Source organism: Apium graveolens, chromosome 11, assembly GCF_009905375.1.
Source record: "Apium graveolens cultivar Ventura chromosome 11, ASM990537v1, whole genome shotgun sequence".
In the NCBI taxonomy this organism is placed as follows: domain Eukaryota; kingdom Viridiplantae; phylum Streptophyta; class Magnoliopsida; order Apiales; family Apiaceae; genus Apium; species Apium graveolens.
The window spans coordinates 130,578,315-130,650,403 of NC_133657.1; the positions used below are offsets into that span (position 1 = coordinate 130,578,315).

The 72,089-nt window shown below is 35.5% G+C and overlaps 2 protein-coding genes across 3 annotated transcripts; one reads left to right on the top strand and one right to left on the bottom strand.

The window, feature by feature from the left end:
- Positions 1–12,039: 12,039 nt before the first annotated feature.
- Positions 12,040–13,820, top strand: LOC141695182 (uncharacterized). The gene is made up of 4 exons (XM_074499446.1): positions 12,040–12,211; positions 12,291–12,536; positions 12,671–12,741; positions 13,249–13,820. Exons 1-4 carry the CDS (start codon positions 12,124–12,126, stop codon positions 13,726–13,728), a joined length of 885 nt encoding a protein of 294 aa, XP_074355547.1. The 5' UTR covers positions 12,040–12,123; the 3' UTR covers positions 13,729–13,820.
- A 794-nt stretch (positions 13,821–14,614) lies between these two features.
- Positions 14,615–31,200, bottom strand: LOC141696905 (cysteine-tryptophan domain-containing zinc finger protein 3-like). Of its 2 annotated transcripts, XM_074501048.1 has the most exons (16): positions 30,945–31,200; positions 30,617–30,763; positions 29,788–29,860; positions 29,514–29,644; positions 29,341–29,407; positions 29,069–29,259; positions 27,686–28,962; positions 26,764–27,197; positions 24,822–26,683; positions 24,568–24,728; positions 23,279–23,439; positions 22,014–22,174; positions 20,504–21,334; positions 20,239–20,381; positions 15,231–17,410; positions 14,615–14,979 (listed from the first exon to the last, which is right to left on the bottom strand). In XM_074501048.1, the coding sequence occupies exons 2-13, from the start codon at positions 30,707–30,709 to the stop codon at positions 21,143–21,145; spliced, it is 4,803 nt and encodes a 1,600-aa protein (XP_074357149.1). In that variant the 5' UTR covers positions 30,710–30,763; positions 30,945–31,200; the 3' UTR covers positions 14,615–14,979; positions 15,231–17,410; positions 20,239–20,381; positions 20,504–21,142. The 2 variants fall into 2 exon arrangements, with proteins under 2 accessions (XP_074357149.1, XP_074357148.1); XM_074501047.1 differs by having other exon boundaries at positions 29,069–29,407.
- Between the last annotated feature and the right edge of the window lie 40,889 nt (positions 31,201–72,089).

Consider the following 72,089-nt stretch of genomic DNA (forward strand, 5'->3'; position numbering starts at 1 on the left):
TATTTGTGTTCTTTAATTCGATTTGATTGTGCTAAACACTGTATTCAATCCCCTTCTACAGTGTGTGTGACCTAACACAAGTAATATATTTTTATTTTAGAACAGTCAAGTGTTGCCATTGTTAGTACAAACTGTTGGAAAAATTGAACAAATTTGCATATTATGTTGCTATTGTCATAAAAATTATGTTGCTATAGCTCTGGGTGTTGGGTGCCATAAATGAGCCCCACAGGTGTTGATATGGAAAAGATGGGCCCTACATGTACTAATGTGGCAGTGGTGGATCCACATATGTTGAGGTGGAAATAGTGGGCCCCACTTGTGCTGACGTGTCAAAGCATCCCCACATATGCTGACGTGGCAAAGGTGAGCCCCACATGTGCTGATGTGGCATATGTGATATGGCATAGTTGAAAGCTTACGTGTCATGTGGGACCTGCTAATTTTTTCAGGATGTTTCAATTTAAAGGCAACATATAACTATGTTGTTATAGGATAACAATATTGTTGTTGTTGCACTCTGTTTCAACACAAAAATAAATGTTGACATAGAGAATTATGGTGTTGCTATTGACCCCAAAGGCAACATCGAAAAACCAACACCAGAAAAGTGTTGCCTTTGAATATTTTGGGCCTACAGCAACATATTTTAGACCTATACCAACTTTTTTTTTAGTTGCAATAGGCTGTTTATGGTGTAGTGAAATAAATTGAAAGTAAGTTCATTTGAAAGATATAATGTCATCAGATTAAAATAAAATTATACATATTATCAATTCGGTGTAAAACATAATAATATTCATTTCGGAATAAAATGAAACCAAGATTTAAACCAAGATTTGCTACCTCAGGGTAAAATAATGTAATAAATACTACCGATCTAGCTAAAATATACTTTATCAAACCGGGCTATAACATAATGTATTGGTCGATATAATGTCATCAAAATAAAATAAAATATGTTATCTATTCAGCTTAAAGCAAAATAATATTTAACTAGAGCTAAAATAAAATAAAAAACAAACTAAATATAATTAGATGGTTGATATAACGGGCTTAAGGCTAAAACAAAATAATATATATTATTGATCTACACTAAAACTAAAATTATATTCAAATTAAAGGAAATTCTTATATTATTGATCTGTGTTAAAATAAAATTACAGTCTACCTAATTCGTTGCTAGGTATAATGTAGGCTTAGGATTGTGGGATAACTGTGACTCTTATAGTCAAAGTATTAAGTTCGATTGCAGATTTGTGTGTATAATATTTGGGTTTATATAACTACGGGGTTTTTTCAATTTCTATAATATCCAAAACTATTTTAATAAAATAAAAATAGAGATGATTCCTTAGTCAGTATAATCGCATCAGACTAAAATAAACCAATACATGTTATTTATCCGGGCTAAAAAAAATATACAACGGATTCATGATAAATCAAAATTAAAATAAGAAAATAATTATACCAGCTAACATAAAATAATATGTACTTTTATTGAGGTTTACCATTGATATATAAACTATTTATCATTGATGCGGGTTTAAAAAATTAACCCAAAATAAATTTAAATTTAATTAATTAGATTTGTTCGGTATACCAAAATAAAGATAATTCGTTTACTATTGATGCGAGCTAAAATTTATCTTTTAAATTAAACATAATTATCTTTTGTAAATATCCCTATGAATTTTAACAAAATTAAATCTTTCAATAAGTGATGTTTCTTAAAAACTAAAATTTCACTAAATTATACACATGCATATTTAAAATAATTATCAAAAATTTCTAATAAATAAATTTTAGAGCTTAAAATTTACACTTCAAATTAAATTCAAAAATTATATAATATTAAAAATAATCTGTGCATCGCACGGGTTTTAGGCTAGTACTATATTATAATAGACGAAACATTAAAAGTTTGGTAGTCGGTCAGTCGGTACTTGCTGAAATTACTAAGTTACCCTTACTTAATTATTCTCATTTTAACTGGTCGGTTGGTTGGTCAATTAATTCTAATTATAATTGATATCGAAGTAAATTACTCTAACAATTTAAATTTTATTTCATATACAACTCTATATCATTATAATTGATATTAAAGTTATCTTTTTTTTACCAATTTAACTTCTAATTCATATGAAGTTATATATTATTCTAATTGATATTTCGGGCTAAAATCGAATTATCTTATTGATCCGTAGTTAAAAAGTCAGAATAATGGGCCTCGGGCTATAAACAATACATTTAAAAGTTTTGTAATCGATCGATACTTTCTAAAATTACTTAATTATTCTTATTTAATTATTCTAATTTTAATTAGTCGGCTGGTTCATGAAATTATATCATTTAAAATTTCAAATGACAAATGCTGACACGTGAGTGAACTCCATCAGTTGTTCAGCTGTGTGAGTCATGTTCAGTGAACTTATTCTATAATAAGCACCTACATACTAGCTATAGTGTCACCACACAAATGTCTATGAGAACAGACATCCTTCATAATGAAGCAAGCATAGTATGTACCGATCTTTGCGGATTATTAATTACGAGTTAGTAATCTTACGACCAGGAACTATTTAAGTTTAGAGTTATCATCTTTTAGGTCTCATTATTATGATCTCATCACAATCCATAAAAAGCTTTACTCTAAACTGTGGTATATCTTATTTAAATATTTAAATAGATAGAGCCCGCAATAAAAACAAAACAAGTCTTTTATTAATATCAATGAAATCAAAACAGATTACATAAAAGTTATTCCTAAATCCTCATACATGATTGGACTTAGGACATATCTCTTTCAATCTCCCACTTGTACTAAAGCCAATCACTCTGGTATCTAATACCCATCTTGTCTTTATGACGATCAAAGTGACTCTGAGAAAGTGGCTTTGTGAGTGGGTCTGCTACGTTGTTGACTGTTTGGAACTCTTCCAACTAATTGTACCACCATTCAAAGTAAACATGTACCCTGACATGGATTTGCTATCACTTTCTGATTGAAAACTAGAGTCAGTATAACCCTCTATTTTCAACTCATATTCACCACCAAAAATAAGAAAAATGTCATGAGTCCTTCGCAAGTACTTAAGGATGTTTTTCACTGCTTTCCAGTGGTCTTCACCTGGATTGGACTGATATCTGCTCGTCATACTAACTGAATAAGCAACATCAGGCCTTGTACACAACATCGCGTACATGATAGATCCTATTGCTGAAGTATAAGGAATCTTACTCATACGCTCTCTTTCCTCAGGTGTCTTAGGAGACATTTTTTCGGAAAGGGACACTCCATAGCTCATCGGTATGAGACCTCTTTTGGAGTTTTCCATGCTAAACCTTTTAAGCACTTTCTGGATGTATGTACCCTGGGTAAGACCTATCATTCTTCTAGATCTATCTCTATAGATCTTCATACCGAGAATGTAGGATGCTTCTCCCAAGTCCTTCATGGTAAAGTTCTTTGATAGCCATACTTTGACTGATTGTAGCATCGGTATATCATTTCCTATAAGAAGTATGTCATCCACATACAATACAAGAAATGTTACCGCGCTCCCACTAACTTTCTTGTAGACACATGGTTCATCTATGTTTTTGATAAAACCAAACTCTTTGATTGTCTCATCAAAACGGATGTTCCATCTACGAGAAGCTTGCCTTAAACCATATATGGTTCGCAGCAGCTTACACACTAGGTGTTCATTTCCCTTGGAAAGAAAACCCTCTGGCTGTGTCATATACACTTCCTCCTCAAGTTCCCCATTGAGGAAGGCCGTTTTCACGTCCATTTGCCAGATCTCATAGCCGTAGTAAGCAGCGATCGCAAGCAAAATCCGAATTGATTTTAACAGGGCTACAGGCGAAAAAGTTTCATCAAAGTCAATCCCTTGCCTTTGTTTGAATCCTTTTGCCATGAGCCTGGCCTTATAGGTCTCCACCTGGCCATCTGCTCCAATCTTTCTTTTGTATACCCACTTGTACCCAATAGGCTTAACACCTTTAGGCGCCTCAACCAGAGTCCATACTTGGTTGGTATACATAGATTCCATTTCGGATTTCATGGCACTATGCCATTTCTCTGAGTCAACACTACTCATAGCCTCATTATAGGTCACAGGGTCGTCATCATCAATGATTGACAACTCATTGTCTTTCTCAATGACAAGGCCATAATACCTCTCAGGTTGGCGAGACACTCTCCCTGTCCTACGAATGGGCTGTTCCACAGAAGGTTGTTCAGTCTGAACAGGTGTTTCCACTTGATACGTAGTAGTTTGTGCTTCTTGAACTTCATCAAGTTCAATTTTGCTCCCACTGTTTCCTTCAAGGATAAACTCCTTTTCCAAGAAGGTAGCATGTCTGGAGACAAACACCCGATGATCGGTGTAAAAGTAATACCCCAAAGTCTCTTTAGGATATCCCACAAAATTACATTTTACGGATCGAGATTCCAGCTTATCTGGGTCAACTTTCTTGACATAAGCTGGACATCCCCAAAACTTAACGTGTTTAAGACTCGGTTTCCTTTCTTTCCATATCTCATATGGATCTTGAGGAACAGATTTGGAAGATACCTTATTCAGTAAATATGTTGAGGTTTCCAATGCATAACCCCATAGGAATACTGGAAGATTCGCATAGCTCATCATGGACCGAACCATGTCTAACAAAGTTCGATTTCTCCTTTCAGATACCCCATTTAACTGTGGAGTATATGGAGGAGTCCACTGGGAGACTATACCATTTTCTTTGAGATAATCTAGAAACTCTGCATTCAAGTATTCACCACCTCGATCTGATCGAAGAGTTATAATACTGTGTTTGGTTTGTTTCTCCACTTCATGTTTATATTCTTTGAACTTTTCAAAGGCATCAGACTTGTGTTTCATCAAATACATATATCCGAATCTAGATCTATCATCTATGAAAGTAATGAAGTATGAAAATCCACCCATGGCTTGCGTAGACATTGGTCCACATACATTTGTGTGTACCAATCCTAGCAAATCTGCAGCCCTCTCTCCATGTCCACTAAATGGAGATTTGGTCATTTTACCCAATAGACAAGACTCGCATGTAGGATATGATTCAAAATCAAAGGGGTCAAGTAACCCTTCCTTATGCAATGTCCGCGGTCTATTTTCAATAATATGACCTAGCCTACAGTGCCATAAATAGGTCAGATTTTCATCATCTCGTTTTCTTTTATTAGTTTGTTCAATCTGAAGTAAATCATGCTCTACGTCACATACATACAGACCATTATTTAAAATACCACGTCCATAAAGAACATTATCTCTAAGGATAGAACATTCATTATTCTTAATAATAAATGAAAAACCATCCAAATCCAATATAGGAATAGAAACAATATTCCTCACAATAGAGGGAACGTAATAACAATTATTCAAAATAATAGTCTTGCCCTTAGGCATATGTAGACTAAATGATCCTACAGATATGGCCGCAACCCTTGCTCCATTGCCCATACGTAGAATCACCTCATCTTTTTCAAGAGTCCTACTTCCCTTTAGTCCTTGCAACGAATTGCAAATATGAGAACCATAGGAAGTATTTAATACCCAAGTAGAAATTTGACCTAGTGACATATTAACTTCGATCATGAACATGCCTGAATCAGAAGCGGTAGTCTCACTACCCTTCTTCTTCAATTCTGCAAGGTAAACCTTGCAGTTCCTCTTCCAGTGCCCCAGCTTGTTGCAGTGAAAACAAACAGCTAAATTAGGACCAGTCAACTTGTGAGCATCTAGTATGCTCCGAAGTGATAGTGCAGAAGACATGACGAATATAGTAAATCTGTAAATGATAAACACATAACAGCACTTAGCAAATATTCAATTTCATTTCAAAATACTATATGAATCGGGTCTTTATTCATAAGTGTCTCCCACTAGTTTATCTAATTTTTTCAACCCCCTAAGTGAAAATTAAGCATTTATAATGCTAGTGGGAATAGGGATCCTACATTCCATCACACAACCTCGGCTGTGGCACGAAACGTCATGTGATGATCAATAGGCAGACAACTCTTGTCAATTACATCTTATGTTATTCCCTAATATAAGTTTAGCCTCTTGAATAATTGAGTCACGGCTGTGGCACGACAAACTCAATATTCTAAGTCAAGTCTAACCCAACATTTCGTACAATTGAATCAGTCTCCAACGGCCCATGGCTGTAGCACGTACCGACCTTTAGATTCTAATTCAATGTACACATCTCTATGTAATAGACAAGTATTTCTTATTTCGAAATCAAAGCCCTCGGCTGTAGCACGAAACGACAATGATTTAAAAATAAGAACCACTTTCTACCATGTTGGAAGGCTATGACCGACACAAGCCCGTTGTGTCATTGACCAATTACTACTTGATATTATTTAATTTTAGAGGGATTATATTATGTTCCGATCATAATCATATTATAAAGAGATTCTTCCTTTTAAATTAAATATTTCAAATCAATAATCGATAATCAGATGATTCCCAGATCGGGTGGAGCATTGTCAAGAGGCGTCACTTAATAACCCTTTCTTACAGATAGAAATCTGTTGTTGACAGAATCATCATTTCTCTCAATATTGAAAATTCATATTCAATTATGTGTTTCATAAACACAAGAATCTCATGATCGTATTCATAATATTTATTGTTAAGGCAAGAAACAATTCCTATTCTAGATTTTCTAGAGCACGCCTTATATTGATTTAAGTTCACCTAAATGGTAAACATAGGCATATATCTCATATATAAAATTAAATAAACAAGTAAATGTAAAGTGCAATAAAGTAAATATGTTTGGTTATGGCCCCATCCTATGTGATCTTTATCAAGCTCATGATAAAGATCAAGGTCAATCTAATATGGTGATGGAAATAAATACAACTACTTATTACATAAGTCTTCTTCTTTGTTTAGACTTCTTGTATGCCTCGTCTTCTTCTTTGTATCACCTCCATTGGATAGCCTTCTTGAGACTTAAATTATATTACATGATTGAAAGTAAAACTAATCTAATGAACTTACAAGAATAACTCGAGTTACATTCGATATTTATGATTACAAAGATTGACGACATGCAAGTCGTATTTAAAACTAAAACCAAAACCAAAACCATTACACTAAGGTCGAAAGGCCATAACCATCCACAATGATCATACAACACATAAAAGCATGTTAAAACTCATAATCTGATCTTAACATATCATATTATCCATGATCTAATTATAAAAAGAAAATATGACAAAAATCAGAAAAATCAGAATCAAATCAGAAAAATCAGAATCACTGTTTACGAGCAGTAAACGACGTCAAACGCCTTACAGACGAGTCGTTGATAGCTATAGCTATCAGTTTTGTTCATACGCTCGTTTACCTATGGAATATGGTATTCGTTTGCGTAAATCGGCACCAGACCCAGATTTCAGCAAATCTGCAGCAGCCAATTCAGAATCCGTATCTAATATGATTCTCATAATTAGAACAAACATAAATCATGTATATATCAGTATATATACAGATTATATAATCATCTTATGATTATACAACTCACATGAATATCATATATTGTCAAAACCATACATATATAAGCATATTATATCAACATCAAATCATGGCGAATCACGTACATGCTCATATATCGAAAACAGTTAAACACATAAACGAATTAAAAACTTTTCGCAAGTAGCTCTGATGCCATTGAAGGGTTTTAGCACATAAACGCAGCGAAAACGTAAATTTAAATCTTAAAAAAAACCGAAACCCTCCGCAGGATCCATGCGAAAAATAATATTTAATTCATAGTTCAGTATGTTTACCTTAAGAAGCTTTACGTTAATGGAAAGATGGAGGTCTTTAATGGCGATCCAAAAATGATGAACGGAGATCCTTAGCAGCTGCTCCTCAAGCGTGAAGCACTCCACCAGTATCCACCAAGAAAACGATGTAATGAAGGAGGAGGAGATAGAGAAAATTAGGGTTTTGTAAATCTTTTTGGTTGAGGCAAAAATAGGGTTTATAATAGTATATTTATAGGCAAAATTTTCAGCTGAAAATTTTCCCATAAAATATTATTATTATTAACCCTTTATTATTCTCACTAATAATTAAAACACCTTTTAATTATTAATCCTTTTTCTAAACTCTTAAAAAATAATTCTCTCACTTGATTTAAATTCTTAATTACTAATATTAAGAACCTTTTCTTAATTAATTTATAATCAATTAAATCTCATTTAATCAATTATTAAATTTGTCAATTAATTATTTATTTCATAAATAAATAATTATCAGCCATTATTAATTAATTCCTCCACCATTAAATCATTCTCTTTTATGGTGTGACCCTGTAGGTTCAATATTAAGCCGGTAGTAGAAATAAATAATAATAAAACTATTTTATCATTATTTATATAAATTCTCTAATTCATTTCGTGAGGGATACTTCTCAGCATATCGCGACTATCTGGATAATACGAATTCACTGCTTAGAATACCAAGAACCTATTCAGTGAGTAGTTACCGTACAATCAATTCTTTCTACCCTGCAATGTCACGATTAAATACAAGGCATGGAACTTGTGCCAAGCCTATCTTATTTAATCACTTGCTTTCCCATTCACTATGCTTAGTTCTATTTAATGTAAATAAGAAACTCCTTTCTAATTTCATTCGCTCTGGCCAGAGATTCCTGAACTAGCATAAGTGGATCAGCATTGAACATTCTCTTCCTTCACTGGAAGGGGTAGATCCTTTATTGATCATACACTATCTTCGTGTACAAATTCCTATACCCTTATAATTGTCCCTTGAGACTAAGAACTAAACCAAAGCATAGTTCAGTGTACACAAGATGACTATGATAACCTCAAGTCTAAGGATACTTGTACAACTATCACTATGTGAACAACTGCTGACACGTGAGTGAACTCCATCAATTGTTCAGCTGTGTGAGTCATGTCCAGTGAACTTATTCTATAATAAGCACCTACATACTAGCTATAGTGTCACCACACAAATGTCTATGATAACAGACATCCTTCATAATGAAGCAAGCATATTATGTACCGATCTTTGCGGATTATTAATTACTAGTTAGTAATCCTACGACCAGGAACTATTTAAATTTAGAGTTATCATCTTTTAGGTCTCATTATTATGATCTCATCACAATCCATAAAAAGTTTTACTCTAAACTGTGGTATATCTTATTTAAACAATTAAATAGATAGAGCCCGCAATAAAAACAAAACAAGTCTTTTATTAATATCAATGAAATCAAAACATATTACATAAAAGTTATTCCTAAATACTCATACATGATTGGACTTAGGACATATCTCTTTCAATATTAGCCTGGTAATATCTACTTAGCTTTTTATGAACCGAAAGACTTGCTGGGTTTTAGAATTCTGCTCCTATTTTGTAAAGCTATGTATAGCTCTTTTGTTAAATTATATGGGGCGTGTAACCAATGATCATCAAACTTTCTAGTACTAAACATCGATGACCAAACTAACTGGGCATAACTATAGCTAACCAGTTTAATGATTTTGAAGCAAGTGTTGGTTTTATATGTTTTCGTTTGTTATTTCATGTTGTCTGGTGCATCAAGGAAAATAAATGGCTTTTTCTTTAGGGGCAGTTCAAAACAGGATTTTTTTTTGGGATTTTGTTATGTAAATTCGACCGAAATTAGTTGAAAATAATAATCAACCAAAAACGGTTGAAATTTAAAATCTACTGAAAACAGTATAATTTAATTTTTCACTAAAAGTGGTCGAATTTGATAAACAAGCATATATAGTTGAATTTAGCATTTTTGGCGGGTTTTTTCAAATTTGAACGAAAATTTGAAAATTTGAGTTCAAAATTATTGGCGGGATTTTTAAACTTAAATTCGACTGAATGCAGTTGAATTTAAGCGGTTGTATTTACGCGGTTGTATTTAGCCAGACACAGTGAACCGGCTAAATACAACCGTTTTATTAAATATGACTCGAGCAATTTCAACCGGCTCAAAAATCGGTTGTATTTAGTTAAATACAACTGAAAACGGTTGTAATTAACTAAATACAACCGTTTTTTGGACGGTTGTATTTAAACATTTTTTTGTAGTGAGGGTAATTCTGTAAATTTAGCGTGTACCAAAAAATAGGTACCATATCAAATTTTTCAATAGTTCGTATTTTATATAATAATAAAAGATAGATTAAATTGTATGTTTGAATGTATAAATAATTATAGTATATTAATCAAAACATGCCAAATTTAGTAGGTAGGTAGATGAATAGGCGCTATGCACTCTATCTCCACATTTAAGTCGTTATTAAGTTTTCAATCTCTAATTTATCTTTTTGTAGAAGGGGGCACTAAAGTCAATTTTTAAAATTTTAATAATTTGGTTAACTGTTTTTGACATTTGATATATGACAAAAATTGTTGCGAAAAAAACGGTTGCATATAATTTTATAGCAATAAATTTATGCTTATATTTTATGTATGTTTTTAGTTTCTTAGAATTTTTTTTAAAAATAGACGAATATAACATCATTTTAAATATTAATCTATCAATCTCATTCATTTTTTTACATTTTCTTATTTGAATTTGAAGTATCTATCAATTCTTTACATTTCAAAATTTATGATGAAATCTAATAATATAAAGTTCAACTACCTAACTTTTTTCGTACTCATTTTATATGTTAACTTTTGTTTGGTCCATCACTTCATTTCATTTACTTTTTACCGCTAATTTACACATTTTTTCAAACCAAACTTAAAGATTTCGGGGTGGGAAAAAAATTATATAATAATAATATACATTTACTCCTTTGCCCGAGTTTTAAAAAGGGTGGAAAACTCTGGGGAGCAAGTCCTTAATTTATTTGGGTCCCATAATAAAAATGTCATCACTTGCATGACCAAGTTCAAGCATTTCGATACCTTCTTCATCTTTCAAAACAATTAACTAGTATAACAAACATACATATATATTGCATTTTAGGGTATATTAAACTTTAAGTTCTTTAGTTGAAGATGGACATGCACGGGGCAAATGGAGTAAGAAGTGATGATAGCTGCCCCGATTTAACAAGATCTGCTCATCTGTTGTTGGTTGATAAGAATCCTGCCTCACTCGAATATACATCATCTCTGCTTCAACAACAACTCTACAATGGTAATAGATTTGATAATTAGATGCATATGCAGGGTCCTTTCATATTTTTTGGAATATTTTGACTATTTACCAAACATTTCTCATTTTTATATATCCTGGTAATACTTTTACTTTACAGATTTTGAATTTACTTCAATTTCATCTATTTCAAGATATCATAAAGTTCACTTCTCCCTCTAATCATCAAATCCTTTTTTTTTTGAAATCCCATTTGTTTGGATTTTGTTTTTATAAAATATTGGTTTTATAACATTTGGTTACTCCTCAAAAATATATTAATTTTAGTTGCACTTTGTTTAGAAATGATGTTTCTGAAAAAAAATATATGATGAAATTAATATTTAACAAATTTTAATCAATTAAAATTTTGATACAGCTTTAACTTATCATTTTATCTAGAATTATCTGGATGTCTTTTCCAAAACTCATCAATAGTAGTATGTACTATTTGTTTGTAAAAAAAAATATTATGTGGAGGTGTATGATATAATTAAAGTTAAAACTAACTTTACATAATTCTTATCCTAAAATATGTGTATATATATACTTGGCTTTTGCTTCAAATTAATGTGTATGATATAATTTAGTTAAATTCTTAAAATAGTTTCCTTACAAAAAAAATTCTTAAAAACGTTTGGATGACATAAAATCAAAAGAAAGTTCAGTAATAAATAAAACATTAATAATAAATGACCAAAGAATGTTGATACTACAAAACAAACAAAAACTAAAAGCAATGTCCCTTGAAATGCAGTATATACTGTATAATATAACGCCCTAATGAAAAGCCATAAAAAATATGTAAATAGTTACTAACATTTTTATGGTGATTTGGTACTATCAGTGACAACCGCTACCTCAGCAGCCATAGCACTGGAGTTTCTTGAGTCCCGTAAAGGCTTTTACGATATTGTGATGGCTGATTTTCACATGCAAGATATGGACATATTTGAGTTTATGCAGCGTGTTCGAGATCATTGCTTGACCAGAACGCCGATTATTTGTAAGTTGAACTATATTACTACAGGCACACAACACCCTTATATACTACAAATTTGATTGGGAATGACTAAATCGTGCAGTGATGGCCGAGGATAACCGAACGGACTTGGTAAAGGAGGCTCTTAAAAATGGAGCATCCTTGGTCTTCCAAAAACCACTTGCACCTCCTGACATTAAATACCTATGGCAGCGCCTATGGCCGCGAATTTTAAGTTTTCCCGGGAGACAGCGTGCTGCAACTACTTTCACAACTCCCAAAAAAAGGTTATGGACTAACTCTGATGACACAAATGGAAAAAGAAGAAAGTCCCCAAATGCACAACAAGGTATGATATGGGGTAATTCTGAAGAGCATGATGATAATGCATGAATTTTACTTCTATAGTACTATATATTTTGTTTATATATATCTTATCTTGCAAATATAGTATATCTGAATTGTTTGGCATTTAATTAGCAGAAGCTGGTTCAAGCAATTCTTCGAACTCGTGGAATAAGCATTGGTATTACCAATCCCCAAGCCATCAGGAGGTACTATAACTAAAACATTACCTACTTATTCATAGCCACATTAAATGTTTTGCAGTACTGATTAACGCTATCTTTTAAGCATGTGTTACATGTCACTTATCTTTTACCAGGTTTCAAATTACTCATTTTCATGTCTCCGCTTGATTAAATTTAGATTTTAAAAGTCTTTCGGTTTGGATATGTGCATATACTTCTCGGTTATCATTTCTGATATCCTGGTGGATGTATATAAAATCTGTTTCTTGGGTTTATAGTAAGTGATAATGAAGTAAATTTAATTAGAAGCTAGCTAGGGCAATTGTTTTTTGGAGAAACAATTTCAAGGTAATTTTATGGAAATTGTATTCACATATCTCTAATGTTCACTGGTATATATGTTCCCATATACATGCTCCCTGGATAGGAAGTTTGCACTACATGAAACCCTATGTATACTGTTATTACAAAGTGATCATGTGATCTAATCTTCTGTTTATCCTGCTACACTGCATTTCATCTTCACTCTAGAAACTTAATGATGGGACGAGGCACAACCCCAACTCTGTTTGCTATACCCTTACCGGTGTTGAACAAATCATAAATGGATTAAACGCAAACAATGCACTGGATGAAACATCTGAAAATGTTATCATGAGCACCGAAAGCGATCAAGTAGTTTGGGAAAATGGAGTTGAGAATGAGGGTCATCAAGTGAGTACCCTGCAGAAAGATGGTTATCGGACAGATGCTTTTCAGATTCCAAATCAAGAAGCATCAAATGATTTGAATAATGCGTTAAATGGGACACCTGAAAATGTTATTATGAACACAGGAGGCAATCAAGTAGCTGGGGAAAATGGAGTTCAAATATTCATGGAAGAGGGTCAAGTGAATACTGTCCAAGGACCTGCTAGTGCTACTAGTCCCAGTGATTCAATACTTGAAGGAGAACTAACTCTCGATGACATTTCTGAAATCTGGAGCTTCATCAATGGAGAAGATGTATAGGAATGGATGGGTCAGCTATGTCATACTACATTTTTACTTTGAGTAATAATAGGTTTGGATAATTTACTATTCCCAGTTTTAAACGATTTAGTCACAAAGGTATTTTGTTTTTTGGATTATTTTTCAATTAAATTTTAGACTTTCAGTAATTTCAGATCTGATTAAATTGGTTTATGAATTATTATCGATTATCTGACATAAAATTTGTGATTATTACTTTGAATTTCACATTATTATATGTCAAATACTAAAGTGAGCAATTTCGGATATGATTAAATTGGTTTATAAATTGGCGTGCATGATACAATATGGGAGCTGCCTGCTTATTTTTGATTGTCATCTAATAAGAAAGAGTTAACTTAAAAACTCATTCTTATATTGATGAGGCCTTGCCCACCAATTCATATCAATTCATTAATGCTATCTGTGTATTCTCATGGCAACTATTATCAATGCCAGACTGAGCTTCAAAACTTTACAGTAATAAAATATAATACAGATACACCATTACTGCCATGGTTGTCTTATGTATGTTGAAGTTGTCAAAGGCAACACTTCCAAATTGTCACACATTTACTCTTAATTTAACTCTCTCAGATGAATAAAAAAAATGGATGCTGCAAGTTCTTGTACAAGTAAAAATACAAACGAAACAGAAGATAATAAGAAGGAAACTTGGTAATAAAGTTAACAACATTACACGAGGACTTGCGAAACATATAATCCACATACGGCTGGGGTGTTAGAATTTCAGGCAAGATTTTAAATTTTGAAATTTTGAAGATTTTGTTTTCTGGATTTCAATGAGTGTTTAGCCCCGGGCCCGGCCAACATGTTGAACCGAAAATCAGCATTAGTAGTCTACTTAGACTTGTAACCTGCAATCTGCATAATGAAATTATTCTTAAATTGACTTATAATATAAGTTGTCAGTTACAAGTTTGTCTCTCGTAATAGCTGAAAATCAATTTGTACATCTATAAACCTTGCCCTTTTGCGGCTCCAAGTGATTCTTTCATCCCATTCCGCATGCTAAAGGACATTGTTCAATTCAAAAAGAGAAAGGTACCCACAAATACATGTACAGATATCTGTTTACAAACAATACCTGTACACAATTCCATATGAAATGAAAATTTTACATAAGAAAAATGAGTAGAAATAATAGCACAAGATGGATGTACAACGAGATCTGAATAAACAGAACTCCACCATAAGGTCCATTGTCTAAACCATCTGTTCATTAAACACCTGTAAAATCCACAGGAAAAAAGAAAATAGCAGGACAATTGAAGTTAGCACACAATTTAATGGAATGAGAGTATTGCATTTAACATTAACGATCAACTAAAAATTGCAAACAAACTACAAAATGGTGTGTGTGTGTGTGGCTAAAATCAGAAAATCTGGTCAACTTGTGGACCAGTCAGGTTTCAAATGCAAATTTAGAACTATGATGCTCAAGAAACTATTAAATGTAATTTCACAAATATCATCCCTACCCCAAGAAACTGAGACCACCCTTGCTTTTAGGCCATTGATGGGGCTTAACAAATTGTTAATCTATTTCAGAGGCAAGTATAAGGGTCAAGAGTTCGGCTGAGAATTAGTACGAAAATTGTAAAATATCCTTGTCACTAATATTTAATCGAAAAAAAGCGAGAAGAAGATTTATTTACTTCTACTTTGTCAAGTTGCCTATTCTCTACTGGAACCAATTAATTTGTGAGACATAAACCCAGTTCTTTCTGATTTCTTAAATATTTTTGTTAGGACCTGTCCAGTCCTTATATTTGTATATATATATATAAAGAAATGAATTCTTTTATTGATAAACACACACACAACTAGGTGGTATTCGAGAGACCACCCACTCTCCACAAACACACATAAGTCATCTTATTTCTTCCTCTCTCAAACATATAAATGGCTTCCCTATTTATAACCCCAATCTCAACTCACAATCCCTAAATTAAAGCTAAAATATTATTATTCCCACCAAATCCTCCCTTTGAAATCCATAACTGATGCACACACTAATTATTCAGATTCGTAACTGACTTAATATTTATTCTATTTATTATATTTCCTAACATTACCCACCGCCCAAACTTGAACCTTGTCCTCAAGGTTCAAATGAGAAAATTGTCTCATTCTTTCTTTTTCCTTTTCTTTCTAATCCAGAACCCCTGCCTCTCCGCCAATAATTTTCTAAATTCCTCCCAGTTACAAGAAGGCCGCTGATATTCCCCGCAATAGTCCAAGAACAAATGATCATTTCTCAAGTATACTACAGCCGACCATACCTTCTTAGTTGGTGTTGAGAGGTTTACTAATTCAAAATAGCTGTCAAAATAACTTTCAGCCTTCAACGACCCACCTTCAAGTTTTAAGCCTTCGAATATTTCAAGTCTTTGTGATAAAGAGTACATGGATGAGCTTGGAGGCGATGAGACATCAAACAAACAAGTCTCTTGTTCTTTGTTGTTGCCACTATTAGAATTTAATGGAGTCTGCCCTAAAACCTCCAATACTGGTAGTTGCTGATGAGACCTTTCATCTTCTTGAACTTTTCCAAAATCAATTTTTTGAAAATCTGATTTAAGCTCTCTATCATTCGCTTTTACTCCCTTCAGCTTCTCCTCAGTTTTGTGGACCGACTTCTTGGCCTGTTCCAAGCCTTGCGAATCCTCACGAGCAGACGGAAATGGTCCAGTAGTCTTGTGACTATAGTTGTCCATTTTTGCAAGTATGGCAACCATACCTTCTTTGAGGAAAGAAATGTCATTTTGAAACTTTTCAATATCCAACTTCAAAAATTTTGCTTGCATCTTTACAAAAAAAATAATTCCCTGGAAGTCGTCGATTCGATTTTCAACTTATTTTGCACTTGTCATTGCCCCAAGAACAGAGGTGCTCTGATACCACTGTTAGGACCTGTCCAGTCCTTATATTTGTATATATATATATATAAAGAAATGAATTCTTTTATTGATAAACACACACACAACTAGGTGGTATTCGAGAGACCACCCACTCTCCACAAACACACATAAGTCATCTTATTTCTTCCTCTCTCAAACATATAAATGGCTTCCCTATTTATAACCCCAATCTCAACTCACAATCCCTAAATTAAAGCTAAAATATTATTATTCCCACCAAATCCTCCCTTTGAAATCCATAACTGATGCACACACTAATTATTCAGATTCGTAACTGACTTAATATTTATTCTATTTATTATATTTCCTAACAATTTTCCTTCCAGAATACCCAGTGAAAATTCAGTATTTGTGACTTTTGGCAGTTTGCACCTTACAGTGGTCTCTTCAATGTGATTCCTCAGCTCTGGAAATACGGAAAACATGATGTTAATCTCTGGCTTGGAAATATGAAAAAATCTGGCGTCAACAATGTACAGTAATTTCTCCCATTCTCTACAACTTTCAGCAGTCCAGAAAACTTGTATGCTAATCTTGCCTTGGCCTCGTGGCTGCTGTTCCTTGCCTGTTAGGCTGCGGCTTAAGAAAACCTGGAGTCATCTTATCTAGGAGCGTATGCAATATCTTTATAGGACATTCAAAGTTTTGCTGCTTTTTTGGAAGCAAATTCTTTCGGTCTTCATGAAATACTTTACTTCTGAAAGTTAACACTCTAGTTGGCAGATGAAGCTTGAAACCTAAGCCATTACTGAATTGGTTAGTTAGGCACATTACTGGCAATCTACTCATGAATACTACTCACTACCAGGAGATTTCGGGAGTATGTGAAGGATGTGAGGAAGAAAATATAGTTGTGCAAAAGGAATGTGTGTTAAGAAGTAAGCATGACAATATTATGATAACAGTGCGATCAATGGAGTTGCAGAGTATCCAAACATATAAATCTTTACTACTAATAAATAACGATTCTATTAAAGCCGAAGCATCAAATGTCAGTTAGTTTCATAATATATAATTATTTGCTCTCTTAGGCCGAATAAAAATATTGGCATACAAAGGTTTTCAATTAAGATATTAAATAGTAATTGTATGGATGGACATTTTTTCTGAAAAAAAAAGGGATAACCCTTAAAAAGCATGATCATAAATGGTAATGTAGTATACAGAAATATTAATGTTTGAATATATAGCATTATAGCATAACATATAATATATGTAAATCTCAATGTCAGATTCATTTCAAATCCTATTACAACATCAATTCTATACATGCTAACTTCTACTTCAAAATTACCATATCACAATATTCAATGTATGAAAATTCCTATTCAAGATTTACTGACATTCCTATTACCATTTTAATTCTATATATCACAACTCCTATTAAGATCTACTTTTATCTCTCTTACAATTTTAATCAATATATGTTAGTATTACTAATTAAGATTACCTGAAATCTTATGTAGTTATATGTGTACATTCCTGTTAAATATTTACTCATAAAAAACTACATAAATATCTTCAATCCTATATAACCTTTACTTTTAAACCTATGTATATTCAACTTATATAAATCCTAGTTATGTGATATAAATATGCATGCTTTGCAGTCTCTAATGACATCAATAGATAATTTAATAAAAAAATGGATTGTGACAAGCATTAACATTTGTATGACTTGATCTTATATCAGGTTCGATTCAAACAAAAGAAAGATATAATGAGAACATGCTAACCCTTCCTGCAACTCTAAAACAGTAAGCCCGAATGATTTGTCATCACTATATTGATCATATTAAAGTAACTTGATTTTTTCAACCAAAAGTGATTGTGTGCAGGCGAGTGTGTGTGCGCATGTGTGCATGCATAGTGAGAGCATGTGCGCTAAGTGGGCGTGCATGTTCGTGTGTCATGCGTGTGCGTCATGTGTGCAACTTAATTGATTATAAATGTTTAATTCTGGAACAGCAAGCCCACGTGAATTGCCATCACTTAACTGATTATATTTAACTAGATAATTCTTTACCTAAAGCGCACACGCGTGCAAGCGAGCACGTGCATCCATTCGCATGTGTGACTGCATAGTGTGAGAATTAGCGCTGGCCGGGCGTGCATGTGTGTGTGCCATGTGTGTATCATGTGTGTGTGCCATGTGTGTATCATGTGTGTGTAAGTGGGCGTGGTGTTTGCAACTAAATTGATAATATTTAAGTAACTTGATGTCTCTATACCCAAAAACATATGTGATGTGTGTGCAAGTGGACTGTGTGTGTGTGTAGTGTGGGCATGTGCGCCACATGGGCGTGCACGGACGTGTGTCATGCATGTGTCATGTTTGTGCGTTGTGTGTGTATCTAAATAGTGTGTGTATTTAGTTCATAACAAGGACTACCCAACAATTAATTCCAGGATACATAGGAGTACATCACTGAATACACAAGTACATTAACCATCATGCTGAATAAGACAACACTTCAGATAAGATATCATGAATTTATGTTGGTAGTATATATTACTCCATATCTAACTGCCAATGATTTGAAAGATCATTAATGAATATTTACATAGTAATTAGTAATCTCTTATCTCTCCATCCCAAAAATACCAAGCAATTGACATTTTCACGCATTTCAATGACTTCGGAAGAGGTACTTGTTTCAATTTACAAATATCTTTTTCACACATGATAATGCAAAAAAGGAGTGGCTCAAACAAAATGAGATGCAGGAGTACATGTTTAATAGGATATTGTCACCATCTCTTTCTTTAAATTAACTATATATTTCAACATGTACATTATCATGTTTGTGACCCAAAAACTGAGTGAATTGTAGGATCTTAGTTTAAAGAAACTGTCTCCTTTTTCTTTGGGTCAATTATATATATTTTTTGAGTTATTAATTTTATAAGTTAAATATTCCATATTTTATATATCAAAGTCCATGTTTTAACTATTATAACTCGATTCAAAAGACCAAATGATCTGTATATTATTATTTTTGCCCGCGAAAAGACTGACAGATACCAAAGTTATCTTGTTCAGCTTTTACAGTATAGTAGAGATATGACATGTGGATGGGTGGTGTTTTTGATAGTTTCTTGCTTTATAAATAAGATTCCTCTTGGACCTAAAGCAGAACTACCTAAACAACAAGGTATATTTCGAAGATGGAAATCAAGCCCAAGATAAGTAAGGCATTCGAGCACAGCTCATTAACATATCTATATATATACAAATGCCAACACATGCATACATGCACAACTGATACACACAGACACTCATAACTTGGCATAACTAAACTGTATAAGATATTGCAGAAACATATTCGTAAATATCACACAATCACCCTTTTTCTTTCTGCTAATTCATAATCACCTTTAAATTCATACTTCCACATGAAATATATGATACTGAAGGCTTGTTTTACTGGATAAACTCTAATTAAAAAAAAATGACTATCTACAGCTATAAAAACTGCATGGAAAACCTATAAACAGTTAGGAATGAGTTGTACAATTGTCAAAGTAAATCAACCTAATAATAAAAATTACCAAAAATATTTACCTCTAAAAGGAGATATTCAGGGAACATATGCACAGGAAGCAATAGGTACCCTATTATATAGTTGCAGTGCCGTATCTTTTACACACTCTACCAATAATGATGATCGTTTCCGAGGTAGAGGCGGATTTTTTGCTTAGAATATTCTGCAGATAATTGGAGATGACCATTAGAAACTAAAATCCAAATTCTTTTTAACAATTACTATAGGACAAGTATTTACATGTAAACAAGAAAATAATAGTAACTGGTGACAAAATTACTCTACCTTCGATCTGCCAGCTGTCTATTCTTCTTGTAGGGATGCTGTATCAGGCGTTCAATGAGGCCATATTGAATAATTGGCTGGCAAGTCCAATCTTATTTTATTTCTCCATATCAGAACAAAGGGTACCATTTAAACAAGTCAGTCTTATTTTTCAATTCCCCTAATAAAGGATGCCAGAATGATGGAAACCCAAACTTTATGAGCTTCATCTATATGAAATGATATAGATTCCTTAACAACCATTCTGTTTATATACTCGAATTATAAGCTTGAACCACCAATAACACACTAAATTTATACCAAATGTTAATCCTTTATGGGAAAGATTCAATTCATTCTTATCATCGTAATTGGCGAAATTTCAGCCCCTAATAGGAATCAGATATCATAAACTTTCACATGTAACCTAAAACTGTACAAAGCATGAACGAGAGGGGGGTAATAAGTTCATCACTCAACAGATGCATAACATGACTACACCTCTTCCACAGTGCTCGGGAATCAGAGAAAAATCATAGAAACACCAGTTCAGGGACATGGATCCATTTCCTCACTTCTCCCTGACAATGGTCAAGATTCGGGAGGTGAGTGAAAGAAAAACCCTCAAATTACAGCATTTTTATGGCTGTACGTGTCAGTCTAACGGCTTATAGCCTCCATTGCAAGCCGTACCAGACGCAAGAATCCATCCATATCTTGAAAACTAAAATCAAGGGCCTTTTTAACCGATGGCAAACCCTCCCCGTACTTGGTCTCCTCCCTTGAATTGGCAGTCACAAAAGAAATTTGTGATTTTTTGGAGGCTTCCATTGCAAAATGGATGTCTTGCACCTGCACGTATTCACATTTTAACTACAAGTAATAAAATGAAAGAAATGCCAGGACAAACTGGAAGATACAAAATTCAAAAATGCAGACATAAAACTGAAAGTTTCATCACGCCAAACATTATAGTCCCTGGTATTTCTGAACAAATTCCTAAATAATGTTAGTGATGATATTGATGCTATTTCATAATTCTCACAGTTGAGTTTTTTAATGATTTCAAGACGTAAAAATAACATACTAGTACATTGTGTTTATGAAATTTTCCTTTTTTAAGATTCAAATTTTTATATAAAAGGAGAACTTGCAAGTTTGTCTCATCAATCTATAAATTCAACACTACCTTCTTAAGTTTTACTCCAGAGTTGCAGAGTTAGGTGTAAGATATATGATCTGAGGAGCAGAGATAAATCTTTTTCATTTGAACAATATGAATTGTTACTGTGACCTCATATGCCCTACCATAAAACCTTATCTGCCAAACAATCACATGCATTTTTTTTTTTTGAATAAATCACATGCATTTAATACTAGACAAACTCACACACAGTGTTCAGAATGTAGAGATTGAATATATATTTAATTAAATATTGCATCACGTTTGAGATAGTCTAGAAAATATATCCTGAATTCCACTTAATTTTATAAATTAACCTATAAGAAAAAAAATGCTACATGCACTTACGAAGTTAAGAAGCCGCAAAAAATGTTTTCGCGGTCGAACAGGTATTACATGATTTCCAGCAAGTTGAGGAGAATCAACACCCTTTGTTACGGTAACTTTGTCCGCAGTCGCTATGTTGTTCAAGTTATCCACATCTGAAGCAGACGAAGAAGGAGATTCTCCTAAAATTGGTAATATAATGGAATCATGTAAGATCAGTTCTAAAAGCCACTGATATCTTTTTATCACACTAGCACCAACTGAAACTGATTTTACAATGTAACAGGATACAAACTATTAGATCAGCTTAGACATGCACCAAAAGTTTGATCTTAGCAACAGCAGACGGGGAATTTTTTATTTAACTAAACATAAGGATAAGGTAAGACACCAAACTCCCTGCTAAATTAAAGAGATTGTACAAGTTAAGATAATTAATTTAAACGTACAGCTTTATATTCCAAAACTATTAGTTTTCAAATTAAAATTAACATTTTCAGGTAATGACCAAACCAAACATTACCTTCAAGGAGTAAAGAGGCATACACGGACCTTACTCCTACGCCTAAAAGTAAAGAGGCTATTCCCATTAAGGAGACCAGCGTTAAAAAAAATATCGTTGAGTTTTAAAATATTATTGAAATTTGAAGAATTAAAATAAAATGAGATGCAAAGACAATGTAGATGGTTTCCTATAAATGTGCTTATACAATAAATGAATGGAGTAAAATCGTAAAACGGCACCAAAAAAACATACAACATCTAAAGAAAAAAAAAAGAGCAAACACACAGAATCATGAGATTGTGAATAAACCATATTATCCTCAATGTAAAACAAATCTCAGAACATTAAAGATTATAGGAGAAGCATGACCACCATCTGACCAGAACTATAATAAGTGCCACAAATAAAATAAGTACCACAAGGTCCAAAAGTGAATTCTATATATAGAAATGACCGGGACAGATCACCTCTACCTAAATGCCCCTAGACAACCTATAGTTCTGTTAAGGAAAGCCGTAATTTGAATAGATATTTATTATTTAAGGAACAATAATTGCTTTCAATATATCTCATTATTTCCACAACCATTAGAAATCCATGTTCTTGACAACTATACATGGAAATAAAAGCAGAAAGTGATGAAGCACTCAATCTCCACTACTATAACGAAACCTAAATTTTAACTTAAAAGTTAAAAGAATATATTCACTAAATTTCATACTCAATAAAATGGATTCTTCAAAGACTGTAAAGACACAAAGGTGATCAATTAAACATTTACCTGGAGGAACTATATGCAGAGCGCTTTGTAACTCATGCCGATCTTTGCTGACACTGGAGTGTGAAGAGTAAATTACTCTTAGGTATGCAACCTCTGCGCATTTATAGGCCAAAGCAGCAGAAGCCATGTCTTTGATTTTCTCATACTCATGGGCACAAAATCTTAAACATGCGAAAAGTTCAAGTAAGAAACACATGCACTTAAAAATTACTTTGAAAAACATGTGTTCAATACGGAGAATGTACTTTGTAAAGTGGCAAGAAAAGATTAATAGAAGGTTCCCAGCAAGCTTTAGATTGGAGGCAGCCACATCATAAGCATATAATATTAAGATAACCATAATAAGACTACTTGGTAGCAAAAATAGTTCTGCTTTAAAGGATAGCAACTACCAACTAAAAAGTTAATGCACTTCGGAGTCCCTGAGCATATATTTTTATATATAACATTTATCGGTGTTTCTTTTGTAATGTGAAGGGGTACAAAACTATAAGGTCTGAGAAGACATCTAATGACATTCTAAACAATAACACTCACAAGGAATGTATTAGCAGAAATAAGAATTAATTCTTATAATAATCAGCATAGCGCGTAATCTTGATCCCTATATATGATGAAGCTACACAGTCTTTCATAATCAAACTAAAGCTCTAAGGACAAGTTTGCTATCCCTAATCTGAAAGAATGATTTAAAAAAAATCTAGAATACTCTAGGTAATGGGTTCCATGATCCATAGTCTACAATACTGTTCAATCCAAGATTCATTGAGCCTTTTCCTGGGATTCCCTGCATCAAATGTTAATTTCTGGGAGTTGGGAGTATATTACACTTTTAAACCAATCAAAAAAGGAAACCAAGAAACAAAAAGGAAAGACTATTTCTAGGGAAAAAAACCAGTGGAGCAGAAGATTCCAAGTCCTTCCCCACAACTGAGCAATAGACTCGAATTCCTTCTATTAAAAGAACTGTTTCTTTTCAATTTGAAGATTGGAACTATTACTAGAGTGGATTGGATTTGTATACTTTAAGAACTCCCAGCCAAATTCAAAGAGTTGAAGGGTTTTCAATTAATCAAGTATATGTACATGACAAACAAACACCAGTTTTAATATCTCATCTCCAACTCCTAATTTGAAATTAACTGGATACATAAAAAAAAATACTTGTAAAATGATCACAAGCAGCATGAGAGTCCATATATAATATGCATATACAGAGAGCGAGATAACGTACAACAGGAAAATTTATTCAGAGACAAGGGCAGCTTAGAAATTTCAAAAATACGTACTTGCAAAGTTTAGCCGTACTACTATACATTTGCATCGATTGAATCGCCTCCCCGTGCCTGGAATTCTCATTGTTGCTAGATTCTAGTAGAGATGCTCCATATAGAAACTTCAGAGATGCTTGAAAGTATATCCCCATACTTTCAAGAGTCGACCCAGAATTCTGTAAAACATACGAAGTTGCAGAAAAAGTCAGGAATAACAGTCAAAAAGAATTTCCAAAACCACATATTAGACAGAAAAACAATTTACAAACCTTGAGGCGGTCAGCCAGGTGTTTCAGATCCTTTGCCTCTTTTACAGCATTGCTAGCAGCCTGACTGGTGGAATCTCTTTGAATAGGACTTGGGGCATCTATATCCCGACCCCTGTGACCATTTGTGGGATCTCGGGAATCGCTGAATTGATTACCATTCCCACTCTGATTCTCTGATTTCTTGATCAGTTTACTGGCCTTCACTGCATCATCACCTTCGCTAGTACTGACTGCTAACAAATTTACACCATTGTCTTTCTGAATTCCATTAACTGGTTGGGGCCAGCGTGTCATCTCATTTTGACCTCTTCCTGATGGAGGCAATGAATGTGACTTCCCTTTCCCGGATACATCACCCGGGTCTGTTTTGTCAGTAGGAAACCTTATCAAAGATTTTTCGGTATTATATTCTGAGCCATGGTTGGATATTTTTTGTCTTATATCTGAACTATCAGATGCCCATTTTGACTGAGCCTCTTTTTTACCACTTTCAGTCGATGGATTTGTAGCAAACTCATTCTTAAAATATATATTCTTTTCAACTTTTTCAGAATTTAAAGCATTTTTTTCCTGTAACTTACTTCTTGCTTTTGAATATTCAATGTTGGAGGAACGATCTGCATATCCATGGGAGTCTGCTTCCCTCAAATTACCTTTTTCACACTCAGATCTGGTACCATGACTTCTGTCTTTAGATCTTGAAGACGACCCCTTTCCGAATTTACGACTAGACCCATTATTGTGATATTGGTTCCTCTTCCCACTTTCATCATCTCGGCACTGTTCTGATATTAGAGGCTTGCAAGCATTTTGTTCAGGTTTTAAGGTATCAGTAACTTGGTGAGTTGATACAGCTTCTGCCAGGGCTTTTCTCCTAGATTTGTGAGACTGGTTCCTATCGTGAAAATCATGCGTAGAGGAGTCCAAGGAACCATGTTTGCTGGAGGTGATACTTACATTCTTCTGCACCATCCTCAATTTGTCAATCTGAGCACCATCTTCACTATCGGAAACTTTTCTTGGACTACTTCTGGCCAAAATTACTGCTTCATCAGTATCACCTTTACCTCCAAGGTCTCTTCTGGTTAACATAAATGTATCTTGATTAGAAACTCTTACAGGAGATGAAGAAACTGATTCCACTGGGGAACCTTTCACTTCCTGCAAATTGGTTTTGCTCTTACGAGAGCTAGAAACCTTTGAAGAGCTAGAAGTAGCAGCAAGAGGTGGCTGTGTAGATCCAATATCATTTTTAACAAAATCAACATCCAAGCTCCTACCAAACCGACTATTTTCAAGATCTGCCCCTGCTTGCTGGTCTTTAAGGCTCCTATCTTTATTGTCAATCCAACCACTCCCCTTACTCATGGAGCTTTGTCTTCCCCCAGATTTTGAGACCCTTCCTTTCTTTTCCTTACGGTGGTTGCTTTCACTGGTTGCTTCCATAGAATCCCTGCGGTCATCGGGACGATATCGTTCGTTACCGTGGGATGTGGTATACAGCTGACTTTCCTGATATTCGCTGATCTTCCGCTTTTTCACATTTCCGTCAATGTAATTTTCAGTACGAAGCAAACTGGCATCTGGGGCAAACTGAGTCAGGTCTTCAGAATTTCCAACACTAACCTTCGAATCTCTCTTAAAGTCCGTGGGATGATCATCATGCTTGTGTTGATGCTCCCGTAACTTATCCATTGACAAACCACTAGTTGAACTGCGACACACTTTCAAAGAAACACCCCCATTATCAGACTTCCAGTCTTCATTAATATGAACACCACCTGCCTTGAGTTTCTTAGGGGCTTTAGAAAATTCTTTATTGATCTCACTACTGTTTCTTATCTTTGATCTCTTGAAATCACCTGTGGACACATAGTGTAAAGTAAAAACATGAACATTGCAAGACAAAAGAGTCAAAAAGGGTGCTGTAGTGCTAAACTACCTTCAACGGGGTTCGCAAGTGTTATGCTATCCTCTTTCCTCCTTTGTCTGCGTTTCTGCCCAACTAAGCCACTAGAATGGCCAGAAAACTCAATGTCAACTTCATTGAAACTAGGAGAATGGTTCTCACCATTTACGCTTCGAGTTTTGACTGGTGCTTGAGGAATCTTCTTTTTAGAGTCTAAATAAGGGGAGGAGCCATTGTGGATGGACGTATTAAAAACATCTTTGGAACCATGTTTTTTCCTTGCACCAACGTCATGGAGGCTTTGGTCAACATGCTGGGCCACAGCGTCCCCTGATAATTCCACACCAGAATATCTGTTCTGACTGTTATGACCCTCATGAACAGGAGCAGTAGCAAAGGTTTGGTTAAGGGTGAATACAGCCTTTGTTGTCTCGTCCTCACTAATACTACACCGGTTCATTCCATCCCTACAAAAAAATTCAGAAAATTTACATGGGAGAGAGAGAGAGAGAGAGAGAGAGAGAGAGAGAGAGAGAGAGAGAGCTACTCTTTACTGTCTAAATATTATGATCAACATATACTGCATTCTCAGGAGTATAGTTTTTTTGTCAGTAAAGTATCCATAATCATATATATCTATATATATACATATATATATATATGTCTGTGTGTGTGTGTCGGTACCTTCATTTTAAAATATACTTAAAGGTATTATCTAATGGTTGTAGTGATTCCTAGTACTGCAAATTGATTCGTAGTATTTTGACAGGGCGATATGTAGAGCTTTAAGTGGTAAATTTACTCGGTTTGAGTGAAACCTGACCCTACAACATACTAAATGGCAAACTACTGCTTATGGGGTCTGTAACTATAAAGTAAGCAAATAAACCGTTTTGTATCAGCAATTTACAAGTATTCAAGGATGAACAGTCTGTTAGAACGAAAGAAAACTTACAACCAGTTGAGCATGTTGCACACCCATGTCTTAGGGAGAGACTGTGGATTTTTACCAGCTGGAAGAAGCCGCCACTTTTGGCATTTGTCACAACAGACCCAATCTTCGTTAACAAATGGACCTAGTGAGGCAGCAACATCAGGAATGAGCCTATTTCCAGTAGGAGGAACCAGACTTGAAGTCGCTCTTGTATAGGCCTCTGATCTAGATAGCTGATCATTTTTCTTACTACTTGATCGATCCTCAAAAATAATATTAAATTCTCCATTGCCTTTTTGGACTGCTGCATAATTACTAGATTTATCAATAGAAGGCGTGTCATCAGAAATATCATCATCTCCCAGCTCCTCTAGGTCTCCAAAGAAATCTTTATATCTATCCTTGCCCTTTCCAATATCTTTTATGCTATCATTCACTTCACTAGTAGACATATGAGTTCTAAGACTGGAGTTCTTCCTGCTATTAGTCTTTGGATTATCATTCCGCACCTCCATGATGATTTCTGCACCACGACTATGTGTTCCTATTGATTTCATTTTGCTACCGGAAGACACTTTCATGTCATCGACAACGGGCGATAAAAATTTCTGACCACTTATATGTCTTGCACGATCCGTGACCTCAGTATTAAAACTATTCCTTTCCCTGGATATATGTGGGTCAACTCTCAGTGAAATATCAATTCTTTCATCTTTAAGGCTTCCTTCTCTATCTAGATATCCAGACTCATCACCGTGTGAATTAGTTTTATTTGCCCGTGAGACAGTCTTTCCTTTGGCCTTCCCAACAGAGCCATTTTCTTGAACTGATGCTGGTCCCCGTGGTTCATCTTTTCCTAAATCAAGAAAGTTTTCCTCCATCCCACTTTTATTGACCACTCTAGATATATCAGAATTCCTGGCAGTGTCTTTTGCTGATTCAGCAACACTACTGTATGGATTTGACAAAAGAGGAAGCCTCAAAGCATTGGAAACTATTTCACCACTAACAGAGGTGTCAACATATGTTTCCTTGTTGTGAACATTAAAATTCTTTAATCCCGCTGTAAAGGCGTTCTTCTCAGATGATCTAGGTTTCTTCTCCCCAACAGGTTTTCTATCAGACCTACTAGAATCAGAACCGTTGACATATAAATGGGAACCCTCTTGGCTCCCCCTGTGCTTAAGGGGAGCAGCTATACTCTTTCTGGAAAGCAATTCCTTGTCAGTCAAACAAGTCAGATCATCATGGAGGGGTGACAACAGAAGGATACCATGAAATGGAAATGATGTCATAATCTGCTCCACCACATTGACAAGAAAAAAAATAGATACTAGAAGTCAGTGCTTTGAATACAGGGTCAAGGGACCTATAAGATGAGATCAGTGTAGGAGAAAAATTCACCTCAAGAATACTTGTGGGAGATTCCTCTGGTGAATTCTGAGGCTCACAAGCCAAATCACCATCTGCTGGGCTGTCCTCAAATGATGAAGTCGGCGAGACATCCAGGCCAAGTCCACTGTATATTTCAGCATTCTTTTTGGTTGGAAAAACATCAGAAACCATCTTAATTCGGACCTTACAATTTTTTTGATCTGATGGAAGAGGCATGGTAACTTCTCTTTTAACACAATCATCCACACATGAGGCCCTGGGTACAGTTAGTGTTGCCTTACCTTGAGCCGTTGATCCATGCCTAGCAGATAGGGATGCACTAGAGGAAACAGAATGACCTCGAGCACCCTGTATGACAACAGAGATCAAAATAAAATTCAAAATGTATTGCAACTCTCTGAGTAACAATACATGTGTGGTCAATAAAAACATCAGGTTGAACAAGGATATCTACCTCCAGAGTCAAATTGTTTGGAGATTTTGATGCATTGTGGTTTTGAACTTTTGGTGAAGTTTTTGGATGAGACCAAACAGGAGACCGTTGATAGGATGGCAGAAATGATCCATATCCACCAAACTTTGATCCTGTGAGATTAAATCAATTTCCAAATGAGCAATTCTCTGATAAAAGTCATTGTAACTCATTCAGTGTTATGAGATCAACAGTTCTTCATTTCCCTTTCTTTTTTGGTAAGTAAAACATCAACACTAATGCTAATTACTCTTACCCAGGTTCTCAGCAGACACCCCGCCTTCAAAATCCTTTTGAAAATGTCCTAAAACATTCTCAAGTTTCTCGTCCTTCAAAGAAAAGAAAAAGTAGGACACATGAGAGCTAGTATGAAGTAAAGCTATCTATGGAAAGAGTTATCATGATAACAAATGAGTAAATATTATCCAGTTTTGCCCCTCAGTCCGTATAGGAAATGATTTTATTTACTCTTTTGTAATATGCTGCTTCTTATAGAGTATTAAAACACATTTACAATATTAAGAAAAAATATTATCAAGTAGATACAATTGCTCTACTTAAAGTATTTAGGTTGTTGCAGAGGATCCAACCCAAATCATTAGATTTACCAACTAATTCAGAAACTATAAAATCTCGAGTTGATATAACTTTATCAGAGCCAAAATGAAGAGCAAATATATTTTAGTCCAGAAAACCTTTTCAAACATAAATCAACTTTTTCCGCATAAATCATGATACAAATAACTGCTACTTTATAGAAAGGGCTAGCAAAGCATTGCTCATTTGCCTTCCATTCTGGCGCAGCAATTCAATGTAGTATTTATTATAGCAAATTTAACCGATAAAACAAATTTAATTTCAAAGTGCTAGATCACTAACCTAATATCATTAATTAAGTATCAACAATGCAACCCGAAAAGGCCAAACAGAAACAAAACTGTATACATTAATTCACATTACAACAATCAAGTCAACTTGAATTATCATAAACAAACAACTAATATACTACAAAATTTATCAAAACATAAACACGCAAGAAAAATCAGTACAAAATTTAGCTCAATCAAACAAATTAAATAACTTACGATATACGCAAGAGCAACATCTGGATCAAAACTCGAATCCACAGCATTCTTATTTAAACAAGCCTCTCCTTCTTCCAACTCAGTCTCTTCCATATTCTTTCACCGCCAAACCCTAAACCTAACCCTAGCACCTTCTTTCCACCACTTCTGCAAACATACATCATTCAAAAATCAATCATAACACGACATTCAAAACCTTAAACACATCATTTCATCAACAAATCAATCAAAACAACATAAATTCAATAAAACAAATTAAAACAAGCTCAAATAACAACAAAAACAACTCAAAAACACATAATTAATATCAAAAAACAACAATTCATACCTCAACCACCTGCCAATACCTTACCAACACATAAATATAAATACAGATTGTGTGCGTATAAATTAAGAGAATCGGAGCTGAGCTGCGCACGATCTCCGATACAAACGATAAAAATAGAATAAATCGTCGTTTTATTCGATCTGTGCAAGGTATATGAAATTTGATGAACAACGAGAGAGAGAGAGAGAGAGAGAGAGAGAGAGAGAGAGAGAGAGAGAGACTGGGTTTGGTGTATAGCAGCCGCGTTTTTTTGGTTGTGTTTGTGTCTGTTTATAATTTTGTATTATTTATTAATTTGTTAGTACTATTTGTGTCAAGCCCACAGATATTGTGAAAGCCTTTTTTATATTTGTATGTATACATTACATGTACTTGAAGATATGTTTTGTTAGAAACCAGTTTACTTTACTTTGGCCGGTAATATTTCCGTTTATTTTTTCAACGGTTTGTCTTAACACATCAAATGTATGGGATTGGCCAACGAGTGTAGCTCACGCGCTTCATATTTGAATATTTACAATTCTATATACTTAATAAATTAAAATGTTACAATGTTAAAACTTGTGCCTTATAAACAAAATAAGGTTAAAATTAAAAATTACATGGAGATGATGTCATGATGTCATCAAATATACTTACAAATCAATGATTATTATAAAAAGCTAAAATTTGAATAATTTAAATTTAATATATTATAATTGGCATATGATATGATAGTATAATCATGTAATGTTTTAAGTGATTTATCAAATTATTAATGAATATTTTGTATATGAATAATGACAAAAAAGGAAATGATGAGATACGAATTATCAACAAATATACTTCAAAGATTATCTGAATCTCTATTTTAGAATCTTTCTTTATTTATTCAATTTTCCAAAATTTTATACTAATTGCTATGAAAAAGTATATTCTATCCCCTGAAATTTAAAAAGTTAACGAGTTGTTTAAAAAAAAGAATATAATTACTGATCTCCACCTCTACGGTCGTTATCCACGAGGTGCGTGTGATATTTGCTGAGGCGCGTAGGCAGTATCGTTGATGCTGGTAGGCTCATAAAATTTTTAAAACAAAGAAAAACCAGGAGTCCCCAGACATTTTTCGAAGCTAAAAAGTGGTGGGGCCCATATACTCAGCACGTTTCTTTTATCTCCTTGGATGGATAAGTACGTCAAAGCTGTTTGAGTTGATAACAGCCTCGCTAATCGCTATTGTTAACCAACGCTACGCACCTGTATTCTAAAATAAAACTCAGTTTTTTTGTATTTCTTATTTGAAACTGATCATTTTGAAATTATAAATGATAAATAAATTTAAAAAATCGTTCTATCGTTAAACATATTTACTCCAAAAAATCACTTTCTCATTATTCACAAATCTAATTTCATAAAATTATATTATTTATTAGTCAATAATGAATGTAATATTTTTTCTACTTAATAATTGAAATAATTACATAAATATATTAAAATAATATGAGAGGCGCATTCATCTTCTATGTTACTCCCTCTATCCAATTCATTTCTATACACTCTCATTTTTTGGATGTTCCATTCAATTCTATACATTTCAAACTTACCAAAAATAGTAAGAATTTAATAATATAAAAATCAACTATATCCACTACTTTCTCCCACTACACTCACTTTATTCATTAAATATTGATTGGTTTCACCACTTTACCCAACTTTATACCTTTTCTCAGAGCATCTCCAATGGGGTTGGTTATAATGGTTGGCTAAAATAATATAAAATAATGATTGGCTAAAATTTGCTGAACATGTAGGGTGTTATTCTCGAATGAGATTAGCTAAAGCGGTTGGCTAAAAAATTATTTTATTCTTTTTAATGAAAGATTTACATTAAAATTAAATTTTAATAAATTTATATTGACACTAATAAATCTAAAAATGTGGTCATATAAAAAATTGCAAATTCGAGTTTTAAAAATTATTATAAAAAATATATTATAATTAAAAATTATTTTGTGAATTAAAAATAATAGATCATAACCAACATTTATACAACTAAATTTATTTAAGAATAAATAAAAGAAAGATGGGCATATTAGCTTGGTGTGAGAGGCAAAACAAGCACATAATATTTGCAAAAGAAACCAGAGCTGAGCATGGATAAAAAAATGAGAAAGAGCAAAACATTGTTAAGCTGACCTGTAATCGTAATATCCCATATTTTCAAATATTAATATTATTATTATTTGGAATGGTTTATGTGATTTTATGTGAATTTTGGTGAATTATCTGGTAATTGAAGTGATGTTTGAATGTCTATATGTGATATTTTTTGAGTATTTTAATTTTAATATGTACAGAATAAAATATAGATAATTGTGATATTTTTCTGGTAATTTTTGGACTGTTATATGATTTTATAATGATTTATGGGTTTATTAATAATTTTCTGAGTAATTATAAAACTATTTTATAAAGGCGGGAATCGTCCAACTTCAACAGTTTTTACGTTTTTACCACCCGAAACTCTTCCGAAAACTCCTTCCTAACCTAATCTGGTAATTCCGGACATTTTCCGTGTTTTAACTTTTTCAATCCGGATTACGGTTTGACCCGTACGAGTCCTGGCGTGAAATTTTCAATACGCTAATCATTTTATAGATCGATAAAAATCCGAATTCTCGGAAGGTGAGATAATATTACTTTATTTCTGTATAAAGTATTTTATAGGAAACCCAGTTTTGATAATTATCCATATCGGGTATTAAATTGTATCGTTATATAGTTACTTAGCGATTAAGTAATCTATTTTCGGATCCAATGTGTAAATGTGATTCTGAATTATTAAATAAAATATGTGTATGGGTTCAGTTAGCTGGATATTATTTTATTATTAATCATATGTGATCATTGGTGTTCGAGGATGATTTGTGCAATTAGTTGTGAAGTTGGGTTGTTTTGTTTTTGTATTTAAAGGTGATTCTATTCAAGATTTATTTTCATAAATATGAGGATTATCTCTAAAATCATTTTTATGGCCTTATAATCTTATTAATTATTTTAGGAGTTTATAAAATTGAGAAATCAATATTTTATTGATTATTCAGCCATATATGATTTTCTGATTTCAATTATTTGGTAAATCCGTATTTAATTCCAAAGTTCCTCAAAAATTATGAAACTCGTATTTAATTAAGTTTAGAATATTCCGAGAATTTTAAAATTATTTTGGTAATTTCTGGGATAAATTTTACCTGCGTGTTGTTTCGTTTATTCGTTAAATGCGGGTCCGATTTGCGTTTCAAAAATGATTTAAATATTCTGGAAAATTAATTTTTTTTATTAACTTCTAATTATTTTTGGGATTTTTAAAAATTATTTTCGTGAGTTTTTGGATTATTTTACTCGGTAAATACTCATTCAATTCTTTAAATTGCGGTGTCAGAATTTAGAAACATCGCGATAAAATCAGATAAGGATAATTATTCTTATCCCCTTGTTTTTGTTTTTTTTTAAGTCGGCTATCTCCTCCTCTCTCTCATCTCTCTCTTCGCTCTGTCTCTCTTTTCTCTCAATCTCTCGTTGTCTCTCTCAATCTCTCCTCTCCATCGCTCTTTTCTTCTCTTCCTCTCTCTCGTCTCTTTCGTTTCCCCTTTTTCTCTCTGTTTTCCGGCCGTCGCCCTCCGGTTTGCTGCCGCCTCTCTGTTTCTTTCTATTCCGCCGGTTTTTCCTTTTTCCAGTAAGTTGCCCTGTTGTTGGCGGCTCTGGTTTACACTTATACATACATAACTGTATATATATATATATGTGTGTGTGTCGAGTGTGTGTGCGTGTGTCGAGTGTGTCTGTGAGGTTGAAGGCGCGTGTGGTGCGTGGCTTGTGATTGTGGTGGTTCGACTGTGCATTTCTTGTGGTGGTTCGAATTTTGATCGAATTCTTTTTATGTTTCTGCAGAATTATTTGACTGATTTTGTGAGATAAAAATAGATTTCACGCGGGAATAATTATTAGTTAATCGGTAAAATTTATATAGGATGTCCGACAAACGGAAACTCGTAAATTTTATCGTCGTCAGAGATGAGTTTCGGCGAGCCGACGGTGGTCTATGATGATTCGATCTGAGTCCTACGATTTAAAACACAAAATACGAATAAAAATTATAAAATACGGATTAAAATATAAAAATACGGATGATAACGATTAATAATTATATTTAATTGGTATTGGTGAATTTGCGAATTGACGTTGTTGACTGAAGTTGGTGATTGTATTTTGGATTGCGATTGATTGTGTTGTGATTGATTTGACGTCGGGATGTTCGACGGGTAGGCCGATAAACAAAGGGGTCGCTGCCCGATTTTCGGGAAATTAATTCCAAAAATACGGGAACGTAATCTATAATTATCGGAGACGTCGAACGAGGATATGTAATTAAATTTTACAAAACCTAATTATGTGTTGTGACAAGATATTTTATAAATAAACCATTCGTCCGTTTAATACAAAACGAACGCCTCTAGACTCAGAAAAATATTCCGCTTTCAATAAAAATATTTTCGAGACCCAAAACCTTTTGTTTCGAAAGGTCGTTTATTTTACGAACCATTCTAAGTCGATTATTGATCGATAAATCATATTTTGACCCGATTTCAGTTTTAAACATACCGAGTCAAACCTTTTGACGAACCAAGGCATGTGTAATATGAATTATGTGATACGTGAGTTATGTGTTTACATGCTATGTGTATTACGTGTATACGTGGGTCATAAGAGTCTTGTGTTGGACTGTTTCCTTTATGTACGGGCTATCGTATGGGTAGACGATAGGGCTTTGACGCGTAGTTCGTCGAGTAATTCTCATTTACACGATTAAAGTTATATCTCTTACATATAGATGCGGATCATTCGAGTTGATTAGGACAATACGTTGGATAAAGAATGAGATGGAATGATATTGGATGTCTGGCTTCTAACAATCGCAGGAGCAGCATATCAATAAATTGTTGAAGAGAAAGACGGAGATGTTTTGAGACAAAATTTCAGAATAGATGCGTTTCTACGAGTGTGACTAATTGCTAAAATCCCAAAGGCAAAGTATCCCTATCATCACTTATTGTTCAAGCGATATTTATTTTGAATCCTATTATGCAAATATTGTTTTCCCTATTCTCAGTTCAGAATAGATAAATGTTTTACATATCGCTGAATTAGATGATTCTGTTTATGCAAGTACCCTTTTCTATTCTATGTTCAGAATAGTTAAATGTTTTACTTATCAAATTAATGGATTTATAAATATTTTGGATTTTGAGAAAGATGATTTTGTGGCGAGAATTCCTGCCCAAGTGAATTGGGGAATAAAAATAATTTAGGATGTCGATTGATTCGGCTCCTTTTTCAATAAAAAGGGTTTTAAGATTGGAATGGTTACTGGTTACAGTGTAGGTGATCGAGATATCGGTCCAGCTGTAATATCTTTCAAGGCGAGTATATGCCTTTTCTGGCGCCCTATAGGTACCGTATGGCTGCGGGATACGGGTAGTACCTATATTTACAGTATGGCTGCGGGATACCGGTGCTGTTTCGTGACTGATCATCAGGAACAACATGAAATATAATTGGTTACAATCCAAACTGTTGTTTCTAAATTATTTTGATATTCATAGAATAAATGGTTTATCAACTGTTTCTGTTTTTCGATAAAAGGTGAAAAGCGGTTTTGATTCAGTTCTGATTCATACTGATACTTACCTTGTTGTTAAATATCAAAGGTGGTATTAGAATAGATGATTGATGCTGACTTCAGTATGGGATGTTGTGAGCATCAAAGTTCGTATTGATATCTAATTTGATATGACAACAAAATGGGTATTAATATCAAGAGTTCGGTTTTGAGTAAAGTTTATAATTCATTCTATAATCATTGTTTCATGTTATTGTGGTTTACGATATTTCCGTACACACTGTTTTACGAGATTTATTCTCGTCAAGATTCAAAGTATTACTGAAGCATTTCGCTCAAAAATATCAAAAAAGAGTTTTGAATACAGTGAGAAACAATTATCCGATTCTTTAATAAATTTTCTTTTTCAGCAATTATGATTTTAAAATGTTCTGCGCTATTGCAGACGTCGATTTTATATCAAAACGACCATATATATATTACAATGATCTTGCTGAGCATTTCTTCCTCTCATACTTGCCTGTTTTTAAAATTTAACCTTCAGTGAGGATTAGCTTGCGCTGTTTATCCGCGTAATTCGAAGAAGCAAAGAAGAAGCTCTTGGAAGGTGGATCCAGGGTTTGCGAACTAGTGTAAGTTCTATTGTATAAAGTTGTTTATATTATATTGAATTATATTTGTGTTATTTTATTTGGGCCTAGTATACTTCATTTCGAAGTTATACTAGTGGGTTTAGTTTTCAGTTGGAATTTATTGAAAATAGTTTTAAAAGAAAGTGAAAAATTATTTATGGAATTTGGATATCTTGTTTCTAGAACTGTAACCTTAAAAGATCTTGGATTAGTTTGGGGTCATAAATAATAATTATCTTCCGCTGGCATTTATTTATTGATTAAACAAGTTATTTTGGATTGAGGTTTCATAGTGACGGCCAAATCCTCTGACCCCGGATTTGGGGGCGTTACAGGTTGGTATCATAGCTGAGGTTATAGTAAACTAGAAACGAGAGTGTGTAGGAGTGTGTATAGTTATGTGAGAATGTTTGAGCTCATATCGAGTTCGTGTTGGACTATCGGATATAGTACCAACGATTAAGTTAAAATAAGGCAGATTCGTTTGAGATGATTATGCTGAGCTGGATAGAACTCCAGGAAGCTGTAAACTTCTATGGTGGAATCTTTCGAGGCTACTATGATTTGACGACGATGAAGATTATCGATATCCGTGGAACATGAAGAAGTGTCTAGAATCAGATGGTGAGTCAACAGAAGAGTTCAAATAGAAGATAAGTATTAAGACCTTGGCAATACCTTCTCTTTCTATAATTTATTTTGACATCTCTCAAAAAGAGGTATCTGTTAGAGGATTTAATCCCTAACACCCGTTTATTCACTTTGTGCCAGAATTTTGTTTGCTGGATTCCATTTCCTCCAAAAATATTAGCTTTGAAATCTTTCCAGTTTTATTCATTTGATTTTGAATTCTGTTCATATTCTTTTATTCTGACTAAGATGAACAACCCTATCTAGAGGGGACACAAGGTATACCTGTCTGTGTGATAGGAGTTGGATGGGACTCCATCACTTGTGTGTGTTGTAAATACATGAAGGTTAACAATCTTTAGTAGTGTCTTGATTTTGGCACGCAACACCAAGTTCATTTGATCATATTGATCTCTCAGTTATTCTTTTATTTTAACAATGCTTTTTCTCAAATTTAGATTTTGGTCCCGTTATGGTATCAAATTCTTTTTTTTTTGAAATTTCATGATTTTATCATCCCAAATATTGGAAGGTATGCCTATCAAGTTAAGCTGAGTTATCCTGGTCAAGTCAAAGCAGGGTTATGTGGTGGATTTTCCAATAGCAACAATGGATTGCAATGCGGTTGTAATATCCATGGCGTGTAACGAAGTCAATCTGTTTCTTTATTTCTCTCTCTATCTCGCTTTCTCTCTATTCTTCTTTCTCGCAATCAGTAAAAGGTGATTCTATTGAGAAATTGGTCAAAGGATGTGGATGGAACAGTGGTGCACAGTGAAGCTCCTGTAAAAGTTTTATTATACAAGGAATACAAGTTTTATTTGAGATTATGAAAAATTGAGGTAATTTGGAAATGGAAAGTTGGCCAGCTGACCCTTAGTGCTTTCTTCTGCTGATTCCGAGGACGGAATCCTCATAAGGGGGGTAGATTGTAATATCCCATATTTTCAAATATTAATATTATTATTATTTGGAATGGTTTATGTGATTTTATGTGAATTTTAGTGAATTATCTGGTAATTGAAGTGATGTTTGAATGTCTATATGTGATATTCTTTGAGTATTTTAATTTTAATATGTCCAGAATAAAATATAGATAATTATGATATTTTTCTGGTAATCTTTGGACTGTTATATGATTTTATAATGATTTATGGGTTTATTAATATTTTCTGAGTAATTAGAAAACTATTTTATAAAGCCGAGAATCGTCCAACTTTAACTGTTTTTACGTTTTTACCATCCGAAACTCTTCTGAAAACTCCTTCCTAACCTAATCTGGTAATTCCGGACATTTTCCGTATTTTAACTTTTTCAATCCGGATTACGGTTTGACCCGTACGAGTCCCGGCGTGAAATTTTTGATACGTTAATCATTTTATAGATCGATAAAAATCCGAATTCTCGGAAGGTGAGATAATATTACTTTATTTCTGTATAAAGTATTTTATAGGAAGCCCATCTTTGATAATTATCCATATCGGGTATTAAATTGTATCGTTATATAGTTACTTAGCGGCTAAGTAATCTATTTTCGGATCCAATGTGTAAATGTGATTCTGAATTATTAAATAAAATATGTGTATAGGTTCAGTTAGCTGGATATTATTTTATTATTAATCATATGTGATTATTGGTGTTCGAGGATGATTTGTGTAATTAGTTGTGAAGCTGAGTTGTTTTGTTTTTGTATTTAAAGGTGATTCTATTCAAGATTTATTTTCATAAATATGAGGATTATCTCTAAAATCATTTTTATGGCCTTATAATCTTATTAATTATTTTAGGAGTTTATAAAATTGAGAAATCAATATTTTATTGATTATTAAGCCATATATGATTTTCTGATTTCAATTATTTGGTAAATCCGTATTTAATTCCAAAGTTCCTCAAAAATTATGAAACTCGTATTTAATTAAGTTTGGAATATTCCGAGAATTTTTCAAATTATTTTGGTAATTTTTGGGATAAATTTTACATGCGTGTTGTTTCGTATATTCGTTAAATGCGGGTTCGATTTGCGTTTCAAAACTGATTTAAATATTCTGGAAAATTAATTTTTTTTATTAACTTCTAATTATTTTGGGATTTTTAAAAAATTATCTTCCTGAGTTTTCGGATTATTTTACTCGCTAAATACTCATTCAATTCTTTAAATTGTGGTGTCAGAATTTAGAAACATCGCGATAAAATCAGATAAGAATAATTATTCTTATCCCCTTGTTTTTGTTTTTTTTCAGTCGGCTATCTCCTTCTCTCTCATCTCTCTCTTCGCTCTCTTTTCTCTTTTCTCTCAATCTCTCGTTGTCTCTCTCAATCTCTCCTCTCCCTCGCTCTTTTCTTCTCTTCCTCTCTTTTGTCTCTTCCGTTTCCCCTTTTTCTCTCTGTTTTCCGGCCGTCGCCCTCCAGTTTGCTATCGCCTCTCTGTTTCTTTCTATTCCGCCGGTTTTTCCTTTTTCCGGTAAGTTGCCATGTTGCTGGCGGCTCCGGTTTACAGTTATACATACATATTTGTGTATATATATTTGTGTCGAGTGTGTGTTTACCTGTGTGTGCTTGTGTCGAGTGTGTGTGAGAGGTTGAAGGCGCGTGTGGCGTGTGGCTTGTGATTGTGGTGGTTCGACTGTGCATTTCTTGTGGTGGTTCGAATTTTGATTGAATTCTTTTTATGCTTCTGCTGAATTATTTGACTGATTTTGAGAGATAAAAATAGATTTCGTGCGGGAATAATTATTAGTTAATCGGTAAAATTTATGTAGGATGTCCGATAAACGGTAACCCATAAATTTTATCGCCATCAGCGATGAGTTTCGGCGAGCCGACGGTGGACTATGATGATTCAATCTGAGTCCTACGATTTAAAACACAAAATACGAATAAAAATTGTAAAATACGGATTAAAATATAAAAATACGGATGATAACGATTAATCATTATATTTAACTGGTATTGGTGAATTTGCGAATTGACGTTGTTTACTAAAGTTGGTGATTGGATTTTGTGTAACGACCGAGAATTTTTCGTCGTAATTAAGAAAGTAAAGTACGTGTTATGTGATGAGATTATAATTATGTGATTAAGTGGTAATTATTTATCTTATCTGTATACTTGAGTTAAGGAACGTGGATAAAAACGTTCCAATTTAAAGAGTCAGCTTAAAAGTTAAGCTGTGTTATCGGGCCGTCAGGTAGAACGGAACCCGTTCCATTAAAGAGTTAAAGAATATATATAAGGGGAATTATGTGTGATTGAATGAAATGAATGTGTCAGTAAAGTGTTTTGTCCTAAGTGACGTGTCAGTCGATAAAGGTAATGAAAAGCGTATTCGAAACGCTGAGCGTCGGGCCGTCAGGATGAACGTGACCCGGTACGCGTAAAAGGGAATAAAGATTCAAGAAGGATAGATTCTATGATCAGACCTGAGTCGTTATGTGACTATATGCGTGTGATTGCTTGACTGTGTGCATGATTATATGTTCTGTGTTAATTTCTATGAATTTTAAAGGAATTATGTGATTTACAAAAGGGTTTATTTAACCTTCGTGCATTTTTATAAAATCATCTGAGATGGATAAAAATATGGGATTTGTTCTGTTATCTTCGTAGAGGTCTTAGAGACTTTTTAAAAATGATAAGTGAATTTAATTGTGGGTCTTTGCATTTTTAAATTGATTTTAAGTGGAAAATGTATTTATTAAAGCGAGTTTGCGAAATTCATATAAAATCAACCGCTCGCTCAAATTCTTATTATGAATAATGGATAAAAAGCTAATTTTGAGGCCTACGCGTTAAAAATGTCATTTTCAATAATTCTCGACTTTCCGAGAGAGATATATTTTGTATTTGAATTTTATCGCATTTTAGTAAAAAGAAAAGGAATGAGTGAGTAAAAGGAAGTTGGTAAATTACTAGATTGCCCTTGTTTCTAAGTGCTATATATAACCCACTTCTCTTTCTTTTTCTTTCTTTTCACTCATTCTCTCTTTTCTCTCTTCTCTCTTTCTTTTCCCTCGTCTCTCTCCCGAACACTCTCTCTCTCTTTCACTGCCTCTCGGCCCTCTCATCTCTCATCTCTCTCACTTGCATGCAACCCCCAAATCTAGCTCAAACTCAAAGATATTGCTACCTTTAGCCTTTATTTTCGGTATACTTCTTGATTCCTATTTGTATGTAAGTATTTGCAAGTGTTTTGATGATTGATCACTATGGTTGTGTTTAAGAAAAACAATTTCTTGAAGCATAACTATAAGAGTGATTTTAAGAGGTTTTGGAGGTCATAAACTCGAGAGGAGATCCGTCATGGACTCTCTCAAGTTCGACCACCACCGGCCATGATCCAAAGGAGAGCCGGTGGGTTTTCCATGATGTGATTGTTGGATTTTAATGTTGCATGTTATGGTTTCTTGAAAGCTTGAAAAAGGGTTTTGTTTCTTTTGTTGAAAATTGAGTATGTGATTGGTAAAATGATTTCCTTGATTGTAAAATGAATGTGTGCATGTGATTGTTGCTTAGAAAATCAGAATTTATGATTTGCATGTGAGTTTTTGCTTCGGCTTTATGCTAATAAAAGGGAAATTGAATTTTGTGACGTGATCTTGGTATGAACGAAGCTTAATTAGTAGGAAATAGAGTTGCATGTTGATTTAAAAGAGGAGAATAGTGATGCATGTCAATGTTTGGTTCTTGGATTGTGAATTTTGAATTTTTGCCGAATAGAAAATGGGTTTAGAAGAGATTGATTTGTGATTAAGTGAATGCATGCATGTTGATTGAATAATTTGATTAAGGTTTGAGTCATTAGGTGATGTTTGGCTTTGTGCTTCGAAAATCTTGATGAAAATGAGAGCAATGACTAAGTTAAGGCTTAAAACAAGTTGAAAATGTGATATAAGACTTTGCATGTCAAGATTGAACTTTGCATGTGTGTTTTCTTGATAAACCCGAATGGGTCTTAGGCTTAAAAAGAGAATTGAGTTGATTTTTTTTGCTAAAAATCTTATTGACTAATGAGAACTTGATTTCATGACCATGATTGAGTGGTGTTTATGTTCGAAATTTGTTAATAAAGAAAATGGTGCTAGTTTAAATATTGGATCATGCTAGAACTAAAGTTGCATTGTGTGATTTTTGAGAAATTTGATTGTATATGTATGATTATGGTTCGGATTTTTATGATTAAAAGAAAGGAGAGTGGTTCTTTAAAGGTTGTTGAATGAGATACGTGTTTATATGAATTAAAGTGAGTATTTGATTGATTTTATGGTGGGTATTTGCAATAAGGCCGAATAGGCCATAAGAAATAAAGGTCAAAACTTGATTTTGGTAATTGAGAGAATGATTGAGTGTTATATGTGAAAATCTTTGATTTTGCTTGATTGGATTGTTGTTTTGGTTCGAATTAAGGAATAAAAGAAAAGGGAATTAAGTCGATTGATATAAGTGATAGTATGCACGCAAATGTTTGGTTGTAAATGGGTCTAGTACTCGTAAAAGAGTCGTGTTAGTATGATTTGAGAAATAGCCTAGGTCAAGCGAGTATGCTTTGATTTCTAGGAATATAAGGATATGAAAACTATGAGAAAGGATTGTGCTATGTGCTGTGTGCTTATTTGTATAAGCTATACTCGTATAGTTCGAGTCAAGAATATAATCGAGTTATCGTATAGAGTGATCGTTGCGGGAACGAGAGTTGGGAATCTAATTAAGATTTCTGGTTTTATTGTAGATTCGGAGCGTGAGGGCATTCGGGCTAGGAAAGGGAAAAGTATACTAGGTGGCAGTAGTTCAACCCTCAGGAAAGCAATTTCAGGCAAGTAACTCTGATTACTTGTATAAATGATTGTAAAGGAAATGTTGTTCATACCATGTAGAGTATTGAACTGTTTAAGCATGAAACCCTTGTTTTATGAGACCCATGTTTTATGAAACCCTGTTATTGATTTAAAAGAATCCTTGTTCATGATAACCTGTTATTGATAAGCCTATTGATTTCACTCATTGATAACCTAACCTTTCTGTTCAAGTTACCTATAATGCCATGAATCATATTGAACCTATTGATTATCTTGGTTAACCTTGTTTAATGATATTCTGTTTCTCTTGATCACCCTATTGATCCCTAAATCAATGTTTATCCTTCTAATTTGGTGCCTTGTTATCCTTGATACAGAATTCTTGAGAATTGTTCCTTGCGTATCTTTGATTCACTCCCTGAACTTTGTTTCTTTAAAATCTGAATTAAGAATGAGTTTCGACTTGAAAGAGTCCGAATGATTTCAAAGGCTTGGTAATGATAAAATGAATTTTTGAAAACCTATTATTTTCCAACTCAAGGTTTTCCAAATGAATTCCTGATGGATTGGATTGAGACGTAAGAGGCTAGTGGGACTAGTCCAGTCATGGTAAGAGGCTAGTGGGACTAGTCCAATTTAAGGCTGAAATTATGCCGAATGGTACCTTAAAGACCGGAATGGAGGTCGATACGGGCTGATCACCCGTATATAATGAAATGGAAAGATAAGTGATCCAATCAAGGGTTCAAAATGATTATTAACAAAGGGAACTGAAACTTTTATTCATTAAATTGATTTTTGGAAATGAAAATGGTTTATACTGTTTTGAAAAGAGTTGATTATGTTATTGTGGAGCTTAAAGCTCAGAACCCTGATTCCTGAAATTGTTGATCATACGAATGATTCTATATCTTGAAATACTGTTGCTTTCCTCTATCGAAAGATCTATTTTGATCCTATAATGAATTATGATGAATGTCGGCTTTTGTCCTGTTTCGAGCTTTATTTCTTGAAAGCCCAACTATTCTTCGGATACCCTTTCCTTATCCCAAAGAAAACAAAAATAAATATATGGAAATCTGCCACCTAGATTAGCTAAAATAGAATGCCCTAGTTTGTTCAAAGTATATTGAGAATTGATATTGTAAGACTGCTATATAGTTACTTGCTGAGTTTTCTACTCACTTGTTTTGTCATAATCTAACCATGGCAGTTAAGCAGGAAGATGGCCAGGCTTAGGCGCACTGCTCGTAAGAGCGTACCTGGTGGTCCCTACCGTATTGAGGGCTTCCAGTTGCCAGAGCAGGTAGTACAGGTTATGAGTGAGCTCGCGCCTAGAAAGTGGTGTTTAAAGATACAATGGGTTATCTGTCGGTTCCCAGCCGGAATCGATATTGATTATTTAATAATATTTTGGGTTTGTAAGTTATATTCTGCGATTGGTAGTTGTAATCTTGTCTCATACTTTATCCTGTTGATCCTATTAGTAGTTAATCGGGGTTTATGTATATTTAATTAGTAGATTAGAGGTGTGTGAGTCCTCATTTCCTAACCCCGAGATTGAGGTCGTCACAAGTTGGTATCAGAGCTACAGGATCTAGTCCCTGAGACAAGTTAGGTTTTAAAAAGGGGTATTTTGGGAATATATCTATATCGCGAGAGAGTTCGACTCATGTAGAGTTGAGTTAGACTATTAGGTATAGTCTAAGGAAAGTGTTTGATTGGTAAAGCAGAAACTAGAGTTAGGGTGTGAGTTAGCTGGAAGCTTTATTTGACCCTAACATTGTTTCTTGGTTGCTGTTTTATGTTTTCTCTCAGGATCCTAGTAGTGGTAGTGACTCAGACTCAGAGATTAGCTTGACTGGTACCCCTGTGGACCCTATTCCACCCTCTCCAGAGGAGCCTGTATATGTTAGTTCAGACCCAGAGGAGGACCCTTCTGAGAGTAGTGAGATCCCTATGCAGATTTCACCCTTGAGGCCTGATTCAGAGACCCCTACCCCTGAGCCAGAGTCGGAGATGCCTAAGACTGTTCCTGTCAGTATTGGTGGCAAGTTAGCCCAGGACCGAGACTTTGTGTACTCCCGCATTCTTGAGTTAGGAGCTTTGGTGGATAGACTAGCGAGAGAGTCTAGGTAGAGTGCTTCTGTTATGGATGATGAGTGGCGAGTTTGAGTGAAGATGGTGGATCAGGTTGCCAGGAAGAGATTGGATGAGGGACCATCCATTAGTGATGCTGATGCTGAGGCCCGGAGGCTGCATAAGATCATTCACTGGATGTTGGTTGTGTTGAGAGAGATCCTAGATGATTAGACGGGACTGTTGGTTGGGCCCGTAGATTGTTGTTGTTGTTTTCAGCGCCGGTAGGCTTTGGGATACTTGGTCAGATGCCGGGATCCCTTTTTCATTTATCTTGTTGTATTTCAGATCAGTGCAGTAGTAGTAATAGTTGGAAGTTAGGGGTAGATAGGGGGATGTTTTCCAGTTTTTCCTCTGTTTAACCCTGCTATTTATTGTACCTTATTTCAGAACCTTAAATTCCAGAATATTTCCTATGTAACCCTTGATTTAAATAAATCTATTATCTTGCTTTCCTTTGTGCACCTTGTTTATCTTATAAACTATTCTCACTGCCATGTTTTAAATACAACTATGTTTTCGTACAACCATGTCTAAAGATCGTAAAACCCTGTTCCGTGCCATGATAAAACAACACTGATATGAGAATTATGTAGTAATAGGACTGCATGTGCAAATTGGGTAAAACTTAAAACCCACAAAAGAGATTTCATATAAAAATTGTTGTTATATATGCCATGCTATCGTATTGCTAAATAATTGCTCAATCAGGTTTGTAAGAAATGGCTAACTCACCAGATCACCAAGAAGAAGAAATTCCCACCCAAGACCCAGAAATTAACCCAGAAACCACTTTGATGAGCAGACTTGCTCAGCTTTTGCAACAACCTGTGGCCCCAAAAGTTGGAAATTTCAAACACTTTCAATCTGTTCACCCTCTAGAGTTCTTAGGTTTTCCAGATCCAATTAAAGCACAGTCGTGGTTGAGAGAGATGGAAAAAGCCTTTGAGCTAGCCGAAGTTAAGGACGATAAGAAAGCTCAGTATGCAAGTTACTATTTGAGGGATGAAGCAAGTTTCTGGTGGGAGTCTTCTAAGGCGTTGTTGGAAGGCAAAGACTTATCTTGGGAGAAGTTCACTGAGATGTTTCTGGAAAAATACTTGCCAAGTTATATGCAAGATCAGTTGGAGATGAAATTTTTGGATCTTAGACAAGAGGAAATGTCGGTAGCAGAATATGAGGTGAAGTTTTCAGAATTGGCAAGGTTCGTGCCAGAGTACGTGAATACTGAAGCAAAGAAGGCTAAGAGGTTCCAGCAGGGACTTAAGTCTTGGATTAGGAGTCAAATAGCGATGTTGGAGATCAAGAACTATGCTGCTTTGGTTCAGAAAGTAATGATAGTGGAAGGTGAGCGGGAAGCTGCTCGAAGAGAAAATGAAGGAAGAAAGAGGAAGTTTGAAAGCTCTGAGCAAGAGCACGGAAGTTCAAAGTTCAGAGGAAAGTTTGGAAAGAATGGTGGAGGTCAGAACAAAAAGTTTCAGAAGTTTAGACCCGGGAATGGAGCTCAGAAGAACCGTTTCCAGGAAGCTGGACAACCGGGAAAGGAAAGCAGACCCCAGATGCAAGAATGCAGGAACTGTGGAAAGAGACACCCGGGGAGGTGTAATAAGTTGGATATAACATGTTTTAAGTGCAACCAGAAGGGGAATTATTCTTCGGAATGTTCAAATGAAATAAGGAAGCCTGATTTGGCTTATTTCAAGTGTGGCAAGGTAGGCCATATGGCTAGAAATTGTAAGGAGCCTGTGCAGAAGGCTAATGTTCTCAGAATTGCTGGACCGCCGTCTCTCCCAGCACCATCAGCTCAACCCAGAGCTAGGACCTTTAACATGTCAATGAAAGATGCGGTACAAGATGTGGATGTGGTAGCAGGTATGCTTGTTATAAACTCAGTAGAAGTAAAAGTTTTGATGGATTCTGGAGCAACCAGATCTTTTATTTCTGAAAGCATTCTTGATAAGTTAAATTGTGTTGCGTACCCTCTAGAGCCTAAGTTGATTATAGAGGTAGCAAATCAAGAGAAAGTTGTTGTTAATAAGATTTGTCCCGATTGTGATGTGTCTATAGAAGGTCGGCACTTTTCTGCTGACTTAATTCCTTTTAAGTTAGGAGAATTTGAGGTTATTCTAGGAATGGACTGGTTGTCAAATCATGAAGCGCAAATAGAGTGTAAAAGTAAGAAAGTGAAGTTAAAAACCAAGGATGGTGAGGAAGTGATATTTAAAGGAAAGAGGCAAGAGAAGAAATTTCTAAAGGTTATTGAGGCGAGAAGATTAATGCGTCAAGGATGCGAAGTTTATTTGGCTCATGTCGTGGACGTGGAGAAAGAATCTGTAAGGATCGACGATATTCCGGTAGTAAGAGATTTTCCGGACGTGTTTCCTGATGAATTGCCTGGACTACCTCCAGACAGAGAGATCGAGTTTACGATTGAATTGGCTCCTGGTACGGAACCAGTGTCGAAAGCTCCCTATCGCATGGCGCCGGTTGAAATGAAGGAATTGGCAGCTCAGTTGCAAGAGTTATTGGACAAAGGAGTAATCCGACCGAGTGTATCCCCGTGGGGCGCACCGGTGTTGTTTGTAAAGAAGAAGGATGGAAGTATGCGATTGTGTATCGATTACCGTGAGCTAAATAAGTTGACAATCAAAAATAAGTACCCTCTACCACGGATCGATGACTTGTTTGACCAATTGAAAGAAGCTTCGTGTTTCTCAAAGATTGATTTAAGATCTGGGTATCATCAATTAAAGATCAAAGCGGAAGATGTACCCAAGACAGCGTTCCGAACAAGATACGGACACTATGAGTTTTTAGTGATGGCATTTGGCTTGACGAATGCGCCAGCTGCATTTATGGATCTTATGAACAGAGTGTTCAAGCAGTATTTGGACAAGTTCGTGATTGTGTTTATTGACGATATACTGATTTATTCCAAAACGGAGGAAGATCATAAGGAGCATTTGAGGATTTCCTTGGAAATTCTGCGAAAAGAAAAGCTGTATGCAAAGTTTTCAAAGTGTGAATTTTGGATAAAAGAAGTGCAATTTCTTGGTCATGTAGTTAATAAAGAAGGAATTAAAGTGGATCCAGCCAAGATAGAAGCTGTAATGAATTGGGAAAGACCCAAGACTCCGACGAAAGTCAGAAGTTTTCTGGGATTAGCCGGATACTATAGAAGATTTGTACAAGATTTCTCAAAGATTGCCGTTCCATTGACAAAATTGACAAGAAAGAATGAGAAATTCGTTTGGACAGAAAAGTGTGAGGAAAGTTTTCAAGAATTAAAGAAGAGGTTGGTAACCGCCCCTGTGTTGGTATTACCAGATGATAAAGGTGAATTTGTGATATTCAGTGATGCTTCCTATAAAGGACTTGGATGCGTGTTAATGCAAAACGGGAAAGTAATAGCATACGCGTCAAGGCAACTCAAACCGCACGAGCAAAAGTATCCAACGCACGATTTGGAATTGGCAGCAATTGTATTTGCCCTTAAGATTTGGAGGCATTATTTGTACGGAGAAAAGTGCGAGATTTATACGGACCATAAAAGCTTAAAGTATATCTTTACTCAGAAAGAACTAAATATGCGACAAAGAAGGTGGTTGGAATTGATCAAAGATTATGATTGTGCGATAAACTATCATCCTGGAAAAGCAAATGTGGTAGCTGACGCTTTAAATCGAAAGGAAAAGTTGAATATGTTAACGTCATCAGAAGAATTAATCAAGGACTTTGAAAAGATGGAAATAGTGGTGCAGACTCCAGAATGTGGAGGTTTAGCCATTTATGCAATACTGTTTCAACCTGAAATTTTGGAAAAGATTAGATGCTGTCAAGAGCAAGTGATGAATCGCGAAAGGAATAAGTTAACGGGAGAAGAAATTAAAGCTCAAAAGGATGGAAAAGGGATATACCGTGTTAACTCACGTATTTGGATACCTGATATTGTGGAACTAAAGCACGAGATTTTGCAAGAAGCGCATAACTCGAGATTTTCAATTCACCCTGGAAGTACGAAGATGTACCAGGATTTGAAAGAAAATTTTTGGTGGCCAAACATGAAAAAGGAAATTGCGGAATGGATAAGCAAATGTTACACGTGCCAAAGAGTTAAAGCGGAACATCAATGGCCAAGTGGATTGCTTCAGCCACTGGACACACCTAAATGAAAATGGGAACATATCGCGATGGATTTCATGGTAGGATTACCTAAAACCAAGTCTAATCATGATGCGATTTGGGTGGTAATTGATCGATTGACAAAGTCAGCACATTTCTTGCCAATAAACGAAAGGTTTTCATTAGAAAAGCTGGTCAAATTATATCTGGATGAAATCGTGATGCGTCATGGAGTTCCTGTATCTATCGTGTCTGATAGAGATCCAAGGTTTAATTCAAGATTTTGGCGACAATTCCATGATCATTTGGGAACGAAATTGAAAATGAGTACAGCATATCATCCGCAGAAAGACGGACAAAGTGAAAGGACAATTCAGACAATTGAGGATATGTTGCGAACCTGCGCAATAGATTTCAAAGGAAATTGGGACGATCATTTGCCCTTAGTTGAGTTTTCCTACAACAACAGTTATCACACAAGTATTGGCATGCCGCCTTATGAAGCGTTGTATGGAAGGAAGTGTAGATCCCTTACTTATTGGGACGAAATTGGTGAGCGCAAGTTAATTGGCCCCGAGCTAGTGCAGCAAACGAAGGAAAAAGTTGAACTGATACGAAAGAGATTAATTGCAGCTCAAGATCGACAGGCAAAGTACGCGAATCAAGAGCGGAAAGATGTGCAATTCGAAACTGGAGACAAGGCGTTGTTGAAGATATCTCCTTGGAAAGGTTTAACTCAATTTGGAAAGAAAGGAAAGCTAAGTCCAAGGTACATTGGACCATTTGAAGTATTGCGACAAGTTGGGAAAGTGGCGTATGAATTGGCGCTGCCGCCGCAAATGCAACATCTGCACAATGTATTTCATGTATCTCTCCTGAAGAAGTATAATGCTGATGCGAGCAATGTGATCGAGTTGGAACCAGTAGTAATCCAACCAGATTTGTCCTATGTGGAACAACCAGTGCGAATTTTGGATCGAAAAGAAAGGACGCTTAGAAATAAAGTTGTACCTCTAGTTAGAGTGTTGTGGAGAAATCCACTAGTCGAGGAATCGACTTGGGAATTAGAAAGCGAAATGAAAGAAAAGTATCCCCATCTATTTGCTTAGATTAGATTCTGGGGACGATATCCTTTTAAGGAGGGTAGATTGTAACGACCGAGAATTTTTCATCATAATTAAGAAAGTATAGTACATGTTATGTGATGAGATTATAATTATGTGATTAAGTGGTAATTATTTGTCTTATCGATATACTAGAGTTAAGGAGCGTGGATAAAAACGTTCCAATTTAAAGAGTCAGCTTAAAAGTTAAGCTGTGTTATCGGGCCGTCAGGTAGAACGGAACCCGTTCCATTAAAGAGTTAAAGAATATATATAAGGGGAATTATGTGTGATTGAATGAAATGAATGTGTCAGTAAAGTGTTTTGTCCTAAGTGACGTGTCAGTCGATAAAGGTAATGAAAAGCGTATTCGAAACGCTGAGCGTCGGGCCGTCAGGATGAACGTGACCCGGTACGCGTAAAAGGGAATAAAGATTAAAGAGGGATAGATTTTATGATCAGACCTGAGTCGTTATGTGACTATATGCGTGTGATTGCTTGACTGTGTGCATGATTATATGTTCTGTGTTAATTTCTATGAATTTTAAAGGAATTATGTGATTTACAAAAGGGTTTATTTAACCTTCGTGCATTTTTATAAAATCATCTGAGATGGATAAAAACATGGGATTTGTTCTGTTATCTTCGTAGAGGTCTTAGAGACTTTTTAAAAATGATAAGTGAATTTAATTGTGGGTCTTTGCATTTTTAAATTGATTTTAAGTGGAAAATGTATTTATTAAAGCGAGTTTGCGAAATTCATATAAAATCAACCGCTCGCTCAAATTCTTATTATGAGTAATGGATAAAAAGCTAATTTCGAGGCCTACGCGTTAAAAATGTCATTTTCAATAATTCTTGACTTTCTGAGAGAGATATATTTTGTATTTGAATTTTATCGCATTTTAGTAAAAAGAAAAGGAATGAGTGAGTAAAAGGAAGTTGGTAAATTACTAGATTGCCCTTGTTTCTAAGTGCTATATATAACCCACTTCTCTTTCTTTTTCTTTCTTTTCACTCATTCTCTCTTTTCTCTCTTCTCTCTTTCTTTTCCCTCGTCTCTCTCCCGAACACTCTCTCTCTCTTTCACTCCCTCTCGGCCCTCTCATCTCTCATCTCTCTCACTTGCATGCAACCCCCAAATCTAGCTCAAACTCAAAGATATTGCTACCTTTAGCCTTTATTTTTGGTATACTTCTTGATTCCTATTTGCATGTAAGTATTTGCAAGTGTTTTGATGATTGATCACTATGGTTGTGTTTAAGAAAAACAATTTCTTGAAGCATAACTATAAGAGTGATTTTAAGAGGTTTTGGAGGTCATAAACTCGAGAGGAGATCCGTCATGGACTCTCTCAAGTTCGACCACCACCGGCCATGATCCAAAGGAGAGCCGATGGGTTTTCCATGATTTAATTGTTGGATTTTAATGTTGCATGTTATGGTTTCCTGAAAGCTTGAAAAAGGGTTTTGTTTCTTTTATTGAAAATTGAGTATGTGATTGGTAAAATGATTATCTTGATTGTAAAATGAATGTGTGCATGTGATTGTTGCTTAGAAAATCAGAATTTATGATTTGTATGTGAGTTTTTGCTTCGGCTTTATGCTAATAAAAGGGAAATTGAATTTTGTGACGTGATCTTGGTATGAACTAAGCTTAATTAGTAGGAAATTGAGTTGCTTATTGATTTAAAAGAGGAGAATAGTGATGCATGTCAATGTTTGGTTCTTGGATTGTGAATTTTGAATTTTTGCCGAATAGAAAATGGGTTTAGAAGAGATTGATTTGTGATTAAGTGAATGCATGCATGTTGATTGAATAATTTGATTAAGGTTTGAGATGTTGATTGAATAATTTGATTAAGGTTTGAGTCATTAGGTGATGTTTGGCTTTGTGCTTCGAAAATCTTGATGAAAATGAGAGCAATGACTAAGTTAAGGCTTAAAACAAGTTGAAAATGTGATATAAGACTTTGCATGTCAAGATTGAACTTTGCATGTGTGTTTTCTTGATAAACTCGAATGGGTCTTAGGCTTAAAAAGAGAATTGAGTTGATTTTTTTTGCTAAAAATCTTGGTGACTAATGAGAACTTGATTTCATGACCATGATTGAGTGGTGTTTATGTTTGAAATTTGTTAATAAAGAAAATGGTGCTAGTTTAAATATTGGATCATGCTAGAACTAAAGTTGCATTGTGTGATTTTTGAGAAATTTGATTGTAAATGTATGATTATGGTTCAGATTTTTATGATTAAAAGAAAGGAGAGTGGTTCTTTAAAGGTTGTTGAATGAGATACGTGTTTATGTGAATTAAAGTGAGTATTTGATTGATTTTATGGTGGGTATTTGCAATAAGGCCGAATAGGCCATAAGAAATAAAGGTCAAAACTTGATTTTGGTAATTGAGAGAATGATTGAGTGTTATATGTGAAAATCTTTGATTTTGCTTGATTGGATTGTTGTTTTGGTTCGAATTAAGGAATAAAAGAAAAGGGAATTAAGTCGATTGATATAAGTGATAGTATGCACGCAAATGTTTGGTTGTAAATGGGTCTAGTACTCGTAAAAGAGTCGTGTTAGTATGATTTGAGAAATAGCCTAGGTTAAGCGAGTATGCTTTGATTTCTAGGAATATAAGGATATGAAAACTATGAGAAAGGATTGTGCTATGTGTTGTGTGCTTATTTGTATAAGCTATACTCGTATAGTTCGAGTCAAGAATATAATCGAGTTATCGTATAGAGTGATCGTTCCGGGAACGAGAGTTGGGAATCTAATTAAGATTTCTGGTTTTATTGTAGATTCGGAGCGTGAGGGCATTCAGGCTAGGAAAGGGAAAAGTATACTAGGTGGCAGTAGTTCAACCCTCAGGAAAGCAATTTCAGGCAAGTAACTCTGATTACTTGTATAAATGATTGTAAAGGAAATGTTGTTCATACCATGTAGAGTATTGAACTATTTAAGCATGAAACCCTTGTTTTATGAGACCCATGTTTTATGAAACCCTGTTATTGATTTAAAAGAATCCTTGTTCATGATAACCTGTTATTGATAAGCCTATTGATTTCACTCATTGATAACCTAACCTTTCTGTTCAAGTTACCTATAATGCCATGAATCATATTGAACCTATTGATTATCTTGGTTAACCTTGTTTAATGATATTCTGTTTCTCTTGATCACCCTATTGATCCCTAAATCAATGTTTATCCTTCTAATTTGGTGCCTTGTTATCCTTGATACAGAATTCTTGAGAATTGTTCCTTGCGTATCTTTGATTCACCCCCTGAACTTTGTTTCTTTAAAATCTGAATTAAGAATGAGTTTCGATTTGAAAGAGTCCGAATGATTTCAAAGGCTTGGTAATGATAAAATGAATTTTAGAAAACCTATTGTTTTCCAACTCAAGGTTTTCCAAATGAATTCCTGATGGATTGGATTGAGACGTAAGAGGCTAGTGGGACTAGTCCAGTCATGGTAAGAGGCTAGTGGGACTAGTCCAATTTAAGGCTGAAATTATGCCGAATGGTACCTTAAAGACCGGAATGGAGGTCGATACGGGCTGATCACCCGTATATAATGAAATGGAAAGATAAGTGATCCAATCAAGGGTTCTAAATGATTATTTACAAAGGGAACTGAAACTTTTATTCAGTAAATTGATTTTTGGAAATGAAAATGGTTTATACTGTTTTGAAAAGAGTTGATTATGTTATTGTGGAGCTTAAAGCTCAGAACCCTGATTCCTGAAATTGTTGATCATACGAATGATTCTATATCTTGAAATACTGTTGCTTTCCTCTATCGAAAGATCTATTTTGATCCTATAATGAATTGTGATGAATATCGGCTTTTGTCCTGTTTCGAGCTTTGTTTCTTGAAAGCCCAACTATTCTTCAGATACCCTTTCCTTATCCCAAAGAAAATAAAAATAAATATATGGAAATCTGCCACCTAGATTAGCTAAAATAGAATGCCCTAGTTTGTTCAAAGTATATTGAGAATTGATATTGTAAGACTGCTATATAGTCACTTGCTGAGTTTTCTACTCACTTGTTTTGTCATAATCTAACCATGGCAGTTAAGCAAGAAGATGGCCAGGCTTAGGTGCACTGCTCGTAAGAGCGTACCTGGTGGTCCCTACCGTGTTGAGGGCTTCCAGTTGCCAGAGCAGGTAGTACATGTTATGAGTGAGCTCGCGCCTAGAAAGTGGTGTTTAAAGATACAATGGGTTATCTGTCGGTTCCCAGCCGGAATCGATATTGATTATTTAATAATATTTTGGGTTTGTAAGTTATATTCTGCGATTGGTAGTTGTAATCTTGTCTCATACTTTATCCTGTTGATCCTGTTAGTAGTTAATCGGGGTTTATGCATATTTAATTAGTAGATTAGAGGTGTGTGAGTCCTCATTTCCTAACCCCGAGATTGAGGTCCTCACATTTTGGATTACGATTGATTGTGTTGTGATTGATTTGACGTCGAGATGTTCGACGGGTAGGCTGATAAACAAAGGAGACGCTACCCGATTTTCGGGAAATTAATTCCAAAAATACGGGAACGCAACCTATAATTATCGGAGACGTCGAACGAGGATATGTAATTAAATTTTACAAAACCTAATTATGTGTTGGGACAAGATATTTTATAAATAAACCATTCGTCCGTTTAATAAGAAACGAACGCCTCTAGACTCATAAAAATATTCCGCTTTTAATAAAAATATTTTCGAGACCCAAAACCTTTTGTTTCTAAAGGTCGTTTATTTTACGAACCATTCTAAGTCAATTATTGATCGATAAATCATATTTTGACCCAATTTTAGTTTTAAACGTACTGAGTCGAACCTTTGGACGAACCAAGGCATGTGTAATATGAATTATGTGATACGTGAGTTATGTGTTTATATGTTATGTGTATTACGTGTATACGTGGTTCAGAAGAGTCTTGTGTTGGACTGTTTCCTTTATGTGCGGGCTATCGTATGGGTAAACAATAGGGTTTTTACGCGTAGTTCGTCAAGTAATTCTCGTTTAGACGATTAAAGTTATACCTCTTACATATAGACGCAGATCATTCGAGTTGATAAGGAAAAGACGTTGGATAAAGAATGAGATGGAATGATATTGGATGTCTGACTTCTAGCAATCGCAGGAGCAACATATCAGTAAAGTGTTGAAGAGAAAGACGGAGATGTTTTGAGACAGAATTTTAGAATAGATGTGTTTCTACGAGTGTGACTAATTGCTAAAATCCCAAAGGCAAGTATCCCTATCATCACTTATTGTTCAAGTTGAAAGAGATATGTCCTAAGTCCAATCATGTATGAGGATTTAGGAATAACTTTTATGTAATCTGTTTTGATTTCATTGATATTAATAAAAGACTTGTTTTGTTTTTATTGCGCCCTCTATCTATTTAAATGTTTAAATAAGATATACCAAAATTTAGAGTAAAGTTTTTTATGGATTATGATGAGATCATAATAATGAGACCTAAAAGATGATAACTCTAAACTTAAATAGTTCCTGGTCATAGGATTACTAACTGGTAATTAATAATCCGCAAAGATCGGTACATACTATGCTTGCTTCATTATGAAGGATGTCTGTTCTCATAGACATTTGTGTGGTGACACTATAGCTAGTATGTAGGTGCTTATTATAGAATAAGTTCACTGAACATGACTCACACAACTAAACAGCTGATGGAGTTCACTCACGTGTCAGCAGTTGTTCACATAGTGATAGTTGTACAAGTATCCTTAGACTTGAGGTTATCATAGTCATCTTGTGTACACTGAACTATGCTTTGGTTTAGTTCTTAGTCTCAAAGGACAATTATAAGGGCTCTATTGGGTATAGGAATTGTACACGAAGATAGTGTATGATCAATAAATGATCTACCCCTTCCAGTGAAGGAAGAGAATGTTCAATGCTGATCCACTTATGCTAGTTCAGGAATCTATGGCCAGAGTGAATGAAATTAGAAAGGAGTTTCTAATTTACATTATATAGAACTAAGCATAGTGAATGGGAAAGCAAGTGATTAAATAAGATAGGCTTGACACAAGTTCCATGCCTTGTATTTAATCGTGACATTGCAGGGTAGAAGGAATTGATTGTACGGTAACTACTCACTGAATAGGTTCTTGGTATTCTAAGCAGTGAATTCATATTATCTGGATAGTCGCGATATGCTGAGAAGTATCCCTCACGATGTAGAATAAATATGATTAATTAATTAATCATATTTAATGAATTAGAGAATTTATATAAATAATGATAAAATAGTTTTATTATTATTTATTTCTACTATTGGCTTAATATTGAACCTACAGGGTCACACCATAAAAGAGAATGATTTAATGGTGGAAGAATTAATTAATAATGGCTGATAATTATTTATTTATGAAATAAATAATTAATTGGCAAATTTAATAGTTGATTAAATGAGATTTAATTGATTATAAATTAATTAAGAAAAGGTTCTTAATATTATTAATTAAGAATTTAATTTTTTTGGAAATTAAATCAAGTGAGAGAATTATTTCTAAACAGTTTAGAAAAATGATTAATAATTAAAAGGTGTTTTAATTATTAGTGAGAATAATAAAGGGTTAATAATAATAATATTTTATGGGAAAATTTTCAGCTGAAAATTTTGCCTATAAATATACTATTATAGACCCTATTTTTGCCTCAACCAAAAAGATTTACAAAACCCTAATTCTCTCCATCTCCTCCTTCATTACATCATTTTCTTGGTGGATACCGGTGGAGTGCTTCACACTTGAGGAGCAGCTGCTAAGGATCTCCGTTCATCATTTTTGGATCGCCATTAAAGACCTCCATCTTTCCATTAACGTAAAGCTTCTTAAGGTTAATATACTGAACTACGAATTAAATATTATTTTTCGCATGGATCCTGAGGAGGGTTTCGGTTTTTTTTAAGATTTAAATTTACGTTTTCGCTGCGTTTATGTGCTAAAACCCTTCAATGGCATCAGAGCTATGTTAGGGCGAAAACACGCGCTAATATTCACGCAAGTATACGCGTTCACAAGTAGTATAGAATATTTTCTAGTTCGTTCCCTCAGAGACTCAGACTAAATTATTGTCTAATTAAACTCACTCACCAATGTATGATTACTTCTCAATGTTAAGATAATAACACTTAAAATTGTTGATTAAATATTAACTATAATTAACTACTTAATTAACCACTTAACTAACACTTCACTTTATCAATAATAAAACACTCATGAGATCACAACTTCATTATTACTTCCTTCTACAGCCATTGTTATTACCTTTAGCATGTGACAGTGATGATATTAATCGAATAACACGAAACTGATAAAAGCCAACTTTCATTGTACTAATACCATTCTACCAAGCATCCACAATTAAGATAGAAGTTGAATAGTCATCAATTATGTTGAGTTCCTATATGTCTACAGAAATTGACAACACGACGATTTAAGCACAAGTTATTCCTTTTTGATTACATAGGGCAAATAAAACTATTAGAGTTACCCACTAATCATGCACAACGTACATGAACCTATGCTAGCATGGCAAGTTCTAAATCTCAAGATCCACCGTCGCTTCACAAGAGATTAACACCCTATCTTATATGTTCGCGACGCACATAAGACGAATACGCACAACCAATACTAGATATCAAGCAATCATCACACACTAAAGTATTAAACAATTAACTAAAGAATTCCATAATAAATCCGTTGCAACCCCATGATCACGATTAGCCCATAATAGAACTTATCGCCATCATGGGTTCATATGAAATCATGATAACAAACACAAGAAAATAATAACTAAACTAATTATATTAAAACAGAGTACGTCACAAGAGTAAATAAGTCAAAGCAAGAAAACTAGCATCCAACGTTACAACGAAACAAGAATCACAAGAAAATATGCTCCCTCTTCGTTACGGTGTGCTAAATCGGTCTTCTTCCTTATCTCCTTCACTTCTTGCGTAAAACACAATCTAAAACATAATCCCCTTAATACTCTCTGTGAAAACGTCTCAAATCTACCTATATAATAGTCCCATAAAACTCAGATTACATAGAAGTTGGAAGCCAAACAGAAGTAGAAGTCTAAAATAATTTATCTTTTTCCCCGACCCTGCGCGGCCGCTCAGCATAGCTGCGCGGGCGCGCAGGTTGCTGCGCGGCCGCTCAGCATTGCTGCGCGGGCGCGCAGGCCTCTACTGGAAAAAATCCAGGTTTGCTCCGTTTCTTCGCTGTAATCTGCCCATTCCGTTCCTCTCGCAATGGTGAACACATGCCAAGGCTTATTCTTGATGATTCCTCCCCCGAAATGCAACTAATACCCTGAAATGCATAAACACTAGAAAAACGCATCAAATACACAAAATACTTGATTTCAAGATACCAATTTAAGCCATTTTAAGACGTTCTAAGTGGTATAAAATGCCACTTATCACACCCCCAAACTTAAATCGATGCTTGTCCTCAAGCGTCACAGACTCAAAAACAAATAAAAATATGCATGAATGCAATCTATATGAAAATGCAACGATCCCCCTTACTACAATTAACCAACCAAATTGTCACATCTCAACGAATGCAGTTAGAGAACTAAAGATCAATAAACTCATGCAAACGGACATACAGCCAGAAACGTGGTGTGTGCAAATGCTTAACAGATATGCTTCGGAACTAGACCAATTACTATGACTAGACTATCCTCAAGGCAATCCTACGATTATACAAAGAATAAAAATTCTAGGCACAAAGTGATATACAACACTACAAGAACTCTGGAGCTTACTACGGAATCGTGCTTTTTATTTACAACTCAAATGCTTATTTGACCGTGCAATGAGTGAGGTCCACAAAAGACTTATACAATGGTATCCATGTAACGAGCGTTAGGTTAGCGGATCCCAGACTCTAAAAGCCTTAGGTCACTAGGCACAAAGTCCCCTAAGAACTTAATAACTCGAATACCAAAGAGCCCACTCTTGATCAATTATGCAATTTTTTTTTTTTTTAATAACTTCTGAGCAAGTGCGTTTCGCTCCATCTTGCTCAACCCTAGACTACTCGCAACATATGCGAGCCGGCTACTAGCCATTTGACGCCTAGCCACAACTAGCAACAACTTCCATATTTTTTTCTCCAAAATTTTTTCTTTTTTCATGTCTTTATCACTAAGAACCTATAATCGAATTCTAAGCATAATAAGTAGATTGACCTTGAAAACAACCAAATTATAACAACAATCTAGCCCTTACGCATTCTTTAAGACTTAGTGGACTTACAATTGTTTCTAGCATGCATATCAACCTACACAACTTAATATCACTTTAATGCTATCACTACACTCGCATCAATATCATAATTCAGTCGATAACTTATTGCAAAAGGGATCATGGTAAATGCATGAGCTACATGACATTCATAAAAAAAAACTAAATGGCATAAATTATGCAACTATATGAACTAAACTATCATGAATATGCAACTAAATGACACACACACAATATTCCTTAACTACCACCCCCAAACTAAAAATCTTCACTGTCCTCAGTGAAAGTAGTAGAAAGGAACACAGGGTATACCTACTCGGAGTCATCATCATCATCACCCTCAGTGGGTGGAGTATCATGCGGTGGGTATGCAGAGTCCTCACCAAAAACTGGCCACTGGATATCAGCTTCAAGGCCTCGAAAAGCAGTCCCTAATGCAAGGGTGAGCTCCTGAGCAAACCTGCTCTGCGTCTCATACATGGCATCCATCCTCCGTGAAAGCCTCATATACTGGGCATCACCCATCCCAGCACCCTCCTGAGCTCTCAAAGAACCAGCCTCACCATGCCCTGGCCTAGCCATAGTAGCACCTCGTGCTGGACGCCCTCCTGGAAGACGATAACCCAGCCCATGCTCCTCAAGCTCACCACCGGTCCACTCCTACATCCCATTCAGAGTGCCAGAATCAATCGGAGCTGCTGGCAACTACAACTGCTCATGAGCCGGCCAGTTCACTCCCACTGCTCGGCATAGCTTCGTAACCGTGGATGCATAAGGGATGTTCATATGCTTTGCTCCCCTCAAAAACTTCAGAATTCCTTGGTAGATAAACTCACCAAGGTCCACATAGTACTCATCATGCAGAATTCCCCACAACAACTGTGCTCTCTCAACTGTGACCTCGTGTGCATGTGAAGAAGGCAAAATATTAGCACATATAAATGCATTCCATGCACGGGCATACCTGTTCATGGCGATCGCCGGAAAGTGACGATACTCATTATTTCCTGGACTGCGGGTCCAAACTGTGCCCGGTCGACAGAGAGTCGCACAAATCAAATCCAAGTCAAAATCCTCAGCAGTCTTTTCATTCCAGTTCTCCTCCTCGGGCTTCCTCTCTCGCTTTCCAATCACACGGCGAATCGCCGCAGGATGATAATCAACCGTCAGCCCACGGACTACAGAAAACCCATTCTTTTCAGCCTTCGCGTTCGCGTAGAACTCGCGAACAACGCTCATCGGTACTGCTTCGGGTGACTCACAAAAAGCTATCCACCCCTTCTCTGCAATCATGGGCAACAACTCACCATCCCTCCCTGATGGTAAAAACCCCCTCTCCTTCAGAATCGGCTTCCCCAACAGCCTAGTGTACTCCTCCTCCGCAGCTCTGTCAGTTAACCGAGGCCTTGCAGCAGTACCCCTCGATGAATCAGCAGTAGGAACTGTGCTGCTGCTGTCAATAGTGCGTGCTCTCTTGGGTGCCATTGATTCGTGAATAAAAGTGTGTAAGAAGGACTGATTTTTGATGTTTGTGAGAGGGTTTAAGTGTAGGAAGTTTTTTTTTTTTTTTTTTGGGAGATATGTAGGATAGGTGTATGTATATATAGGGTGTGGATTAGATTAGGGTTTGGGAATTAAGGGATAAAATGATGGGGTAGTGGGAACAATTCGTGTGTTTATGGGCTAAAACTGTTTTTGTGTTTTTATTTGTTTTTTTTTTCTGAACTGTAAAAAAAAAAATTCTGGAACTCGACCCCTGCACGGCCGCTCAGCATAGCTGCGCGGGCGCGCAGAGGGTCTCTGGAAAAAAAAAATTTCAGCCCCTATTTTCTGATTTTTTTGTGTTTTTGGATAGGTTATTAACTTCTAAGGGTTCCTGTAACAACAATTCATGGGTTGCCTCCCACGCAGCGCTTCTTTTTCGTCATTAGCTTGACGTTTCGTACCCTGCTCAAGTAGTCAACAAAATGGCACTAACCACTTCTCGGTTTGCCATGTCCCCATAGTAGTGCTTCAACCGCTGACCGTTAACCTTGAATGCTTGGTCCGGATCATTCTCAAAAATTTCCACCGCTCCATGTGGAAACACAGTTTTGACAATAAAAGGTCCAGACCACCTTGATTTCAACTTCCCAGGAAAAAGTCGGAGCCGAGAGTTGAATAAGAGAACTTGTTGCCCTGGCACAAATAACTTTGGATGTAGATTCCTATCGTGCCACCTCTTCACCTTTTCCTTATACATTTTGTTATTTTCGTACGCTTGAAGTCGAAATTCATCCAGTTCATTAAGCTGAAACATTCTTTTCTTACCAGCTGCATCTAAATCCAGGTTCAACTTCTTCAATGCCCAGTAGGCCTTATGCTCAAGCTCCGCAGGTAGATGACATCCCTTACCGTACACCAACTGGAACGGTGACATCCCAAGTGGAGTTTTGTATGCTGTTCTGTAAGCCCAAACAGCTTCATCGAGCTTTAAAGACCAATCCTTCCTTGACGGACAAACAACCTTCTCTAGAATGCGCTTTATCTCTCTGTTAGACACTTCCGCTTGACCATTTGTTTGCGGATGATAGGCAGTAGCTACTCGATGATTCACATTATAATGCTGCATCATAGAAGTGAACTTACGGTTGCAAAAATGCGATCCTTCATCACTTATGATTACCCGAGGTGTTCTAAACCTTGTGAAAATTTGCTTATGAAGAAAATTTAGTACTGCCTTTGCATCATTTGTCGGTAAAGCTTTAACTTCGACCCATTTTGAGACATAATCGACTGCAAGCAAGATGTACTGATTATTGCAAGACGAGATAAAAGGCCCCATGAAATCGATTCCCCATACATCAAAGACCTCGACTTCAAGTATCACATTTAATGGCATTTCATCCTTCCTTGACAAATTTCCCACTCTTTGGCAACGATCACACCTTAAAACAAACTGATGAGCATCCTTGAACAAAGTAGGCCAGAAAAAACCTGCTTGCAGAATACGAGATGTCGTCTTCTCACCTCCATAGTGTCCCCCATAAACCGTGGAATGGCAGTCTCGTAATATCCCCTCCGTCTCACAGAACGGGATACATCTCCTGATGATCTGGTCAGCTCCCTGTCTAAACAAATATGGTTCATCCCACATATACCACTTCACCTCATGCAGAAACTTCTTCTTTTGAGCGGATGTCAAATTAAGAGGCATTATATTGCTGACGAGATAGTTTACAATATCTGCAAACCATGGTTCTTCCTCCTGAATTACAAACAACTGCTCATCCGGAAAAGATTCATTGATTAACGTCCTATCTTGTGAAGTAGAATCGGGATTCTCCAACCTAGAGAGATGGTCAGCTACTTGATTCTCAGTACCTTTTCTATCTTTGATCTCTAACTCAAATTCCTGAAGTAAAAGCACCCAATGAATGAGTCTCGGCTTCGAATCCTTCTTAGAAACCAGATAGCGAATAGCTGCATGATCAGTGAATACTGTTACTTTCGTACCAAGCAGATAAGATCGAAATTTCTCAAAGCCAAAGACTATAGCCAAAAGCTCCTTCTCAGTAGTGGTGTAGTTCAATTGGGTACCATTTAAAGTCTTACGCGCATAGTAGACCACATGGAAGAGATTTTTCTTGCGCTGTCCCAGAACTGCACCTACCGCATAATCACTCGCATCACACATCATCTCAAACGGTTCTGTCCAATCTGGTGCTGTAATAACTGGTGCAGTGATCAAACTCTTCTTGAGAGTCTCGAATGCTGCCAAACATTCATCATCAAATTTGAACGGCACATCTTTCTCAAGCAAATTGCACAACGGCTTAGATATCTTTGAAAAGTCCTTGATGAATCGCCGATAAAAACCAACATGACCAAGAAAACTACGGATTCCTTTCACAAAATTAGGTGGGGGAAGATTTTCAATGACTCCCACCTTGGCCTTATCCACCTCCAGACCCTTGCTAAAGACCTTATGCCCAAGGATAATGCCTTCACGCACCATAAAATGACATTTCTCCCAATTAAGCACCAAATTAGTTTCCACGCATCTTTTGAGTACGGCGCGCAGATTATTCAAACATTCATCATATGAGTGTCCAAAGACGGAGAAGTCATCCATGAACACTTCGACGTTATTTCCAATCATGTCAGAGAATATAGCCATCATACATCTCTGAAAAGTGGCCGGGGCGCCACATAACCCAAACGAAACTCTGCGAAAAGCAAATATGCCAAATGGACAAGTGAAGGTAGTCTTTTCCTGATCCTCTGGTGCAATACAAATCTGATTATACCCGGAATAACCATCCAGAAGACAAAAATACTCATGACCCGCCAATCTGTCAAGCATTTGATCTATAAATGGAAGAGGGAAGTGATCCTTCCTTGTGGCTTTATTCAATTTTCTATAATCCATGCATACTCTCCATCCTGTAACTGTTCGAGTAGGGATGAGCTCATTTTTTTCATTTGCGACCACAGTGATACCTCCCTTCTTAGGTACACATTGTACGGGGCTCACCCACGAGCTGTCAGAAATAGGATAAATGATGCCTGCATCTAGCCATTTCAGAATTTCTTTCTTCACCACCTCCTTCATGATGGGATTCAGTCTTCGCTGCTGTTCCACAGTTGGCTTACTACCTTCCTCTAGCAGAATTTTATGCATACAATATGAAGGACTTATCCCCTTGATGTCTGCTATGGTCCATCCTATAGCCGATTTGAATTCTCTCAAAATCCTTAAGAGCGTGTCTTCCTCACTACCTGAAAGGTCAGATGAAATAATAACAGGTAACGTAGATGAATCACCTAAAAAAGCATACCTCAAGTGTTCAGGTAATGGCTTGAGCTCCAAGGTAGGTGCTTTCTCTATTGATGGTTTGAGCTTCCCTTCAGCATTCTTGAGGTCAGAAGTACCAAGAGATTCAAATGGTATGTCCAGCTTTCGCTTCCATGGAGAAGCGTTCAGATATTGTAATTGCTCGTTGCTATCTTCATCATCGCTGTCAAAATCCCCCACTAAGGCCTTTTCCAATGCATCAGACATTAGCATATGATCGAGTTCCGAAGTAACCGCAGAATCAATCACATCCACTTTTAAGCACTCCTCATCTTCTGTAGGGAATTTCATTGCCTTGAATACGTTGAAGGTCACATCCTGATCTTGGACCCGCATAGTAAGTTCACCTTTTTGCACATCTATCAAGGTACGGCCAGTAGCTAAGAAAGGCCTCCCCAAAATTATGGGAATCTTCTTATCTTCCTCAAAATCCAGAATAACAAAATCTGCTGGAAAGAAGAGCTTATCCACTTTGACGAGCACATCCTCAACTATGCCCCTTGGGTAAGTAATGCAACGGTCAGCCAATTGTAGTGACATGTATGTGGGTTTTGGATCAGGCAGATCCAGCTTTTTAAAGATCGACAACGGCATCAGATTAATGCTTGCTCCCAAATCACAAAGGCACTTGTCAAAAGTTAGATTGCCAATGGTGCAAGGAATGGTGAAGCTTCCTGGATCTTTCAGTTTTGGTGGTAACTTTTGCTGCAGAACAACGCTGCATTCTTCCGTGAGAGCAACGGTTTCAAGGTCATCCAGTTTCACCTTCCTTGAAAGAATAGTCTTCATAAACTTTGCATAACTAGGCATTTGTTCCAGAGCCTCAGCGAAAGGTATATTGATGTGAAGTTTCTTGAACACCTCCAGAAACTTCCCGAACTATCTATCCAGCTTTTGTTGCTGCAATCTCTTAGGAAAAGGTGATGGAGGATAGAGTTGTTTCTCCCCTGTATTAGCCTCAGGCAGAGTGTGTTCAACAGTAGTCTTCCTTGGTTCCGCCGCTTTCTCCTTTTGCTTAGATTCTTCACCTCTAATTTCAGCTTCTACTTCTTTTGCCTTTTCAGCATCAGCTACTTTTCCAGACCTTAAGGTAATAGCCTTGACTTGCTCTTTAGCTTCCTTCCTACCTGGTACTTCCGTGTCACTGGGAAGAGTGTTAGGTTGACGATTGAGCACTGCATTGGCTAATTGACCAATTTGATTTTCCAAGGTCTTGATAGAAACCGCCTGACTCTTGCACAACAGCTTAAGTTCCTCAAAATCAGCACTAGTAGGTGCAGCTGCACTTCCCTGTTGAGGATATGATTGCCTTGTAGCATACTGCTGTGGTTGCTGGAATCCAGGTGGGTTAAACTGTTTACTTACTCCTTGCTGATATGGTGGCTGAATAGCATTCTGATTATTCCCCCAGCTGAAATTTGGATGATTTCTGTTATTAGGATGATAGGTCGCTGGCACAGGCTGCTGTTGTCGCTGATAATTATTCACATACTGAACAGATTCGTTGACAAGAGAACACTGATCCGTAGCATGAGAACCTGCACAAAGCTCACAAACCATAGCTATTTGATTAACTCCATACGTAGCCAGAGAATCAACCTTCATTGATAGCGCTTGGAGCTGGGCTGCAATAGCGGTGGCTGCATCAACTTCCAGAATACCTGCTACCTTGCCTGACGTCATCCTCTGAGTTGGGTTTTGATGCTCATTTGAAGCCATCGTCTCTATAAGATTATACGCCTCAGTATAGCTTTTAGCCCATAAGGCGCCTCCAGCTGCTGCATCGAGCATGGGCCGAGATTGGGCCCCCAAACCATTATAGAAACCAGTGATCACCATCCAATCCGGCATTCCATGATGTGGACATTTTCTCAACATTTCCTTGTAGCGTTCCCAAGCCTCGCACATAGATTCTGTAGGTGCTGCGCAAACTGAGTAAGAGCACTCCTTATAGCAGCAGTCTTTGCCATCGGATAAAACTTCACCAGAAACTTTTGCGTAAGATCTTGCCACGTAGTGATGGACCCAGCTGGTTCAGAATGTAACCAGTCTTTAGCCTTGTCCCTTAGTGAGAATGGGAAAAGCCTCAACTTGATAGCCTCATCAGTCACGCCATTATACTTAAAAGTGCTGCAGATCTCGACAAAATTCCTTATGTGCATGTTGGGGTCTTCAGTTGCCGCTCCTCCAAAAGAAACAGAATTCTGCACCATCTGAATAGTGCCCGGCTTGATTTCAAAGGTGTTAGCTTGAATAGCCGGATGAAGGATGCTTGACTGAATGTCATCAATTTTAGGCCGAGAAAAATCCATAAGAGCTGGATCAGCTTGAACAATACGATCTCCCATGTTTACTGGTTCTTTCTGCTCAGTTCCTGAATCCGAATCCTCAAAATCTAACTTCTCCAGAATATCAAGAACTTCGTCTGTCTCCTCAGCTGTATCTAAAGTCCTCTTGCGAGCACGAGAACGAGTTTGCATAAACGCTTGCTAAAGTACCTGAAACACAACCGAAAAGAGTAAGTAACTACTACGTCCTAATCACTGAGTCCTAATGACCAATGATGGTAAGTACATAAACTAAACAAATACGCCGAGTCCCCGGCAGCGGCGCCAAAAACTTGTTAGGGCGAAAACACGCGCTAATATTCACGCAAGTATACGCGTTCGCAAGTAATATAGAATATTTTCTAGTTCGTTCCCTCAGAGACTCAGACTAAATTATTGTCTAATTAAACTCATTCACCAATGTATGATTACTTCTCAATGTTAAGATAATAACACTTAAAATTGTTGATTAAATATTAACTATAATTAACTACTTAATTAACCACTTAACTAACACTTCAATTTATCAATAATAAAACACTCATGAGATCACAACTTCATTATTACTTCCTTCTATAGCCATTGTTATTACCTTTAGCATGTGACAGTGATGATATTAATCGAATAACACGAAACTGATAAAAGCCAACTTTCATTGTACTAATACCATTCTACCAAGCATCCACAATTAAGATAGAAGTTGAATAGTCATCAATTATGTTGAGTTCCTATATGTCTACAGAAATTGACAACACAACGATTTAAGCACAAGTTATTCCTTTTTGATTACATAGGGCAAATAAAACTATTAGAGTTACCCACTAATCATGCACAACGTACATGAACCTATGCTAGCATGGCAAGTTCTAAATCTCAAGATCCACCGTCGCTTCACAAGAGATTAACACCCTATCTTATATGTTCGCGACGCACATAAGACGAATACGCACAACCAATACTAGATATCAAGCAATCATCACACACTAAAGTATTAAACAATTAACTAAAGAATTCCATAATAAATCCGTTACAACCCCATGATCACGATTAGCCCATAATAGAACTTATCGCCATCATGGGTTCATATGAAATCATGATAACAAACACAAGAAAATAATAACTAAACTAATTATATTAAAACAGAGTACGTCACAAGAGTAAATAAGTCAAAGCAAGAAAACTAGCATCCAACGTTACAACGAAACAAGAATCACAAGAAAATATGCTCCCTCTTCGTTACGGTGTGCTAAATCGGTCTTCTTCCTTATCTCCTTCGCTTCTTGCGTAAAACACAATCTAAAACATAATCCCCTTAATACTCTCTGTGAAAACGTCTCAAATCTACCTATATAATAGTCCCATAAAACTCAGATTACATAGAAGTTGGAAGCCAAACAGAAGTAGAAGTCTAAAATAATTTATCTTTTTCCCCGACCCTGCGCGGCCGCTCAGCATTGCTGCGCGGGCGCGCAGGCCTCTACTGGAAAAAATCCAGGTTTGCTCCGTTTCTTCGCTGTAATCTGCCCATTCCTTTCCTCTCGCAATGGTGAACACATGCCAAGGCTTATTCTTGATGATTCCTCCCCCGAAATGCAACTAATACCCTGAAATGCATAAACACTAGAAAAACGCATCAAATACACAAAATACTTGATTTCAAGACACCAATTTAAGCCATTTTAAGACGTTCTAAGTGGTATAAAATGCCACTTATCAAGCTACTTGCGAAAAGTTTTTAATTCATTTATGTTTTTAACTGTTTTCGATATATGAGCATGTACGTGATTCGCCATGATTTGATGTTGATATAATATGCTTATATATGTATGTTTTTGAATATATGATATTCATGTGAGTTGTATAATCATAAGATGATTATGTAATCTGTATATATACTGTTATATACATGATTTATGTTTGTTCTAATTATGAGAATCATATTAGATACGGATTCTGAATTGGCTGCTGCAGATTTGCTGAAATCTGGGCCTGGTGTCCGATTTACGCAAACGAATACCCCATTCCATAGGTAAACGAGCGTCTGAACAAAACTGATAGCAAAAGCTATCAACGACTCGTCTGTAAGGCGTTGGACGTCGGTTACTGCCCATAAACAGTGATTCTTGTTTTTCTGATTTGATTCTGATTTTTGTCATATTTTCTTTTTATGATTAGATCATGGATAATATGATATGTTAAGATCAGATTATGTGTTTTAACATGCCTTTATGTGTTGCATGAGCATGGTGGATAGTTATGGCCTTTCGACCTTAGTGTAATGGTTTTGGTTTTGGTTTTAAATATGACTTGCATGTCGTCAATCTTTGTAATCATAAATCTCGAATGTAACTCGAGTTATTCTTGTAAGTTCATTAGATTAGTTTTACTTTCAATCATGTAATGTAATTGAAGACTCAAGAAGGCTATCCAATGGAGGTGATACAAAGAAGAAGACGAGGCATACAAGAAGTCTAAACAAAGAAGAAGACTTATGTAATAAGTAGTTGTATTTATTTCCATCACCATATTAGATTGACCTTGATCTTTATCATGAGCTTGATAAAGATCACATAGGATGGGGCCATAACCAAACACATTTACTTTATTGCACTTTACATTTACTTGTTTATTTAATTTTATATATGAGATATATGCCTATATTTACCATGCGATGATAGATTTAGGTGAACTTAAATCAATATAAGGCGTGCTCTAGAAAATCTAGAATAGGAATCATTTCTTGCCTTAACAATAAATATTATGAATACGATTATGGGATTCTTGTGTTTATGAAACACGTAATTGAATATGAATTTTCAATATTGAGAGAAAGGATGATTCTGTCAACAACATATTTCTATCTGTAAGAAAGGGTTATTAAGTGACGCCTCTTGACAATGCTCCACCCGATCTGGGAATCACCTGATTATCGATTATTGATTTGAAATATTTAATTTAAAGGGAAGAATCACTTTATAATATGATTATGATTGTAACGTAATATAATCCCTCTAAAATTAAATAATATCAAGTAGTAATTGGCCAATGACACAACGGTCTTGTGTCGGTCATAGCCTTCCAACATGGTAGAAAGTGGTTCTTATTTTTAAATCATTATCGTTTCGTGCTACAGCCGAGGGCTTTAATTTCAAATTAGAAATACTTGTCTATTACATATAGATGTGTACATTGAATTAAAATCTAAAGGTCGGTACGTGCTACAGCCGTGGGCCGTTGGAGACTGATTCAATTGTACGAAATGTTGGGTTAGACTTGACTTAGAATATTGAGTTTGTCGTGCCACAGCCGTGACTCAATTATTCAAGAGGCTAAACTTATATTAGGGAATAACATAAGATGTAATTGACAAGAGTTGTCTACCTATTGAACATCACATGACGTTTCGTGCCACAGCCGAGGTTGTGTGATGGAATGTAGGATCCCTATTCCCACTAGCATTATGAATGCTTAATTTTCACTTAGGGGTTGAAAACATTAGAGAAACTAGTGGGAGACACTTATGAATAAAGACCCGATTCATATAGTGTTTTGAAATGAAATTGAATATTTGCTAAGTATTGTTATGTGTTTATCATTTACAGATTTACTATATTCGTCATGTCTTTTGCACTATCACTTCGGAGCATACTAGATGCTCACAAGTTGACTGGTCCTAATTTAGCTGTTTGTTTTCACTGTAACAAGTTGGGGCACTGGAAGAGGAACTGCAAGGTTTACCTTGCATAATTGAAGAAGAAGGGTAGTGAGACTACCGCTTCTGATTCAGGCATGTTCATGATCAAAGTTAATATGTCACTAGGTCAAATTTCTACTTGGGTATTAGATACCGCCTGTGGTTCTCATATTTGCAATTTGTTGCAAGGACTAAAGGGAAGTAGGACTCTTGAAAAAGATGAGGTGATTATACGTATGGGAAATGGAGCAAGGGTTACGGCCATATCTGTAAGATCATTTAGTTTACATATGCCTACAGGCAAGATTATTATTTTGAATAATTGTTATTACGTTCCCTCTATTGTGAGGAATATTGTTTCTATTCCTATGTTGGATGTGGATGGTTTTTCATTTATTATTAAGAATAATGAATGTTCTATCCTTAGAGATAATGTTCTTTTTGGACGTGGCATTTTAAATAATGGTCTGTATGTATGTGACGTAGAGCATGATTTACTTTAGATTGAACAAACTAATAAAAGAAAACGAGATGATGAAAATCTGACCTATTTATGGCACTGTAGGCTAGGTCATATTAGTGAAAATAGACTGCGGACATTGCATAAGGAAGGATTACTTGACCCCTTTGATTTTGAATCATATCCTACATGCGAGTCTTGTCTATTGGGTAATATGACCAAATCTCCATTTAGTGGGTTTGGATAGAGGGCTGCAGATTTGCTAGGATTGGTACACACAGATGTATGTGGACCAATGTCTACGCAAGCCATGGGTGGATTTTCCTACTTCATTACTTTCATAGATGATAGATCTAGATTCAGATATGTGTATTTGATGAAACACAAGTCTGAAGCCTTTGAAAAGTTCAAACAATATAAACATGAAGTGGAGAAACAAACCA

Excerpts from the sequence above, each read along its gene's own strand:
- LOC141696905 (XM_074501047.1), bottom strand. The coding sequence starts at position 30,709 with ATGGAAGAGACTGAGTTGGAAGAAGGAGAGGCTTGTTTAAATAAGAAT. Across the intron at positions 29,861-30,616 it reads ATGTTGCTCTTGCGTATATC|GACGAGAAACTTGAGAATGT; the intron begins GTAAGTTATTTA and ends TTTTCTTTGAAG. Across the intron at positions 23,440-24,567 it reads AGTACGGCTAAACTTTGCAA|ATTTTGTGCCCATGAGTATG; the intron begins GTACGTATTTTT and ends CGCATGTTTAAG.
- LOC141695182 (XM_074499446.1), top strand. The coding sequence starts at position 12,124 with ATGGCTGATTTTCACATGCAAGATATGGACATATTTGAGTTTATGCAG. Across the intron at positions 12,212-12,290 it reads GACCAGAACGCCGATTATTT|TGATGGCCGAGGATAACCGA; the intron begins GTAAGTTGAACT and ends TAAATCGTGCAG. Across the intron at positions 12,742-13,248 it reads AATCCCCAAGCCATCAGGAG|AAACTTAATGATGGGACGAG; the intron begins GTACTATAACTA and ends TCTTCACTCTAG.